This window comes from Equus quagga, chromosome 5, assembly GCF_021613505.1.
Source record: "Equus quagga isolate Etosha38 chromosome 5, UCLA_HA_Equagga_1.0, whole genome shotgun sequence".
NCBI lineage: Eukaryota > Metazoa > Chordata > Mammalia > Perissodactyla > Equidae > Equus > Equus quagga.
In genome coordinates, this window is record NC_060271.1 from 20,065,912 (window position 1) to 20,129,213 (window position 63,302).

Genomic DNA, 63,302 nt, shown 5'->3' on the forward strand with positions numbered 1-63,302 from the left:
GTGGGGGCCCCCCTCTCAGTGCCCACATCACAGGGTCCTCTGAAGTGGCTGCTGGTCAGAGAAGACCTTGAGGGGACCCTGACTGTGTAAGGAAGCATCTCCAGGCCCCCCCCAGCTTCCTCCCCCCTCCTCTCCTGGGGCCCTTGGCCGTGCCCAGGGCCCCCCTGCTGTGGCAGGATGCCCTTTGTTGACTCTTCCTGCTGTTGGGGTTGCAGGGCAGAAGAGGCGGAAGGGAGGCCAGGGCCGGCGGGAGAACGCCAACAGGAACCTGAGCAGGAAGGAGAGCAAGGAGGCGGGCGCCAGCTCTCCGAGACGCAAGGGTCAGCAAGAGCAGCAGCACCAAGGGACAGTGGGGCCGGTTACCTCTGTGGGGCCCACCTAGGGACATTGTTCAGCCTCCGGGCCCATGCAGAAAGAGTCCAGCGCTGCTCTGTGTGATGAAAGCTTTACTGAACGCGCGTGCTGGGGGCAACACGGACACACACTCTCCTTACATCCATGGACAAAGACACACACACACAGACCTCGTGTCCAAACATGCAACCAACATACATGCACACACGTGCACATGCACACACACAATCGAGGCTGCTGGAAGACACTTCTATCCCTCGGACATCTCTGTGTGAACAGGGTGGGGAGCTGGAGGGCTCATCTCTGCCTGGCAGAGGGCCCAGCAGCACACGCTTGGTTTGCGAAGCTCCCTGTGGACGTGTCAGAGAACCTCTCCCAGCGTCCAAGCCCAAACTCTGCAGAGCGGAGCCTCCTCAGGAGCTGCTAGGGTTGGCCCCGTGTGGCAGACAGGAGCCAAAGCTTGGGGACTGTTCAGCATTTCCAGTTGTGTGACTTTATCATTAGAGAGTATTGTTACACACCCATGATCCATATCAAGGCTGCCCTGACTCTGAAAACTGCTTAAAGGTTTATTTCAAATTAAAAACAAAAACCAAATGACCACAGTAGCCACAGACACCGCATTCCTTTTCAGGGTACAGGGGTTGGCGGGGTGCGCACGGGAGCTGGAAGGGACGGGGCTGAATTTTGAGAGACCCCTAATGGCCTCCTAGGTGGAAGGTCCAGAGCAGGAAGAAAACTTTGGGGTTACTCAGGGTGATAAGCAGCTTTTCTACATCCTTGCTACTCAGAGTGTGGCCCAGCATCAACGTTATCCTCGGGCAGCTTGTTAGAAATGAGAATCTCAGGCCCCATCCCAGACCTGATGGCCTGCATTTTAACAAGGTTCCGGGGGACTGGCACACACATTCAAGTTTGAGAAACACTGCTCTGATCCCCTCTAAGGACTGAGTGAAGGGTCTTGGCCAGCTTGCAGCAGGAGGACTTCTAGTCAGCTATAAAGGAAGACTTTCCATCCGGGAGGGGTAGAATCTACATGCTGAAGGGCGCACTAGGGCAGGGAGTGCTGAGGCTCTCTGAGACGGTTGGGGATGGTCAGATCCAGAGGCAGAACAGTGGATGGAATGGCCTCGGGTGGCATTCTGAAGTGCCCACTGGTAGCCGTCCGTGCACCAGGCTCTGGATGAAGTGTTTGGTTTCCAGAGGGGAGCCAGACATGGACCTTGCTCTCATGGAGCTTAGAAGTGGGTGGAGGTGACAGGTGTGAATCAAGCAGTCATCCAGATAAGTGTATAATTACAAATAGGTGGCGTTCAGGGCAGGCAACTCCTGGCAAACAGCTATGAAAGTGAATGAAACGGAATAAAAATAAAAGACTCTATCTCAGGGAAGCAAAGAAGGCGATGTTTGAGCCCAGCTCTGAAGGACGAGTGGAAGGAGTTCAGACAGAGCAGGAGGAGCATTCTAGACCAGCGCTGTCCAACAGAAACATGATATGAGCCACTTGTATAATTTAAAATATTCTAGTAGCCGCACTTAAAGAATAAAAAGAAACAGGTGAAGTTAATTTGATCTTTTATTTAACCAAATATATGCAACATGTTATCTTTTCAACACGTTATCAATATAAGAAAGTATTTATGAGATCTTTTACCTTCTTTTTCTTTTACTGAGTCTTCAAAATTCTGCATGTATTTTTACACTTAGAGCAGATCTTAATTCAGACACTAAATTTTCACCAGAAATATTTGATCTGTATTTAGATTTCGTAGAAATTCAAGTTGCAAAGTAGATTCATATACCCAAGATGTTTAAAGAATAGTTAACAGTTTTCCAGTAACTGAATTAACAATTCAGTTCTTCAGTTGCACTGGCTGTGTTTCATGTGTTCACTAGCCCTATGTGGCTAGTAGCTATTGTACTGGACAGCATAGTCCTATACAGAGGGCATAGCACATACAAATGTCCTGTGGCAGAAAGGAACTTTGTGTTCAAGGCGCTGAAAGAAGGCCAATAGAGCTGGAAGGTCTGGAGGGCAAGTCAGGTGAGAGGATTCCAGAAAGGTCACATGGAGTTGGATGTAGTCTCAGAACCCAGGGAGGCTGTTGAAGGGTTTTAAACAGCAGGCCAGCATGATCAGGTTTGCATTTTGCAAAGATCATGTTGGCTGTAGTGTAAAAGACAGATGTCAGGCTCCGGGGGGAAGGATAACTCTAGAGAAGGATGGAGAGGTGGGACAGGTGTGGGAAGGCTGGAAGGTTTGGGAGGTGGCATCTCAGGTCTGTGCACCTGACCTCTGTGGGGCTCATCCCCCCATACCTGTGAGCCCCTTCACTGCTGGTCAGGAGCCTAGGCGGTCACGAGCTGCGGCGGCCGGCTCCGGCCTCTCCCCCAGCTGCTCACTTTGCCTCCTCTCCCTGACCCTGGCTCTGTCTTTGCCAGTCTCTCTGGCCCTATCAGTCTTCCATCTCTGATTTCTGCCTCTCTGCCTTTGCCCTCCTTGTTTCTCTGACTCTATCCTTTCTCTCTCGAACGAATACCGTGTCTATCTTTTTGTCACGCTGTCTTTCTCTGTTCCCACCTCCTCAGCCTCTGACTAGATTTGCGTGCGCCATTTTCCTCTCTGTTTTCCTCTTTCTTCTGGGCATTGATCCTCAGTCCCTGCATGTCTTGGCTGTCTCCGGTTCTGACTTGTCCCAGTCTCCCAGATCCTTAGGTCCTCACTACTCAGAGCGTGGCCCCGGAGCAGCAACCTCGGCCTCATCTGGGAGCTAGGGCAGAATCGCAGACCCCTCCCAGACCTAAAGAATCTCAATCTGCCTTGTAACAGATCCACCAGGTAATTCACGCGCATGTTAAACGTTTCAGAAGCATGGTCTTAAGCTTTCCTCTAAAACAACGTCAAAATGAAAATCCAGAACCTTAGCAACATGGAGTGATCTGGATCCTCCTGTAACTCCTACGTCATCCTGGTGAAGCTGAGACATTCTGCTTTGCTGCATCGCCTCCTAAAGCTGCTCCTGAGGCTCTAGGCAGTGAAGGAAGGGACCAGAACATGGGCTGTAGGGGGGCCTGAGCTCCCACATGTGTGGAATTACTGGTGAGAGGGAATTCTCCTAATACCAATACACCGGGGCTTCCGGGTGCCGTCCCAGCGCATCCTTGCAAACAGCGCCGCCCGGCCTACCCTGTCTGTCTCACTCCGCCCTTTCAAGAGTAAGCATGTTTTTTTGAGCTGGAGGTGGGATGTGGGTTTCAAGATGGGGGCAGTTACCTGGTCACAGCCCTAGGAGCAGCCCACATTGGATTGATCCCAAGCCACATGTTGTGATTTTCAGAGCGAGCAAGTGCTGGAGCGAGGGAGTCATGTCAAGATTCCTAATCCTACTCCACGGCCTAGGCGACAACAGCACGTGATTTGTATGTGGCTCTTACCTGCCCACATTGTCATTTGGAAAATGTTAGCTCTTTCCTCTCCAGGATCACAGACTTGTCCAGCCTAACACATTTCTGACCACCATATCCAGTGCCAGCTCTGGTATGTTTCAAACCAAGCCTCCAGAGAATGGATTTGTTTTCCATTTCAACATTTTGGGCGATGGGGTTGTGTTTTCTGGGCTTGTTTTTTGAAGTGTTTTTTTCTCCCTTCTGCTTTGTTTGGTTTGGTTTGGAAAGACTGAGAGGGAGTTTAGGAAAAGGGTCAGCTCCCCGGGCCCTGATTCAAGTCCCTGACACAGGGCCACTAATCCAGGGGCTGGCTTTTCCGCCCCTGACTCCTCCAGCTGTGGTCTGGACCAGATTTATGCGAACAACAGGTGGAAACTCTGGTGAAAAGTGGTAAGGGTAGAAAAACCACGGAGGAAACAGGTTCTGTTCGGAAGGATTCAGTGGATTCATTGCAAAGGGGCTGGAGGACTATCTGGCTGGTAAAAGCGAGGAGGAACAAAAGCCTTGTTATAGGAAAGTAGAGAAGATCTGAAGATTAGATGCCTCAGGGGTGGTGGGGGGGGGAGTGTTTGCTGAGCCCGGGCATACCAGAGCTGGGTGCACCTGCTTTGGTGTGGCATACCTCCTGGCTCTCCGGGAGGGAAGGAGCCGACACAGGGTGAAGAATAAACAGGTTTTAGCTAGAGGCTTGGTTGAGGCTCCTTGAAGCATCACATAGACCCTGGATGAGCAGCCACTGGTGGGGATGGTGGGAGAGCTGCTGAAGGTAGGCCGTTGCCTTTCTCTGGCACCTCTAGCTAACCAGGTTGGTGGTGAGAAGGATAAGAGACCCAGGCCAGTGGCTGGAGAAGGTGGCTTGGGTCTGACCCCAGAGCCTTCCAGAACTTAAGCAGGAAGTTGCGAAACAGGGCTACATTTTGAAAGAGAAAGTATGTGAAATATGGTTCCTCCCTCGCCCATTCGCTCTCCCGGAGCTTGTGCAGGGAGGTGGGTAAGATGGAATCCTGGCTGGACTCAGTCTGCTGTGGGAAAGAGGGCAGAGCAGAGCCCTCAGGGAGCCCTCAGGCCAGGCCACAGCAGCTGCCAGCCTTTGGTTATTGATCATTGTTATTGGGATGCATTTTTCCATCTGTTGAGCATCAGCCTGGCCCACAGAGAAGGCCGGCTCCTTCCTCTGGCTGAGTTTCGTCTCCCCAAAGGGCTGGCTTCTGAGGGATCCTTCTGCAACCCAAAATGTACCATGGGCTGCTGATTAAATACTTGGAATGTCTTCAGGTCGAGCCAGGCCTGTCCATAAAATGGGAGGCATTTTGGCAGTTGCAAGGGCCCTGGCACCCAGTCTTGGCACTGGTGCGGCTGTCTTCTTCAAGGAGCTGGGGTGGGCCTCCCGCCAGCATGCTTCCCTGGGAAACATCGAAGTGAGTTAAAGTCAACAATGAGTTCATCTCCAAAAGGAATAAGCCGGCAGCCTTCAGGGCAGGGGAGCAGGAGGAGGGAGGGGCAGGGATTTAGGGGCGGTAGAGGGGGCTAAGTGATGCTGGAACGGCCACACCAGATCCAAGCCTGTCAAACGAGCTGGCAGCTCAAGGAACAAAGAAAAGTTCTTTCCCAGGCCAGCCCTGGAAAGCTCACTTGGCAAAGGTGGTGACAATGAGGGTGTCACAATCCTGGGGACCATGGGAAGTGTTCTCTCAAGGACTGGAAGCTGGAGCCAGACACTGACTGGGAAAGAGGCTAGGGCAGTCGGCTCGGTGGATCTGGGAACTCTGGTTCTGCTGGCCCCAGGCCTGCCTGGGGAGCACATGAAGATGGCCATCCGGGCCACTGAACTCCACTTTCTCATCTCGAGGACTCAAAGGAGGAGGACTCAGGTGTCGAGGCCAAGTGAAGAGCAGGCTCCTGATTGCAAACCCAGCCTTTTTGGCTCAACGTCTCTATCTCTAGCTTGATCTCTGAGGACTTTCCATTTGGACAATGGTTCCTGATTTGAGCCAGTGCCTCACTTCTGTGCTCTTCACCGCCTGGAGCATGAGGAGACCACATCCTAAAGGACATCGGACTGCTCTCCACTCACCTGAGCTGATACACCGTGGGACACAGGAGCCAATGGCAGAGCGAAACCCAAAATGAGCCACGCTCTGGGACCCGCCCAAGGGGAGCCACCTCGCTTTAGGTACCGAGTGGAATCCTGGGCTGCCCAGCCTCTGTTCAAGGACTGGGCTCTGAGTGGAGGGAGAGGAGCAGTGCCTCCCTGCTTTGGACAGAAAAGCCCAATGATGGCCTGGCAGCTGCTTGTGCCAATGGAGATGCACGTAACCCATCTGGTTCAGACTTCAGCTCTGCCCCAGGGGCTGGGAGACTGGCAACAACTGCCTTGAATATATACTTGGCCTTTCTCCCAAGGGCAGGACCAATGCGATAGGCTATGTTTGATTTCTCTCATGCCCTCCCATTCATTCTCACAAGGTATTTTATTGTATGAGGTATTTGCCTACGATGCATATTTACAATTCTTTTCCCACCACCAAACCAACAAAATGTCCACAGACATTGCATCTCAATTTCTCACAAACACATTCTCATTGCATTCCCATGGTTTACCCTTCTCCTATTTCCCTCTTTTTAAAAACAACAACAAAAAAACCTGCTTAAACCCTTCTGTTCTTTCTGATTCCCCTCTGTGTTGACTGACTTCGGCTTCTCCGCTCTCCCAGGGAGCTTTTGCGGCCCCCTCCCACCACCACCCTTTGTCTTCCTCTGCTTTTGCTGTGTCTCCACAGGTTCTTCAGAGCCACGGTTTGCCCAGTCCATATTTCCCCTGTATACTGGGCCAGTTGCATTTGTCATTTTTTATTAAGGCTACATGGTTGTTGAATGAATGAAAAAAAGTGAACAAATGAAAAGGTCCCGCTTGAATGGATTTAGTCTCCTATTGTTCCTGGAGACCATAGTTATTAATAGCGCTTACTCCTTTTTCCTTCTGGAGAGAAAAATAAGGCCAGCATCAAAGTTCGTGAGGGCCTGGGACCAAAAGCAACCTGACTTTGATCTTTTGGTCATTTGGCCACAACTGGCTGTGACAACCCAGCTTTCCAGAGTCATCTCCCGCCACTCCCATCCCCCACCTCATCTACTCTTCTACTCAGAACACTTCAGTGGCGCCCAATACAAATAAACTTCTAAGTTTCAATGCCTTTGTCCGTGCTGTTCCCTCCACCTAAAATGTACTTCCCCATGCTCCCATCTGTAGATCTACTCATATTGCATACCCAGATCAAATTATTATGTGAAGGAGCTCCCCTCATCGGTAGTTGCCCCTCCTTCTGTGTCTCTATGGACCATCTGTACACCTTTATCACATCTAGGTCGATGCTCCCAGTCGAATGTCAGCTCCTGAGAGCAGGGACTGTGGGATTCATTATTGCATTCCCTGACCTTTCCCAAGTCTGATGAAGCTGTGAGTGCAGTTGGAGACATACTTATAATAATGGCGAACATTTATATAGCACTCACACTCTTCTAAGCCCTTTACTTGCCTCACTGAATCCTCAACAGGAGGTGGATACCATTATTCTGCCCATTTTACAGATGAGAAAACTGAGACCCAAAGAAGTGAAGGGATGTGACCAAGGGCACGCAGACAATGAATGGTGGAGCCAGAATTTGAACTCAGGTCGTTTGGCTGCGTTACTGCCTCACATTTTGCATGTCCTTTCCCCACCTGCAAAACATGATACCCAGACTTTTCAGAGCCTCACTCTTTTATTAGCAAGAGGAGAGGGATCCAGGGGGTGGATCACATGTGCTCACAAATAATGCTATAAGGTCCTCACCAGCATCCACCGGGCCCTGCCTCTCCACTCCAGCCTGTCATCAGCATCCTTTGTTCCTGAAGCTGCTTAAGACCGCCTTACCACCACGTGGCTGCCAGTGTGTGTGCCAGCGTGGGGCCATGGTGGCTGCCTCCAGACGCTCCTGAAGCCACCCATCCGGCATGCAGCCCCTGAAGACTGCAATGTGCCAGGACCACCTTGGGCAAAACAGAGAGTCTCTCTTTTCTACCTGTGTAGATCACCAAAGTGGGTCTCACAAAGACCGTGGACAAAGGGCTCACTGGATTTCTGCGTGAAGTCCTCTTCTCCTTTGGGCTCAGAACAAGTCCCGAGGCTCAGCCAGGGGGCTGGCAGACCACTGCTGCTCCTCCCAGACTCCCTTTTCTCCTCTGCATGGGCTCCCTCTGCCCACTTGCCCTGAAATTTAAACCTCTGCAGAGAGCCCCCTGCTGGTCCACTGAAGCATCAGCTACTCTCAGATGGGTAGTGGACCCCCTTCTCTGAAGTTCCAAGACAGAAAAAACTAAATGTACCACCATATTGAAACAGGCAACGTTCCCTCTCGGAGGTCAGTGGCAAATGGACAGTCCACTAGTACTCAGTTACATGCCTAGTCAATGCGCAGAACACATGCCGGAGCCCTCGGACGGGGCGGTGGGCAAGCTTCTGTAAAGGGCCAGGTAGTAAACACTGAAAGGCCTCTGTTGCAGCCACTCAGCTCTGCCATCATAGTGCAAAAGCAGCCAGAACCCTATGTAAACAAATGGTGTGACAGTGCTCCTATAAAACTTTATTTATGAACCCTGAAATTTGCATTTCACTCATAGTCTTCAGGTATCACAAAATATTATTCCTATTTTGACTTTTTTCAACCGTTGGAAAGTATAAGGACCATTCCTAGCTCGCGGGCCATATGAAAACAGGCAGCTGGTTGGATTCGCCGGGCAGGCTGTGGTTGGCTTACCCCTGCCCTCGGAGATGAGCTCGCTTTAGTCCTGGTACTCAGTGAGGTGGGGGATGGGGGAACACAGCAGGAACCTGAGTCCTCAGGTGCTGGGTGCAGAGGTCAGGCACCCTGGGGATTTGCCCAGCTCTGGCTGGAAGCAAAACTGACAATTCTCAAGTCTCTCAAATAGATGTTTAAAGCATCTAGAAGATTCCTCCAAACTGGTTACACAGTGAGTTGGAAAGATTGCTTTTCCTGAGATGATGGGAGGGGTAGACTTACCCTTTTCTAATCAAGGCTCTAAAAAGCGACATAAGTCAAGGTCTTGCTGGGTTCTTCCTCTGCTGCTTGAAAAGGTATTCGTCCTACCTTTCTTCCACACCTCAGCCTGAGTCTCTACTTCGGAAGTAAGATTTTGTTCCCAGTCTAGACTAGACTGCAAGGGAGCAGGAGGCCAAGGAAAGCCTCAGTGTCTCGCTGGGCAGAAGCTGCCCCGAGGGCAAGTCTGACCTTCTGACAGGCAGAGGTCCCCCTGCCACATTGATTTCAGGAGTTGACTCTTCAGATTTTTTATTGTGCCATTGTTCTTCTGGAAGCAATCCAATGGAACCGGTTAACATTTTTAAAAAGTGTTTTCCTAAGGAAAAAGGGGAGGTGGGTAGAAGATGAGGGGGTAAAGAATTACACAAAGATTTAGTCTAACGGCGTAAAAATCAAAAAGCTCATTGGACAGATAGATATCGAGTGTAATAGGAAACACGCCGATCCTGGCGACATGACTTAATATGGGCCCTCCAGCCGCCCTGGAGCTTAAACAATTATCTACGATTTGGAATTACTCTTCAAATTCCCACATCAGTGTGTGTTCTGGATCCACTTCTCAGGATGCAGCCAGCAATCTTGAGTTATCTAAACCAGGCTGAAAATTAGAGGCCATTAATAGCATCTCATAAAATTGCTTCTCAGATTTTCTTAAGCAGAATTTGATGAGGACCACAGGGATTCAGTAAGAGGAAGGAGCAAAATGCTGCTAGTTATTTTTCCAAAGCTTAATCTAGGGATCTTTTTGAAGAGCTCCCTACCCAGCAATGAGATGAATGCCAAGACCAATACAGACTGTTTTTCCCACTTAGAAGTGGTGACCAGACACATCATCCATGAAGAAGTTTCTTGGGGTTCCCAGAGGTGAGTCTCTTAGCCACTTTTCATAGCCACCCAGCCCGCCATCTTGTTATATTCTTGTCCAAAAACTTCCCAGGCATCCTAGACTGAAAGCTGAGGGCAATTTGGCCAATGAAGCTCCAATTTAATACATTTATTTTTCTCATATTCTCTTGTAAACTGTTGGAGTTGTATGACCAAGGACTCTCTCTTTTTGTTTTCTACAAACCAAATTAAAAAACCAAAACCCTGAAAACATATTCCGAATGTTTCTCTGTTCTTCTAGGATCCCAGAGTGTCTGCTTGGGGGCTATAACTGTTTCACATTGAGCAACAGCCACTCCAGGGGCCCAGCAGGCAGGGGTCAATTCATCATGGACTTGCCAGAGGAGACTGGCTAGAGAAGCCTCTGCTCTCAGTTCAACTGAGAAGGATGAACCAACAAGCTGGCACTAATTAAGGGCTAATGGCTTTACAATGGAGCATTGCCAAAGGATAACGACCCTCTGGCTGCAGCATAAATATCAAGGCACTTGGGGTAGAGCCAAGACATATATTTCCAGAGTGCATTAGACACTGCCGCAGCCTTCCTCACCATGGCTCTGCTGAGAAAAAGGGAGGATTTAAGATGGGTGGAAAAAGAGCTAGGTCTTACTAGGGCTGCCTTCTGGTCAGCTGGTCAGAAAGCCTCACAGTGCCTTGTGGGAAAGACTTTGCTTTTCAGGAGATCTCAAACTTTTGTGCATACAAGAATCACCAGAGGAGCAGGTTAAAATGCATGTTCTTTGGGCCCCACCTCCGGAAGGTCTGATTTAGGGAGCTCTGGGGTGAAGCCCAAGATCCTGCATTTTCAACCAGTTCCCCCACGTGGTTCTGATGCTCGTGGTCCTCAGACCACACTTTGAAAAGAAGCTGCTGCTGCTTGCCCATTAGATCCCAGTGAAAACGTCTTTACAGAATGAAGAAGAAAGTGAGGTCAAGATTCTCTTCTCCCTGTGAAAATACCAGTCCATTCTTTCCCTTTAGAACTTGGCACAAGGCTGTTGCAGAAAGGTGGCATTTTGAGCCAACTCCTGCTGGGGTCTTCCCATTCACCAAAAACCCTGTGGTTACAAGGAGCAAGATTCCAGGGAATGAGGAGCCAACTATGAGTCGGGAGGAAAAGAGAAAGCATCCTGTCTACATGGGGTGTACCATTTCTGCTATGCTTTCTTATACCATAATTCATATGATCACACCACAGTCTTTCAGGGTAGTTAAATTAATACATCTGTTCTAAAGTTGAGGAATTGTAGGCCTGGAGCATGTCTTGCTTCCTCTGGTCACTATGGTATCAAGAAGGAGAGAAAAAATCTGCTACAATTGTGATCAGCAGGGCAGGCAAACCAAATCAATAACTTCAGCTTTACCTATCTTGATCAGGCTTATTATCAGCTGGTAGAACTGAGGTTGGTTGTCAGGATCAGCAAATACTGTCGTAAAAGGATTGATGGATCTGATTATAAAAATAGATGGAAAGCTCAGATGATAAACGCAAGCTGAGTCTGAGAACAGGAGAGAAACAACCCACCATATCATCTGGGAAAATGAAACTCCTTGGCAAGACTTCACAACAGCCTGATTCAAAATTTCATAATGAAATTATGTCTCTGATCAAAGCCTGAATGAGCTCATGGGCTGATTTTTGCCATTCGTGTTTATTCTGGTTTGAACCAAACTGAGGCATCAGAAACACATTATCTTCGTCTTTTCTCCAGGAGTGGGCCATTGCACCCTCGCTTAGGGGACCAAAGGGACAGTGTGAGGCAGAAGGGGATATCTTTGGATCCTCACTGGGCATGAAGTTGTTTCTGACTGGCTTTCAGAGACCCCCTCCGACACCTTGTCAGAGTCAGGGCCTTTCTAGCAAAATTGTGTTAAGTCTCACGATACTTGCCCTTGGGGCAATAAAAGTGAGTCTCAAGGGGGAAAAGATATTTCCCCCTCTTGTCTAGGACATGGCCTGCTTTTGCTCTAGAAAGAATGTTTTTCAGTTTGTTTCCGACTCAGAAAAATAAAGACTCACTCCCCCCCCCCCCCCCCCCCAATTAGAGTTCCTCACTTTATACCAAGTTGTTTGTTTTTACGGAATGAGCTACACCACAAGCTGGATTCCACCTTCTTCCTGCCTAACCACCTCTTCTCTGGACCTAGGCACAGTGATGGGCAACCCCTAACAACCTGAGGTGCCAACAAAAGAGAGAGGGCTTCTTGGTTGAAACACTGGCATCTAGAGAGTTTATTTTGACTAATAGAAACAGAAATCTTTGGGTCTTACCACCCTCGTTTCCCCTCAAGGCAAGAGGTATTCCCATCTGCTATTGATTAAATGTTTGTGTTCCCCTAAAATTCATATGTTGAAGCTCTCCTCTCAATGTCATGATGTTTGGAGATGGGTCCTTTGGGAGGTAACGAGGTTTAGATGAGGTCATGAGGGTGGAGCCCCCTGGATGGGATTAGTGCCTTTATAAGAAGAGACCAGGGTCCTCCCCCGTCTCGCTAACATATGAGGACACAGTGAGAAGACGACTATCTGCAAGCCAGGAAGAGAGTTCTCACCAGGAACCCAACTGTGTGGGCACACTGACCTTGGACTTTCCAGTCTCCAGCACTGTGAGAAATAAATGTTTGTTGTTTAAGCCACCCAATCTATGGTGTTTTTTTTAGAGCAGGCCAAGCTAAGACACCTCCTATTCATCCTTCATTCAATGAATATTTATTGAGTCCTTACTGTCTATGTTTCAAGTGTTGTTCTAAGTCTTGGAGATATAGCAGGGAACAAACTTACAAGGTCCCTGCTCTCAAAAAGTTTATGTTCTAGCTTTGGAGAAGTAGCCAATAAACTTGTAAATAACAAAGTTCAGCTAGTGATAAATGCCATGAAGTAAATAAAACAGAATAATGTAACAGAATAACTGCAGAAGGATGGGAATTGGCTGATTTAGATAGATTAGACAGGAAAGACTTCCCTCAGGAGGAAGAGTCGCCGGATAAAATATAGGATTCCCAGTTAAATTTAAATTTCAGAGAAACAACGAATTTCTAAGTATAAGTAGGCCCCAAATATTGACATATTTATACTAAAAGTTATTCATTGTTTATCTGAAATTCAAATTTAACTGGGCATCCTGTATTTTTATTTGCTAGATCTTGCAACCCTACCAGTAGGTGACATCTGAGCTGAGAACTGAATGAGCAGAAGGAACTAGCCATGCAGATTTAGGGAAAGAGTGATTCAGCCAGAGGGAACATTCAGTGTAAATGTCAAAATAACCAGAGGGAGGGAAGTATGCATGAGGTCAGATAAATAGCAGGGGCCAGATCCTGCAGAATTCTGTAGGCATGGCAAGAAGTTTGAGTTTCTCCCTCGCTGTCTCTGTCTCTCTTGAACTCTAAGAGTGACAATAAATTATTGGAGTTTCAAGGAGATGGGTGACAAGATCTGATTGATGTTTGGCTGCGGTGTGGTCAGCCAGTTTTGGAAGGGCTTAGAGGATAAATTCAGAAGATAATTAAATGGACGCTTGTGCCATTGGCCTGCGAAGAGGTTTCTGCGTTTACGGGTGGGCCCATCTGGGGGCTCTGGGCCGCGCGTCCAGGGTGACCAGGCGGTTGCTATGGACGGGCGGCTTGGCGGTTGCTAGGGAGAGAGAGGGGCGTGGGCCCGACGCAGGGCGACTGCTAGGCTGCCGGGGCGGGGGCGGGGCCAGGAGTGTGGCGGCGCGCCGCGCGCGTGCGCAGGAAGTCGCGCAGGGGAAGGCTGGGGCGCGAGCGGAAGTGACGTAGCTCTGCACACGTGGTCCGGTGTGGTTCGAGCGGGTCCCCTCGGCCGGGCCTGGGGCGTTACGAGCTCTTTCCCTTTACGTAGGCCGGACCTAGAGCTCCGGTCCCCGTCGCGTCGGCAAGATGGTGAAGCCCAACTACAAAGGACGGAGCACCATCAACCCGTCTAAGGCCAGCACAAACCCCGGTACAGGCGGCGGGGCTCGCGGAGGGTGGAGCTTCGAGAAAGCTTGGGGGGAGGGCTCCGGGGAGACCCAGGGGGAGGAGGGACACCCGGGTGGCATTGCTTGGAGTGACCTCAAGCAGAGTGGCTATTGGGGATGAGAAGGGAGAAGATGGTTGCTTCATTCGGGGCACTAAGGAGTGCTGACATGTTGCTCGCCAGTCAGGGCCGGGTGCCAGGCACCGGGTCTAAAGTCGGGGAGAGTGAACACTCAGGCCTGGCCGGCATGGGGCGTCTTCGCTTGTGAGATGCAGAGACTGGGAAGCTCTGAGCTGGAAGGGGCAGTTAAACTTGACCTCTTCTTATGTTCTTGTGTGGGTCGTGTCGAAGCCCCTCCCCCAATATATTTCAGTCTTGTGTGATTCCAGCTCTCCAGCTCAAGGATTGCTAGAAGTAAATTAAAGTCAGATTAAAAGTGGTGTAGGCCGACCCACCTGGCCTTCTACACTTGACCACACTTGCTCCCACCTTAGCTTTGACTGTTTAAGTGAGAAAGGGATTGTAAGTTTGGCTCTTGGAGTCATCCCTTCAGTTCAAGTGTATAGAAAACCCTACAGATAAATAAACACGATCATTTCAATAAAGATGTTTTTGGAGATGTTTATGAGTTTTGTCGGGGTTCCACCTACAGGAGGAACAAGATAGCCTTTGGGGGAGTCCCTTCCATTCGGGTTTAGTTAATAAAATTTTGTTTTTAAATATGGCTTAAGTTTTTTGTGACTTTAATTCACGTTGAATGTTTACCCTGGATTGCTGATAAACTATTTGATTTGTGTAGACTGGAATCTTAGAATGTTAGACCTGAAAAGCTCCTTAGAGATCATGATGTTATAGGTGAAGAGACTGAGCCAAAATAGGGGAAGTGGCTTGTCACAGGTGGCACAGTTAGTGCGAGTAGAGCCGCTGGTCCTGTGATTTCAGCCTGTTTTCTGCTGCATCACTTTAAGAGTAGACAGGTGATTTGAAGGGATCCCCAAAGGAGAACCTAGGCTAGTTTTACTGCATTTATTTGTCCTTCTCTTTCTCTCTGAGATGTAAGGCCAGAATTACTGCCTGTCTTGTTATTGACTAAACTAAAGTCAAACATTCGGAAATTAAGAAACTGGTACATCAGAAACACTTAGGTACCAAAATTGTATTTTCTGTGGTGCCCTGCATGTAGCAGGCCCTCAGAATTTGTTAAAGTGAGACCCAGAGGTAGATGTCTTTGTGGTTAAGAGCACAGGTGGTGATCGAATGCTTTTGTTAGCATTCTGGCTCTGCCATTTGTGACTTAGGGCAAGATGTCTGGCCACTGTGCCTCAGTTTCTTAGCCTGCAGAATGGGGATAATGTATCCCTCTTGATAGGATTATTGTATGGCTTACATGAGACGATAGCTATAATGTGGATAGCACATTGCCATAATTAGAGCTCAAAAATATTAGTTCTTATCATTATCAAACACAGTCCTGTTGAGAATCAAAGGTTAGATCAGCTTTGTCATACCATGTAGCTTCTAGTAGTAATAGTTTTGTTGGAGGAAGTAGAGATTTTGCACTGAGGCGGCAGCTCGCCTACTTTGAGTGAACTAGTTGATGCGTTTGAAGCTATGACCATACTTAGATTTGTTGGTTATCAAATGATGTGCGGTCTGTGTCTGTGTTTCCTAGATCGAGTACAGGGAGCAGGAGGCCAAAACATGAGGGACCGGGCCACGATCCGGCGCCTGAATATGTACAGACAGAAGGAGCGCAGGTGAGCCCTGGCACTGGCACCCTCTCTTCTTCCTCCATGCCCTTGACTTGTAGCTGAGACCTGTTAAATTTTTGATATTCCCGCTCCTGCTTTCCCCACAAAGGAGTGCTGTATTTTCAACTATCATTTTATATAGGGGTTGTTATGATAAATTGTGAATTTTTGGTTAAAGACATGAGTAGTGGGTGGTGAAATCGTGCTTGTGTCCCAGTACAACAGTTAGAGGTCTTGTTCCTCACAGCCTCAGCCTCCACCAGCGACATATTAAATCTCAAGTATCCGTCAGATAGAAATCTGGTTTTCTTTTTTTTTTTAAGATTTTATTGTTCCTTTTTCTCCCCAAAGCCCCCCAGTACATAGTTGTATATTTCTAGTTGTGGGTCCTTCTAGTTGTGGCATGTGGGATGCCACCTCAACATGGCCTGACGAGCGGTGCCATGTCCGCACCCAGGATTCGAACCGGCAAAACCCTGGGCCCCCGAAGTGGAGCGCGTGAACTTAACCACTCAGCTACAGGGCCAGCCCCGAAATCTGGTTTTCTTTAACAAAACATGTAGGACTGTAGTCCTGAAAGCAGCCGGAAAACTTGTTTTTGAATGCCGGACTTTAGATCATAACATTGGGGCACTTGGAAACTCAACCCCACTCTGAGTTCTGCTGAGGCAGCCTCTGCCACAGGGACTTGCTGAGCGTGGCATTTTGCTGGCTGCCCTTAATTTGTTTGGTGATTAGATTCTCCATCCGTTCTAAAAGATGTGTCTAAAACACGAATGTCGATGAACTTAATGTGCCTTAGTCACCTACCCTGCCGTTTGTTTTAGAGTTTTGAGTTCCAGCCTTACTCACCCTCTACTTAAAATTCATTTAGACCAGCCTTCAAATAGTTACCCAAAAAACTCAAGTATGTGATTGTTTTTTTTTTTAAAGCAAGCGAACAGTAAACACATTTTTGAACATCAGTGTTATTTGTTACTCATCCAGCAGAAATCATTACGTGTGCTGTTGCAAGAGGTTAAATGCCTTTTGGGCAATCTGTTTCAAATGTAGAAGTACTTTTTGTTTACTGAAATCTGTATTTCATGATCATTTAAGAGGAAAAAAAAAGTCCTTTTGATGGAAAGGGTATTCTGTAAACCAGACTTTGCAGTTGTTGCCTTTCTTCTGTCATCAACCCAGATCCGTTATTTCCTCCATTTAGGAACAGTCGTGGTAAAGTGATTAAGCCTCTGCAGTATCAGTCAACAGTGGCTTCTGGCACAGTGGCGAGAGTGGAGCCAAACATTAAATGGTTTGGTGAGTATTGTCCTCTACTCCTTTTCCTCTACAGAATGTGTGCTGTGTGGAAAAGGCTAGAACGTTCGGGTGTCTAAAGGGCAGGGGTTTTTGAGTGAGTGGAACTGTCAAGGATTCTATGAGGAAGGGATGAGATAAGTACCCGTGGTTGAAAAAGGGCTGAGAAAAGTAGTGGATTTCGTAAATAAGCTCTTTTTAAAAGAGCTCATCATCATTAACTGTAAGAGAACCCTCTTAAACCGATAGGCATCCTTAATGACTAGCATTCGCAGACCTTCCAACTGTCCTCTCTTAATTTCTGGTTGCCTGGAGAGACCACTGTTTGAGAGGTGCCCTGCAGGTGTGTTTGTGCCCTTAGCTTGTGCCTTAGCATTTCCCTGAAGTTCCTCTGAAACACTTTTTCTGAATGGAGTTGTATTTGAATTGAGTGACAGTGAAGGTTTTCTCATTGGTCCTTCCCAGGAGTGATGGACTGTCTCCAGAGTCACAGGGGGTCAGGGCTCTTCCTTTGGAAACTCCCCCTTCATTTCAGTCTGGACTTCCAGCCTTTCCCTTGGCCACCGCTAGTTGTGCGGGCTCATCAGATGGGCAGACCCCAGTGCGTGCCTGGTGTTTGATCTCTGTGCTTGGGGGCAGATGGCAACTGCCTTTGAATCTCTCTTACATCTTTTGATGGGATACCCCCTAGGAAGCTGCAACACAGAAAAGTGTCAAAGAAAACGCCTTAGAGAGGCATTTAGCATGGTGGCTAGGTACTGTGACTAGATTCAGACCTCCTGGGTTTGAATCTTTGTTCTGCCATTTCTGTGACCACAAGCAAGTTAAGTCTGTTCATCCGTTTCCTCACCTCTAAAATGAAGATAAAAATAGTACCTATCTTGGGCCCAGCCCTGTGGCCTAGTGGTTAAGTTCCGCATGCTCTGCTTCTGCGGCCTGGGTTTGCGAGTTCATATCACAGGCATGGACCTACACCACTCATCAGCCATGCTGTGGCTGAGACCCACATACAAAATAGAGGAAGACTGGCACGGATGTTAGCTCAGGGCGAATCTTCCTCAAACACACACACACACACAAATAGTGCCTATCTGATAGGCCTGTTGTGGTAATTAAATGAATATCTCCATGTAAAGTGCTTAAATAATGCCTAGCTAATGGTGAGTACCATATAAGCATTAACTGCTATCACCATCACCATGGCCGTAGTCATTGTCATCCTGAGTTTTGCATTTGTGCTCAAGTTGCTGTTTAGTTGACTGTGTTCTTCAGGATCTCTCACTTACAAGGTGTTCTCCAGGTAGTGTTACATAGCTTTAATTTGTTCCCTTGCATGCGTTTATCGGTTAATTTAATATTCCCTTCAACCCCTCATAGCCCTAAAAACAGTAACTGTGACCCTGGGGTTCTGTGCTTCAGGATTCTCTGTTTTGCTAACCGATCAGCTGTGATTGGCTCCCAGTTTTCTTTGCCAGATCTGTCAGGAGGTAGGACATTTGTCAGATCTCAGTTCTCTTCGGTGATGTTTATTTTTCAGTTTCATCCAGTCAGGAAATTGGGCTTGGACAGCTATCGAAACCCTTTGTGTGTCTGGGCTGATGGATTAGCTCAGAGCGGATGAGTGCAGGAGAGGCAGTTTTTTTGTTTTTGTTTTTTTTTCCTCTTTTAAGTTTGGAGATGGCTACATGGGATGGATGTATCAGGTGTTTGGTAATTTAAAGTCTTGCCTTTTGCTGTTTCATTGGGAAAATGGATACAGAAGCAAAAAAGAGTTGGTTATTAAATGGGAACATTCTTTTGTAAAACAGGAAACACACGCGTGATTAAGCAGTCATCATTACAAAAATTTCAAGAGGAAATGGATGCAGTTTTGAAGGATCCATACAAAGTTGTCATGAAGCAGAGCAAGTTACCCATGTCTCTTCTGCATGATCGGATCCGGCCTCATGTAAGGTGGAGGACACCCCTGGCCCTGGGATTTCTTTGGCAAACTCCGTCAGATCCCTCTCTGAGATATTTGTCTTTTGGTTTTCGGTAGGGAACGGTGGCTGTAATGACATCCCGATGAGCTTTCTGAGACTTCTCTCTCCCCGTTGTTTGGGTCCCACCTTTAGTCTGGACTGGGTTCTGTTGGGGACGCGGGGGAGCCTGGTGGATCAGAGCCCAGGCTTTGGAGGGAGACCTGACTCTTAGTCTTTGCTCTGCCTCTTCCTGTGGCCTTAGTTAGGTTTCTCCCTGACCTTTTCACTTCTGTGACTGTGAAGTCAAGACAACCCCCTCCTTGGGTGATTGGGTGGAGATGAGACGTCTGTGTGGCACCTGGCGTGCAGTGAATGCATAGCACGCCACCTATGAGAGCTCCAGAGAGCGTAGCTGCTACTAACATTGTTTTTTGGTAGGCAAACTTGTTTAAGTGGTGATTCCATCAAATTTTGGGGAAATGTAGAATTAGGATTGGGTGGTAGGAGGGAGACCTTTGGTGCTGTGTGCTTTCAGCCTCTATGAGATCCTTGGGGATTGTTTTCAGCTGAAGGAAAGGCAGCTGGTCAGATTCGCTGTTAATGGCTCAGGTTGGAAGTCCAGTAAGGACTGAGTCAGCCTCGAGTGGAATATTTCACACAGAACCCAAGAAATGGCCTGATTTTGCCTGCACGTTTTTACTTGCGTTGAATAATAATTCCCAGAAATGTAGCTGGGACATAACCTCCGGTTCCAGTATAAGGAGGGGAAGAAAACATCGACATGCATCCATGGGTTAAACAGTTCAAAGAGAAGTGTTTACTTGCAGAACAAAATAAAAACCAAGGCCTGTTATTGCCTCAGGTTTTGTCAATTATGCTTTGTTCTATGAAGGACGAGAAGAATGGCGCCTATTAGTGGAATGACTGTTTTCTTTCAGGGAAACACATGAGTATAATTCATGAACCACAGACAAGTCGCTCATTTCCCTTGTGCTCTTTGTCTGTTCTCCCTAAAGCCATCTTTTAACAAATGATTGAATCCTGTTTATGAGAAGAACAGAGAGGTTCTATTATGGATTTAATGCCCGTTCCAGTTGTTCAGTGCTTCTAAAATTCAGTGCCTCACCGTCTGATGGGCGGGGAGAAGGGTCTGCAGCGCCAGCCTCGGCTTGTATTTCAGGGCAGATGGGGACTCGGAGTAGCTGAGGAGTTTCTGCTTAGGACTTGAGAAACCTCACCTGTTTGAATTTACTGCCGTCTCTACGCCTTGTTGTAAAATCTCGTTCTGAGATTGCTGCACAGTGGAGTCAACTCAGATAGGCTTTTAATTGATTACATTCCGCTCTATGTGTTGTGTAATTAGTATGTAATATACTACAGTATAATTCTCTACTACTGTAGCAATACAGTAAAGATACTGTAACTTATTCTCTCTGTGCACTTTATTATATACTGCGTATTACCACATTTTATTTACTAATGTATTGGTTTACATACACAAATCCATGTATACTGTACTTCATAGGTTATTTAACAGATTTTTAAGGATCTTTCTCTTTTTTTTGGTGAGGAAGATTTGCCCTGAGCTAACATCTGTGCCAGTTTTCCTCTACTTTGTGTGTGGGACGCCTCCACGGTGTGGCTGACAAGCAGAATAGGTCTGCACCTGGGATTCGAACTCGCGAACCCTGGGCTGCCGAGGCGAAGTGTGTGAAACTTTAACCACCCGGCCACGAGGCCAGCCCCTTTAAGGATCAGTTTGATCATAATTTTCCCAGTGACACTGGAGAACTTAGTTCCCATGTAAAGTGTGACCCCTGTTGGAGGGTAGTGAGTAAAACTAAACTAAGGTGGGTTAGAGAATCTGAGAAAATGATACTGCCTTAAGGATCTTTGGGAGTTGGACGGGGGATCTGTTAACGTTCTGAAGCCATGGGGATTGCTGCGTCCGTGTTTAGTAGCTGGTGCTCACAGAGGAGCTGTACTGAGGGCCAGAGGCTGCTCCTCTTTGAGGCGCTTCTCTGCCGCTCTTAACATTCTGTTACGTGATAGATCCTCGCTCAGACTTGAGCTTTGATCCAGCTTCAAAAATTCCTGTGCCCATAACTCCTTTACAGGCACGTCAAGTTCTCGTTAGTATCAGGTTCCTTTTATCACATCTAAGCTATTATTTTGGACTTTTGCTCGATGTTTTTCATCTGAAGACTTTCCATGTGCATTTAATAAAAACGTTACCTAAATTAGGGAGAATGTTATCTGAAACTAAAATGCATCTTACAAAACAAGCAATTCCTTTTAGCCATGAAAGAAATTAACTTCCAAGAAAAAGTTGGCATTTACAGTTGGTTTAAAAAAAAACACAAATTTGAGCATGAGGCCTTGACAAAAATCTGTGAATCTGGCGAATTTTATGCACTTGTTTGAAAGCTCAAAAAAAATGGTCAGAAAAGATAAGTCAGTTTTCATCAGTGGAGGCTGAATTACATTTGACTAAAGTTTATGATAAATGAAATAAAGCAGAGTTTTTGGCAAGTCTTAACACAACTGTTCATATTTACTTTGACTCTTTGGATTGCTTTCGCATTTCTCCAAGGAAGCTTACAGAACGTCCGAGTCAGAGAACAAGTGCTTTTGCTATGTACGTCAGCGTCTCTGATTTGAAACCCGGCTGCATCCGTGTTGTAGACTTTGGTACGGTCTGAGCTCTGGAGAAATGAAAGCAGAAAGCCTTCCTCGGGTAGTTATGAAGCTTTGCTCGCTCTCAGTGCCGTCCTTAGTCTTCCCTGTAATTCCTCTCTTTTCTCTGCAGAACTCAAAAGTTCACATTCTTGATACGGAAAGCTTTGAAGCTACATTTGGCCCCAAGTCACAGAGGAAGCGACCAAATTTATTTGCGAGCGATATGCAGTCTCTGCTAGAAAATGCGGAAATGTCCACTGAGAGCTATGACCAAGGCAAGGACCGTGACTTGGTGACCGAAGACACCGGTGTGAGGTACGGTCTTGAAGTTCGTGCAGGTTCCGTCATTTGCGCCTCTGCCAGAAAACCTTTTCTTTGTGCTTATTTTACCTCAGAAGCTCGGGATCTAACTCATAGATGGAGAGTTACCCTCTTCCCTTAGAGTAGCAAGATTAGTGAAACTGGGACCAGACTGAAAATAATTTAAGGTGGTTTGTTTACTATAGGTCTCTTTCTTTGTCCCCAAAATAGAAAGAAAGAACATTTTCTTCTTCGTAATAGTGGTGTATTCTATCGTACACAAATTAGAAAATATAATTGGAAAAGTTAAATTGGAAATGCAAGAAAAAGAAAACAAGACCTCTTCATCCCACTACCTATGTTAAGCATTGTGAATATCTTGATGACTATCAGGGCTTCCTTAACCGGAAGTCTCTGGACCGCTGGGGAGTTCATGGCTGGCTGTGAGGTCTCTGTGAGCCTCTGAAGATAATATGTGGAAAATTTACGTACCTGCATAAAGGTGATGAGGTTTTTATTTTGTTTTGTTTTGCGGAGAAGAAAAAGGATCCATAACTTTCATCATATTCTCATAAGGGTCCATACCCAAAAGAAGGTTGAGAATCAGTCCCTGATAGATATATTCTTCTAGATCGTTCTTATACTCGATTTTTATTTCCAAATATAATGTGTTAAGACTGTATTTTAACTTGCCTTTTAATATATTTTCCTAAATTATCAAGAGTAGATTTCCACGTCAGTAGTTAACAACGATGTGATGTTTAATGTCAGAGTAGTATTTTGTAGTGGCCAGTCCCACTGTTGGCTATTCAGCCTCTTTATAGTTTTTCCCTATGATACACAGCGCTGGAGTAAAACATCATTGTGGCTGAATGTTTCTCATCCTTAATCTCCAAAGACTAATTCCTGTGGGGGAAGTCAAGTGTCAGAGGGTATGCGTGCTTTTTGATAGGCAGCTGCCCCATTACCCTCCAGAAGGGTTTACCAGTTTAGTTTACCCCAGGCAGTACTGGAGGGCCCCCCGTCTCCCCCTAGTGTCCCTTAAATGCTTCCTTGGCAAAGAGGCGTTGTCTGTTGGCCGCTGCAGTGCCACCGCGGTGCTGTCGTCAGCCTGTCTCAGGCCCTGGGCGTCCCAGACAGAACGTCAGGCCATTTGAGGCCGAGCAGAAAGGCAGCAAGTTCATTTATTTGTGGAATTATTTGGACTTTCTAGCTGGCTTTGTATTCTACTGATTTAAATTTTTTCCTCTTCCAAAAGGCGAAACTATTTTTGTTTCAAAGACATTGGGTAAATGTCATTGAGGCTTGTAAATAAACAAATTCTCAAGCTTATCAGAAAAATTTCTCTTTACACAGGAACTATGGAATGTAGCTTATGGTTCAGGTCCTGCCGGTTCCTTTTTGTAATTCTCTGTGACATATCGCCTGATTACAGTTGCTTTTTTTTTAATAATTTTTTTATTGTGGTAAAATAGACGTAACATAAAATTTACCATCTTAATCATTTTTAATCACACAATTAAGCGGCATCAAGTACCTTCACCTGGTTATGCAACCATCACCACTACCCACCTCTAGAATATTTTCACATCATTCCAAACTGAAACTCTGTACCCGTTAAACACCAACTCCTCGCCCGCCCCAGCCAACCCCTGGCAAGCACGTTCTACTCTCTGCCCCTCGTGAGTTTGACTCCTCTTAGGAGCAGTACTTCCTGTAAGTGCTGTCATACAGTATTTGTCCTTCTGTGTCTGGCTTGTTCTGTTACATAATGTCTTCAAGGTTGTCCCTGTTGTGGGGTATATCAGTACTTTAGTCCTTTTCGTTGCTGAATAATACTCTATTATGTGTACACCACACTTTGTTCCCTTCATCTGTCAATGGACATTTGGATACAGTCACTTTTTAAATTGTTTGTTTTTTGGTCCATCCGCAACTAGTTTTGATAGTATTTTCCTTTAGTATGGGGTTGATTTTTCCCTAAAACATCCTTTTAATCTTCCTAGTGCTTCACTTGCTCACTTTGGGTGCTTTCTTTTTAGAAATGAAGCCCAGGAAGAGATCTATAAAAAGGGACAATCCAGAAGAATATGGGGTGAGCTCTACAAGGTAAGCCTTTGAATGCTCTCTCGTTGAGTGGTTCCTTTGATTTTCGCCATCTTATAGTGAGAACGTGGATTCTGATGTGTTGAAGCTCTGTCAGACAAAGTCACACTCTGCTGCCCGTTCCATCTCTTTCCCCCACAAAGAAGTGGGGTCGATGTAGTCACGCACGTCCTACCATTGTCGCGGATAACTACATTTTGTAATTGCTCATATAATAGTCACAGCTCCCATGTGTACGTTCATTTATTCTCTGTCAGTGTTTGTTTGGATTACCTTCTAAAATGGCATTCCTGTTTAGATTGATCATACATGGTTAGAGCTCCGTGGGAAGTTTGAGTCCAGGCCTTTCATTTTATAGAGGAGAACACATGTCTGGAAAGGTTGTGCTTACCCAGCACACGCAGCGGGCTAGGGGAGGAGTCCTTGTGCTTCCTGAGTCCTGGTCCAGTGCTCTTCAGCTGGGTCAGGTTCAGCTTCACACACTAGTAGTATTCTCAGTGGCAAAGACCTTCAAGCCTAGTCACATAAACAGTGACATAGTAGGAAAGTAAACTTTGTAAAATATGCAAAACCTATAAGAGTAGAAACTTTTAGAAGTCTGAGAAGTACATGATTCTGCTAAATAACGTGGAGTAGTTATGAAATAAGATGGATTTCGTCTAAGCTAGTTTCCTATTTGAAATTTGACAAGTTTCAGATACCCACAGGATGGAAAAACTTTGAGTTCTGCTCCCTGGGCGTTGGGATTGGCTACAGCCTGCCCTCCTCATAAGACTGCTTTGAAGCTGTCTCCATTGTTACTGTATTTCCTAGCCTCCCTTAAGTGCCACCCCTTTCATCTTGCAGTTGTAGCAAACCTTCCTGCCTCTTTGAATTTGCAGGTGATAGACTCATCAGACGTCGTGGTACAGGTTCTTGATGCTAGAGATCCAATGGGGACCCGTTCCCCTCACATCGAGACTTACTTGAAAAAGGAAAAACCCTGGAAACACCTCATTTTTGTCCTTAACAAATGTGACCTTGTTCCAACCTGGGCAACAGTAAGTATAGCTGCTTATCCAAAGCAGACCACAAGGCCACACAGCTCGTGTGGGCTTTGAGTTCTCCATAAATCGTGGCTTCGAGGATTTGGGGCGTCATTAGAGTGTTGCACTCTTGAGATTGTAGTCATAGACGTGTTCTCATGGAAAACAAAAGTGTGCTTCACTGACTGTGGCCAGAGGTACCGTTTATCCTTTGATGGTTGGTGAGGGGACCCCTGCAGGACCCACAAGATGAGTGATGTGTGCCGTTCGGAGAGAGACAGGCCACAGCCACTGGCCTGTTTCATATTATGTTGCATTAATTGCGTTTAGTAGCAATGAAGTCTTTTGGGGGTTATTGTTTTGTGAGACAAAGCATTAACTATCATACTTGAAAGAAACACTTCAGAGAATTACGCTTAACCTTTTCCTTAGACAGCTGTGTATTTGAAGCACAATCCTGTGATTCACACTCTGATTGTTCCCCGTATTGGAAGTAAACAAGGTGCAGTTGACCGGCATCTTTTCTTTTCTCCCTGCAGAAACGCTGGGTTGCCGTCCTCTCCCAGGAGTATCCAACCCTGGCTTTCCACGCGAGTCTCACTAACCCCTTTGGCAAAGGAGCATTTATTCAGCTTCTCCGGCAGTTTGGAAAGGTGCTAAGTCCTGATCTCTGTCTCCCGGGGTTGCGTAGCTGTGGGTTTGTGTAAGAATTTCTCTTGCCAGGGTGTCAGAAAGTTACTAGCCTCGCTTCCCACATCTTGGTAATGAGAAATGTGTGTGCTAGAGATGTAGAAACTCACGAAGCCTCAGGATCTCGAGCGATTCTGAAATATTTTTAGGTCAACCATTGCCCCCATCCCTAACCGATGTTGCTTCCCTTTCTGCCATATCCCGGGCATGTGATGGTCCAACCTCTGCTTGAGGATGGACCCCTTCCCCCGTGTTCCCCACCCTGGGCTTTCCAGGCCTGCCAGGCTTCCTCCACCCTCGGGGCCTGTGCGGTTTCTGTCCCCTCTGCCTGGAAGGCGCCCTGCCAGACTCCAGCTTCAGATCCCAGGTAAGATGTCAGTTCTTCGGGGAAGACCTGCAACCAGATCGCCCTGGCAGATGTTCTCAAAGCTTCCTGTTCTGTACCTGCAACTTTGTATTTGTGTATTTTGATTAATTCTCCCTGGCTTCTAACAAAAGATACATGTCCTCTGCCCGCCCTTTCCACTTCCCAGAAGTGAACACTTCCAACTGGTAACTTACTTCTGTTACTTCCTCCATATTTTTAATATATGCACGTGATTCTGTTTGTTGATTTTTCCCCATCAGTTTTAGATATTTATCAAGGTCCTACCATGGAAAATGAGGATGAGGTTTCCTACAGCCATCCTCCCTCCACGAACGCTACCCTCCCTCTGTTCTTGCCATGGTGTTATACTGCGTTTGGCTAAATTGTTACTCATTCACTGTTTACGTTATTATGACTAAAATACCAGCCACAGCTAATCCACACAATGCTATGAGTATGATTCCTTTCTAGTAGAATCTTCTGTTCTCTCTGATGTTGATTAGCTCTATTTTATTTGTCACTAACGTATCACCAAATCTTCTGGTAGAGTGGGAACTTTCACACCATCCGGGGACCTCCCTTCCAGCCGGGCCTGGCTGCTCCCCTGCTGGCTGCAGACTCTTCTTCCTGGGGTTTCCGTTCATCGTCATCTCAAGAATTTCCTCAGCTGTTTCCTGTGTTGGATCCCTTTGTTCATTGGGTCCCTTTTTTTCTTTACTCCTTCCTTGTGATGGAACATATTTTCCAAAAGCTGAGAAGGAGTGCTTAGAAGGAACGTCTTTTGAGACTTGCATCCTGCATCTTGCATCCTGGGAATATCTTTGTTCTACCTTCATACCGTCCTCCTCAGAATGTCAAAGTCCTCGCTGCGTCGTCTTCTGTCTTGTAATATTGCTGCTGAGAAATCTGAGGCCATTCTGACTCCTAATCCTTTGTGGCTGGGATCCCTTAAAGAATTCCTCTTCTAAGATTTCACTGCGATGTGCTTTAAGATGGGTCTTTTATTGTTCAGTGAGCGAGGCATTGTGTGGGACTTTCAGTCTGATTCTGTCCTGTTTTTTGGAAATTCTCCCTCCCATCATCTCTGTTCTCGTTCAGGAATTTGGTTTTATCTCCTTTTTTAATTCTTGAATTTTCCTATCTTTTCTTTATTTCAGTGTGTTTCAGACATTTTGGTCTATTTTCTGGACAGTTTCCTTGACTTCATCATCTAGCTGCTCTGCTGCAAAATTTATTTTGCCTCTCACTTTTAATTTTTAAATCCCGAGAGCTCTTGTGTAACTCTGAGTTGTCCTGCCCCCTTTCACAGCCTCTCTTGTTTCACAGATGGAACGTCTTCTGGTTCTCTGAGAATGTGATGATGATAATGGTATTCTGAAATTTCCTCTCTCCCTACATTGACTCTGTTTCCTCTCAGTTTCTTTGTGTTTTCCTGTCTTTTCGGCTAGAGGCACACTTCAAATGTCTGGTTATTCTTGGCTCTCCGTTCATATTTAAGAGGGGGTCCTTTAAAAAAAAGCCAATAGAAGTTTTATGTGGAGGGTGGGCTTGTTGACTGGCAGAGTTCTCTGTAGGGTGAGTGGACAGAAGCCCAGCGTTTTTTTGGAGGCCACCCTAGATGGCAGTGTGTGTAGGTCTTTACTCTTGGGCCTGTGAATTTCCCCAGGAAAGAGTCTTCCAGTCTCCAGCTCAGGGCTGCCAGGGTTCTGGGACTGCAGTGGGCATAAGGGCCTGGGGGGGAGGGGCGTTCTCACCATTCAATATTTAGATTTTCAATTAATCGCTCTGGGAACACTTGCCTTTAACTCCCGTTATCTCTAGATCTAGGGTCCATTTCAGGTCTGCAAATTGAAGATATTTTCAGACATTTAGGGTTTCAAAAAAATCACTGCCTCCTAAGGCTCTGGGGTGGAGGAGTTGGTGCCCGTGCTGAGTGGAGGAGGGGACAGAGTGTGTGACTTCGTAGACACCTTCCACCAGTCTCCTGGATTTCAGTCCCGCCCCTAGAGGCATCTGTCCTGCCCACTCTGGAGGCCTTTTGTGATTCATTGGCAGTGTTTTTGCTGGACTTTTAGGTTTTCTACCTTTGCAGCCACTTAGGTTTCATAATTTGTGGTGGGCCAAGGTCGATACTACCTTTTAGCTGCTAGTATTTTGTTAACATCACATGTTGGTTTTTATTGTCTCGTCTCTAGCTTCTCCTTTGGTTTTATGTATTTGGTTCTATGGGTTGACATTTGTTAATTCTAGTGAGGTTCCCGGAGCGAGTGGGTGGGCATGGATGTTCAGCCCACCATCTCTAATCAGATGTCCCCATCCATTCTAGACTCTTCCAGAGCTCTGCCTCCTTGAGACTTGCACCCAGTGGTCTGACTTTTGAGGTTGCTTTTTTTCTTTTGTTGTTTATTTTTGGCAGTGAAAATGCAGACTGTCTTGTGCAGAGAAGCAGAGGAGTGGGGCATGGGATTGCCAGTTGTTGCATCGGCCAGGGTTGTCTTCCGTGAAGACATTTATCAGTGGATGATGTTCTCCTAAACTGATGACTAACAAGCTGTTTCTTCCTTTGTTTCTCGACCTACATACTTTTAACCTGAAAACATTCGAGAATAATTTCACGTGGATGACTGAGGAAATGACTCAGCCCTGGTTTATTAAGTATATGTATCCACCCCATGCAGACTGTGTGGGTGGTGTGTGTGGGCTTTAAATCAAGTCGTAGCAGCAGCTTTGCATTGGGTTCTTTATCTTCTCAAAGTCACACAGCCTGTTTGTCCGGAGAGATATTCACGAGTGCGTGTGTGTTGTGTATCCTTCTGTGTGAACAGTTGCACACTGACAAGAAGCAGATCAGCGTCGGCTTCATTGGCTACCCAAACGTCGGCAAGAGCTCTGTGATAAACACGTTGCGCTCCAAGAAAGTTTGCAATGTGGCCCCCATTGCAGGTGAAACGAAGGTACGTCTGGCTCGAGGGATCTTATTGACTTCTACGTATTTCCATGGAAGGTGATTGTTTCAGATGTGGAGATTTCTGTCTGCTTCTCTTGAATGCAGACCACCATTGGGAGTGTAGTCTCCATATAATAGTTTGGAATAAACCAGCGTTGTTTCTTTCTCTTTTGATAAGACTACGAGTACTTTGTATGCCACTGTGTGGCGTTGGCATGATTTGATAAGTGCCATTCATACTTAAGTCTGTCTTAAATTGTGACTCCAACCTTTTCCTTTGATAAACAAAACTAACCCAGGAATATTTGATGCCTGGGTTAAGAAAGCAAGCTCAATGTTAGGGTAGATTCTGACAGTTGGGGGTCATACCCTGGAACACAGGATGTTTGGGGAGGCCAGCATGATTCTGCAGAAAAGCAGGGAGGCCAAACAGTATCAATCTTCCAAGAATACTTTTAAAAATCAGGGAAAGATTTGCTGGGTCTTATTGCACAATACTGGATGGAGATCTTGCCTCTGCATTATTTTTAGACTCTTCGCTGCTGGAAACTATAGTTTATACTTAGTGCACATGCCTCATGCATGGCGCAGGGGGAGCAGGGGCTTCCTAAGTTCCTTAGGTAGCAGGTTGCTTCTCTTCGATTCCCCCGCTTTCTGGCTCACGAGCATCAGGGGTTTGGGAAATTAGACTCTTGATGTTTGACCTGGAAGAGTTTCAGGCTTTTTCTGTCTTCAGGTCTGGCAGTATATTACCTTGATGCGTCGGATATTCCTCATCGACTGCCCCGGCGTGGTTTACCCTTCTGAGGACTCGGAGACGGACATTGTGCTAAAGGGCGTTGTGAGTGTTCTCATCCTGCTGGGCTCTTTGTTTGCCTTTTAGGGGAAGCGTTCTGTGGGAAACACTGGATACCTTTGCGTTTTACTCATCTGGAAGGCAGTTTGGGGTCAGCCTGTCTCACCAAGCTTCAGGAACATGATGCTGTGCAGGGCGGCCTCTCCATTCCACTTAAGCCTGTTTGAGGAGTTAGTGGAACCATGGGCGTATCTGCTCAGTGTCATCCCACAAAAGAGTTTGTAGTTTCAGGATCCAGAGGGAAGCAGGGCTTGTGTATGTTTAGTGACAATTCATCTTCGTGGGTTTCTGGGTTGAGTCGTTTTGGAACACAGTCATTTCCTCACTTGTTTCTGAATACGACCGAAGACTTTCAATGGTTCCACTGAACCTTGGCCAGTGCTGCTGGCTGTGCATCCCGTGTGTGCTCCTCCTCTCCTTTCTTAACTAGCCCACGTTCTCCTTGTGTCCTGGGGTTGGCAGGCTTTTAACCATTTCTGCAAGCGAGTAGCATGAAACATTCCAACTCCGGCTGCTTACAGAAGCCACACAGTCAGTTTGTGGTGAGCTGGGATTAGAGCTGAGTTCTGGGCCCCACGGCTGTGCTTGGCCTTCACTGGTGCTCCTTTCAGCTGACCATGTCTAGTCGCCTTGGAGACGGGCTCCTGCCAGGCTCCACTTGGTTTGTGGCTTGGAAATCTATTTTCAAATATTGTTAACGAAGAACACTGGGAACTTCACTGCTTCCGTAATGAAATTTGTAAGCAGGAGATTTCCTATTAACACCTAGGTTCAAGTTGAAAAAATTAAGAGTCCTGAAGACCACATTGGTGCTGTCCTTGAAAGAGCGAAGCCAGAATACATCAGCAAGACATACAAGATTGATGCTTGGGAGAATGCTGAGGACTTTCTGGAGAAACTGGCCTTCCGGACGGGGAAGTTACTAAAGGTGAGCCGGGGTTCTTGAGCATCTAGCCTGGGGCATGCCGCAGGTGTGTGCGCACAGAGTGTGGACCTTGTTATGTATGCGTTGTGTGGGCACTATAAACTTGGCGAGTAGATGGTGGTGAACAACAGGGACGGCTGAAATACCTCCAAACTGGGAGGTGGTCTGGTTCTCTGAATTTAACTGGGAGTCTTTCTGTGACATTGCAGGGTGGAGAGCCCGACTTGCAGACTGTGGGTAAGATGGTTCTCAACGACTGGCAGAGGGGCCGGATTCCTTTCTTTGTCAAGCCGCCCAATGCAGAGCCGCCTGTAGCCCCCCAGGTAAGAACAGGTGGACCCACCAGTAAGCATGGTTACTGACCTTTCTAATTGTCTCCCTTTATGGAGCGTCTTTTTTCTTTGGGGTAACTGTCTCGGCTGCAGTGTCCCCAGTTCCAGAGTGCCATTGCTGTGACCTTATTGGGAGGTAGCATTTGGAGACCAGGAAGTAGATGTATGATAGAAAGCCAAGTTGAAATACCAGTCGTTAGGGCCTTGCAAAAAGGGGCTCACTAAATGTAAGAGTTCTTCTGGTACTTGAGTCTTCCTCCTGCTTGAGGAGCAGAGGCATTGGCAAAATGCTTTTGCTTAGCAAACGCTTATTAGACCCAGCTGTGTGCCAGGCACAGGGAATATGAGAATAAATATCCTAGCCCTTGCCCCCCAGAAGCACGTGATCAGGTGGGAAGGAGAGTGGTACCTGATGCTCAGGGGAAGAAGTCCTCGACTGGGGCCCCAGGCTGGACTGAGATGCTGTCCTCCTGTTCCGATCCCCTCCCCCTGCACCTGCCTGGGGCTCCAATTGGAGCACTTTGTTTTTCTATTTCTGGGGTCTTTTTCAGAGCCCAGCCAAGTTTCTTAAAGAGATGGCTTTAAGGATCACTTCCATGATCATCTTTTGGGTCCGTATAGCTCTGGTTTGCTCTCACCTGAGCTCTATTCCCAGAGTTTCAGTTGTCAGCTAGAAATTTCCAGTTGAAGATTTTCTCCAGTATTTCAAAAGCAACATACCTGAAACTGATGCTAATCAACTTTCTCCCCCCTAAAACCACCAAAAAGCAAACAAAGCAATTCCACTCCCACCTTTGTATGTTAAATTGTTCATTCATTGATTAATTCATTCAGCAAAAATGTATTGAGTCTCTCCCATGTGCCAGGCGCTCTTCTGGGTACTGGAGGTCCTGCCCTCTTGCATTTTTATATATATGTGTATATATGTGCCAATGGAGGAGTGTGTGGGTTTTCTCATATCAGATATGTTTTGGTTTTCAATACCAATTTTGCAATTCTCTGACACCAACTGTGTGTCCAGTAATTCAATTCCATCCTGACACAAACTCCCAGAGTTAGCGCAGACCCCACAGGTCAAGGGCTCAGCCCCACCAGACCACTCCCACTTCAGATGCCAGCTTCAGGTGGCGTTCCCAGGCTGCTCACACTTCTGCCCCACTGACTGCAAGTTCAGGGGTTCCCAGGTTTGATAATCTGCTAGAACTCAGCGAAGTGCTTTGCTTACGATCACCGTTTATTATGAAGGATATGACTCAGGAACAGCCAAGTGGAAGAGAGGCATGGGGCGGGAGTTTCCCTGCCCTCTCTGGGCACACCACCCTCCCAGCACGTCAGTGTGGTCACCAACCCAGAAGCTCCCCAGACCCCATCCTCTAGGGGTCTCTGGAGGTTTCATATTACACGGGCGTGATGGATGACATCATTGGCCGTTGGTGATTACACTCAGTCTCTGGTCCTCTAAGCAAGTGCTTGGGCTTTCTGGTGACCAGCCCCCCTTTGAAGGCCCCACCAGGAGTTGTCTCATTAGCATAAACTGGTGTGGTGGGAAGAGGCTTATTATGAATAACAAAAGAGACCCTTCTCTTTCCTTAGGAAATTCCAGGGGTGTTAGGAGCTCTTGTGCCAGAAACTGGGGTCAGAGACCAAATACATACTTTTACTATACTGTAGGGAGACAGACAGTAAACGTGAACATAGAATGTCAGGAAGAATTGATCGAGGTGAGGACGCTAAAGCAGGGGAGGGGCTTGGTGGGAGACAGGAGCGTTTCTGTGTGTGGGCTGGTCAGGGGCAGCCTCTGAGGAAGTGGCATCTCAGAAGAGACTTGAATGACGTGAAGCAGGAGCCGAGCGAATGTCTGGAGAGGAGACCGCTCCCAGAAAAGGGAACAGTGCACCCCCCCCCCCCCCCCCCCCCGCCAAGCACCTGGGGCGGGAGCACAGGCGGTGTGTCCATAGTACGAAACAGGTCATGGGGCTACACCCTGCCGGGCAAGGGGAGGGTGACGTGGTGGGAAGCTGCTGGACGATTTGAGTTAGCAAGCAGCTGGATCTGAGGACGTCCATCCCAGCTCTCTTGGTACCCTGTGTGGAAATGGTGGCGTGATCCTTAACTCCTCCTCCTCATCTGGTCGTTATGTTTAGATAATTACCTCCCCCAGCTCTGTGGTTCTTCTCTTTTCCTTTTCTCTTTCTGGTGGTGGCAGAACCCCCCTTGAGAATCCAGAAGCTGAACTATTTCCCTTACTAGAAAAGTGTCTAAAAACGTACATACAAATTTTGTGTACAATTGCCTGAATTTTCTGGATTCCTGATTTTTTAGCACCTTGCTTAGCCACTCTTGCCTTTGGAAAATCACTTAAGTTCTGTGAGTCTCAGTTGCAAGGATAAAATGATACTACGTATGTGAAGCACCAGTATAAAGCCAGGCACACACTCTCTGCAGCGTCACCTAAAACAGGCCAGTCATTTTGGTGCTCCCGAACTCAGTGCTGCTTCTGAACTCTGCTCACGAGGTTCCCCTCCTCTTACGTTATGCTCTTCCTTCGGGATGCCTGCTCCTTCGGGATGCCTGCTCCATGCCTCTCCTTAGTACTCGGACACTTTCTACACTGGTCCCTCGTTCCACTTGGCTTCGTTCTCGTGTGGCTGTGTGCTGATTTTGGGTTTTTTTGTTTGCTTGTTTTATGAGGAAGCTTGACCCTGAGCTAACATCAGTTACCAATCTTCCTCTTTTTGCTTGAGGAGGCTTGTTGCTGAGCCAACATCTGTGCCAGTCTTCCTCTATTTTGTATGTGGGGCGCTGCCACACCATGGTTTGATGAGCAGTGTGTAGGTCTGTGCCAGGGATCCAAACCCACGGACCCCGGGCCACTGAAGCTGTGTGCGTGAACTTAACTGCTATGCCGCCGTGCTGCCCCTGGATGTGTGCTGATTCTGTATGTGCTTATCCCAACAGCCCCCTTCCTACAGTCCTCGGAGAAGGTGGAGGGAATCCCATGTCTCTACAGTAAATAGTTGATTGCTTTTAATGATTAAATCCTCTCGTGGTTGGTGCATCCTTTGGAACTGCAAATAAATTTCTTTGCTCCTTGAATACTGGGTTCTGGATTTAAGGCACCTTGGTTTACGTAGATTAATGACGTAATGCGAATTTGGGTGTTTTCAGCACTTGCCCTTAGTGCTGAGGAGAGGACTGCCTCATGTGAGAGCAAGGTGTAAGTTCAGAAATTCAGTTTTCATTTTCTAATTCCATTTCTCTCCCCCACCCCACCCCTTTTTGGCTTGAACAGCTTCCATCCTCCTCATCTGTGCAAGTTGCCACAGAAACAACCCAGAACAACCCAGAAGAGGAAATCACAGACACTGGAGGTGAAGAGTCACAGTCTGTCACCGAGAAGGAAAAGGAAGAGAAGGGTCCCTGTGACGCCAACTCAGAAATGCAGCAGATCCTAGCACGGGTCCGGCAGAACTTTGGCAAAATCAATGTTGTGCCTCAGTTTTCTGGGGATGACCTGGTTCCTTTGGAGATGTCAGACATCGAGGAGGAGCTCGAGAGCGTTTCCACAGCGGAGGAGGAGGAGCAGAAGGAGGAGGAGCTCCAAGGAGACGAGGAGGAGGAGTCTTACTCAGAGTCCCAGGAGGAGCATGCTGGAAACGACACCAAGGCGGTCATTAAAGCCCTGGATGAAAAGATCGCTAAATATCAGAAGTTTTTAAACAAGGCAAAGGCTAAGAAGTTTTCAGCAGTTCGGTAAGTGCGCTCATCTTCTCACGAATTGCGGTTTGCTCATTGCTTTCCCAGGAACTTGCCACGAGTGTGGGAGCAGCACTTTTATTCAGGGAGTTATTGCCATTTTCAAAAAGTGGTCTGTAAATTTTTAACATGGAGCTACAGCCTTTCCCGAAGGCCCAGGAGCTGCAAAGACTGCTGGACGGGGCCCTCCCAGTGGCGAAGGCTGCGTGAGGAGGATGGGGTTTCTGCAACCTGTGAGGCGCCTCGGTGTCCACGCGGCACGGCACGTGGGCAGGCAGGGACTGTGGGCCAGCTTCGTTACGTGACTTTTCTGTTTCAGAATATCTAAGGGACTCACTGAAAAGGTGTTTGCAAAAGCTGAAGAACAAAGGAGAACAGCTGAAGAAGATGTAGAAGATAGAGGTAAAGTTAAATTATTTCAGTCATTTAGATGTGATTGTATCTTCAGAACTTTGGGACATCTGACGTTAATTTCCAGCTTCTCTCTTGTACTATCATCCACATGGGTATTTATCATACTTCGCCGGTTACCCTGGTTCCACATACTATTTATCATACAAACTGGATTATCCACTTTTCATTCTGTACACTTCTTGGGTTTAAATGGGTAATTCAGGAAACTTCCTCTGAAAAGAGTACATTATTAACCTCATAATCCAAGGGTGGATCCACAGACCAATTTTTTGTCGTGGGGAGGGGGGTGGTGGCGAGGTGGTTCTTGTGCTTATCCTTTACCCTGTTGGACTGACAGGTTCTATATCGAGCGTGTTTTCCTGACCTAAATGCACACCCCGCTGTGGCCCACGACGCCCTGCCTGGTCCGGCGCCCTCCCAGCCCCCTGCTTTACTCGGCGCTTCCCTCGCCGCGCTCCGCCCACGCTCGCCCTCTTCCCCAGCACATAGGCTCATTCCCACCGTAGGGTTCATAGACACATTTTAAATAGAAAACTTCTCTTTCTCTTCTGTGTGTTCATGTATCGTTTCCAGCACCTACCAAAAAGGGAAAGAAGAGGAAGGCACAGACGGAAGAGGAACGTTCAAATAAAACTCGCAGGACGCTTACATCGAAGGAAGTATGTGTTTTTGGTCTTAAATGTCACCCGGGTGGAGAACGTAAAGAGGAGAAACGCAGTTCTTAAGACGCGCTCTTTCTGAAACTAATGGTCTGGAGCGGATTCCAGTGACCCCAGTTCTAAGTGACCTGGTTGAGGCCAGTGCAGTAGGATCAGGAGCTGGCCCACTGGAGGAAGTCATGTTGGAGGAGTTCCTGACTGCTGTCCTCGAGGTGGCCCCAGGGAAATGACACATGGTGAGCTGAGCTGTTTAGGCGGACAGGTCGCTGCCCTCTGCGAAGCTCAGCTTTCTAACTGTGTCCTTCAGAGCTGGAGTGGCCCTCTCGGGAGGTGAGGAGTCTGTCGGCAGTGTTCAGCCTTAGAATGGAGGACCACTTGTCAGGAATGCTGCAGAAAGGATTCAGGCCATGGATGAGGGTTGGACCAAGTGACGATCTGTAGCTTGGAGTGGTCGCAGGTCACAGTGGAAGAGCACTTGGGCCTGTGGCTGGCACTGTCTCCAGTAGTTGTGGAAGCAGCCTGAGGGATGCAGCACAGAGAAACGGGGGCCTGGCTTATGACTCTGTGTTTGATTGGTTTTTTGTCTTCTTTTTTCTCCCCCATCTTTCGCAGCGGAGGCGAGCAGCCCGGCAGCAACAGTCTAGAAAAGTTGGTGTACGCTACTATGAGACACACAACGTGAAGAACAGGAACAGGAACAAAAAGAAGACCAATGACTCAGAGGGGCAGAAACACAAACACAAAAAATCCAAACAGAAGCAGTAATGTTTAAAAAGTTTATTAAATTATACAAAAATATGCAGTTAGAAATTGTGTTGTTTCTTCATGCCCAGTTGGCATTTCTAAGGCCATAATGCATTTGTTCTGAGGTTTGACAGTCAAAACTCTTCCCCTGTGCTAGCGAAAATAAAGATAAAGCCCGCTCACCCCCAAGGAGTTCAGTGATGGAGTCCGTTGGCACGTCCAACACTTAAATTAGCTCTTAGTTCCAGTGTTACTGTCCTGTAAATGTCTGACAGAAACAGGGATGAGGTCTATAAAAGGGGAAATCTGGTATTTCTTTTGTACTTGTAGTTAGCAATTTGGAACAGAAGCCATTGGGAACAGAACTGTAAAAAGAAAACTTCAAGGATGTAGTGTACGTGGCCTGGGCTTTAAAATAAGAAGCAGCTCCAGCAGCTTCTGCTATCCTCCCTTGAGTCTGTTAAGTGGAACCATTTAGGATGTAAGTGCTTTACTGTCAAGGAGTCGTGGAACGAGCGCATCTCAGGGAACAGAGTTCTTCTCCGTGAAATGACAGCACAGACAGGTCATGTTAGTGGAGTCTCAGAATTTCTCAGGACACCTGGGTGGGGGTGAAAGCGCTGACTTCAAGCTGAGGTTTGAGTGTCTGGGGCATGTCTGACTTGGTGGAGCACAGCTCTCGTCAGACTGCAGTTCTTCAGGGAGCCTCAAAGCCCTAACAGGGCAGATGTCAGGTAAGGTCCCCTCAGAGGGGAACGGAGTCCTTCTTCGTGCCTCCTGCGGGTACTGAGCCCTTGAGGCGTTCCACCTGGTGGGGCTGTTAGAGCCTTCTTCCTAGGTATGTTCTTGTGAGATGTGGCTGAATGATGGAAGTCACCCAGCTTGTCGCCCTAGCCCACCCTGGTCTGCCCTGGATTAAAGGTTTATGTTGCTAATTCATATTCTGGGTCTACAAAACCAGAAGAGTCCCGAGCCTCTACACTTTGAGTCTAACCTAAGAGGAACAGTAAAGTGCAGTTGTCCACAGGCCGTAGCCCAGCTGCAACCATTGGAACTGCATTTGAGTTTTGGGTGCCTCTCCAGTTGATTAAACATAGCTAGTCGAGGGGTAGTGGTCGGGGTTTGACTTTCTGCAGAATAAGGCGACCACATGAGTGGTGGAGGAGGAGCTGAGGTGCAGGCAGCTCACACTGGACACTGGGACTCCTTTGCAGCAAACACTGACTTTCTCAAAAGCCACGGGTTTGACTCTGCCATTGCTTCCTCACCCAGGCAGTCTGAAACTGAGGAGGGGGTCCGGTTGACTTGGCAGGTGGGGACAAGATGATACAGTATAAAACCAAAGCTCCAAAATGAGTTACTAGAACTGCATTGGAGTGGGGGCGATGAAAAGACAGCAGATAAGGGAAAGACGGGCCTGAGAAGCCCAAGTTAAGGTGCAAGATGAATTGTAGACCAAAAATGCTGGGGAGAGGAGCAGCTTCATTTGGCCAGAAACCAGGGACGGTGTGGAGTGATGCTGAGAGAGCAGCTGCTTCACCTGAGGGATGAAGCAGAAAGGGGTGAATTCTAAGTCTTCCTATCTGAGTTGGCAAATCCCAGGGTGGGCGAGGAAGCCACATACTGAGACTACCTGGGCTACACCACCTTCCACTGCCAAACGAGGAGCCTGCCAGCCAGAGCTGAGGTGTTTCAAGGCACTGGGGCAATGGCGTGACTTCTGACAGACAGGTAGGTGGTGATCAGGGGAGGGGGGCAGCTTGTTCACTCAGGAAACTAGCTTTTTATTACAGAGGGCTTATGATGGGGCGGTGGTGCTTGCTGAGACCCATGTGGAAATTATCACTTCTTTGGTGCAATAATGCCTTCCAGTTGGGCCTGAAAAACAAAACAAACTCTGTTAATATTTGAAACTTGCAGCCTAATGCAAATAGCTGAGAGGTGATAAAAGCCTCTGGGAAGGATAATCTAAATGCTGCCACTCCAAGTGTTCTTTCCTTTCATTCCCAACTCCATATTTTCTAGATTAGCTGGTTCTGGCTTGGCATACAGTCTTGCTACATTATGAGAAAGCAGAGCTGTCCTGGTTTCCGTACAATAATGGCTCAGTGTATAACATAAAGCACTGAAAAGGAAATTGAATAAAACTTGTTGAAATAGTGGTTTTTCATGGCTCAGATTTCAGGCCTGAACACGTCCGCTGAGTTAAACATTTGGCTCTCTGGTTTGGGATCCCGGGAGCTCTGTGCTGGGACAAGAGGTTTGGGAAACAGCAAATTTGCAGCGACTGAGACAACTTGACACCCAATTAGAGAAAATTGCTACCGGTGAGTAGGGAGCTGTCCATCTTGTATGTAAAGCTTAAGACGCTTGGGAGTTATTTACTCTGCTCCTCTGACAGCCAGTGAAATAATTTACCATCATGGTGTGTGGACAGATCTTTAAGTAGGTCTATCCTGGGGGTTGCAAACACTGCTTTATTTGCAGTACAGCTTTGAGCCAATAAAAATCACTCACTTCTAAACAGTCGTTCACCCTGGGGATTACAGGGTTCCTTATAAATGTTTGAAAGATGCCAAGTTGTTCTGCTTTGCTCTTGCTGCCAGTACTATAGGAAGAACTGAGGAACTTGGGCTTGTGATAAAGGAACATGGAAGATAAGGGAGGCAGCTTCAGGGGCTGCTAAGTAAACAGATTCACATCTGGCTGTGAATGTTTCTAGCTTTTCTTTGTTTTTGTTAAACTTCTCAGCAACAAGAAAATCTATGTCATCCTTCACCAGCCGTTAATCCAAGCCCTTCTTTATCTCAAATGCCCGGCCCTCTTGGCTTATAGCGCCAACAAGCCTGCCAATTGCAAGAATGTAAGCGTTCTATGAGACTAGGGAGGAGAGGGAGATAAGACAGGGGGGGGGGGGGCGCCCCTTCTGGGAGAAAGCCACTAAGTGTCAACAGGCCACATATCTAGAGCAGTGGTTCTCAAACTTCAGCAAGCATCAGAATCACCGAGACCTGGTTAGAAACAGACTGTTGGACCCCAGCCCAAACTTTCTGATTTAGTAGATTGGGGTGGGCCCGAGAATTTGTATTTCTAGAAGTTGCCACGTGATGAGGATGATGCTGGTCTAGGGCCCAGCCTTTGAGAAGCTTTGGACCAGAGAGCCTGGAGTCTGAGAGGCCCGGCCCTCTGCCCAGTCCTTTTGACGAGTCCCCTCCCTCCCTTCAGATCAACTGGATAAAATACCACCAGCAAAAGGGACAAACACCTATAGCAACTTCCTTTCACCGCACACCTGGGGAAGGTTCCTGATCTGAAATAGTTCTTCCCTCTCAAACAGCCTTCCCTGGGCGCCCCAAAAGCTGTGCCTCGGAGGGACTGCCCGGGGAAAGCACTCCTATGAGGCCCCGCTGAAGAGATCCAGCCCTCTAGGAACGCTCCAGAACATCAGCCATGACGGGAGAGAAGTTCCGCTTTTTGCCATATCCACCTCTCCTAAAGGATGGGCAACTTTCCTCCAAGAGAAAAAAAAACTCCACTGGAGAGCCGGGCCGCCATGTCACGGGGATTCAGAGCTGAGAATAGAGACCCTCTCCAGAGCCAGATGGACGGAGAATCTGGGTAATGAACTCCCACCTCCCCCCCGCCCCGTAAAAGAGTCAGCTTCCTCTACTCCAGTGCATGTGGACACGGTATCTAGAAGTCCTCTGTAGGGAAAGGACCCAAGTGCCGGGCCTGCCTGGCTGGGGGCGGGCGTGTGGAAGCACCTCCACCTGGGCCTGCGCATCGACTACCTTTAGCTGCTGATTCGTCCGCTTTAGGAACTGAATCTCCTCGTTGTGCTTCTTCTCCTCCACCTGCCTCCTCTCAGTCTCCCGCTTCTCGATGGCCTCACATTTTGCCTTCTGCTCGTTCACTTGCCTCTCCAAATCTCTCTTCTCCGTTTCCAATTCTGTAATCTGAGGACAGAACCCCAAGTCATCCTGGGATGTCACCAAGTGGCAGAGTGATGCGAGTGCCTGGGTGGAGGGTTCTTGGGACACAGCTGTCCAACCCAAGACATTGCCAGGGTCTGTACTGCCACCCAGTGGGAGATCAGTGACTGGCATGGCATGTCCAAGAGGAGAGAACTCGGCCATGACCAGGGTTGGCTGTTACACTCTGAGCCCTGGGGTCCTCACTGAGGTCGTGGGAGAGCACCCCAGGAGGCCAGACTTGAGTGCTGGAATGACAACCATGTGGCCCCGAGATTGACAGAAGAGTCACAGAGGCCCAAAGTCTCGTGATAAACCCCACTCACTTTCCTCTCCATGTCTGACTTCCCCTGTTCGGCCTGCAGCGCCTTCCTCATGCCAAACGCCACGCTGCTCTCATACAAGGTCTGGTAGGCAGCGATGGTCATGCGGATCTCGTCCCGGACCCGCAGCAGCAGCAGCCCTCTCTCCGCGCAGTTGATGGTGACCTCCCGGATCAGCTCATCTTCCAGTGAACATACATACACAGTGAGGTCAGAGAAGACAGACAGGAGGGAAATCCACCATGTCTACTGCAAACCACCCTTCCCACTGGGAAGGGCCTAGGGGGTGTCCTCCTCACTTGGAGACAGGCCTCAAGGAGGAGCCTTGAATGGCCCCAGGAGCCTTGCCATACAGCCACTGCTCTGAACTTGACACTTGGGAGAACAGGCAGTCGGCAAGCCCGGCATGGCCAGAGCAGAGGCAGGCAAGAGTCCCAGGTCTGTTTGCAGCCGGGGACCCTTCTCTTCCGTCCTCAGCCAGCAACTGGGTACCATTCAAAGAAATCTGACTTTTTCAACTCGAAGATGGTGGCTGGGAAATCCTATGGGCCCCCTTGGCTGGACTGGTTTGGGGCTGGAAACAGTAGCATCTAGAGCTTGCCCACCCATCTCCTCCATAAATGCTGACCTGGAGGGCCAACCATAATCATACGCAGACTGAAGGGAGCTGTTAGACCCAGCAGCTGCCTCAGGGTTTGGAGGTGATTTGCATGTCGGCGTCCACACCGGCCAGTGAGATTGGGCCGAGGGACAGCCATCTGACACCAGCACTTGTGGAGTGAAACCTTAAATCCCTTGTGTCTGTCGCTTAACAACAAATTACCCTGAAATCTTTTTCTTGACCAAGGGCCGAATGTTGATAGATGGATATAAATATAGAACATTTTTCTAATAAAAAAATTAACACATGCTTATTATAGAAGTCTCTGAAAAAACAAAGATTTACAATGGCAGTTCTCATCTTACTCCAAACAACTGCTAAGGGGTGAGGGACCAGGTTGTCAGAGATACTGGGACTGGTAAGAGAGGGACTGGTAGGAGAGGCGCGGCTGGAGGGGGAAGGGGGTGCAGGGAGCACTTCCTGGGGGGGCAGAGAGGGAGGAACCAGATGATTCCAGGATGGGGTGGGCTGTGGCTCGGGGATACTCAGGGCTTGGGTCTGTGCCGAAGAGGAAGGGAAGGAGGCGGAACTGTACCGTACCCCACCCCCGGGCCACTCACCGAAACACTGTGAGTAGAGCTCCCGGCGGACAGGGCAGATGCCAGTCTCCCGGGCCTGCCGCTGCTGCAGCTTCAGGTCCAGCTGTTCCTGGAGATGCACCACATCCATCCGGGTGCTGGGGGTGCTGGACACCTGCTGGATCCATAGCTGCGTATCTTCCACCCACTCCCTGCGGCACAGACACAGCCAGGCTGAGAGAAACTCATTGACCAGAGAGGGTCCTCGAGACATGAGCAGAGATGGCCCTTTGAGCCCTCTGCCTGAGAGGAGTGAGGGGCAGCTCTGTCCTCAACCCACCAGAATCCTCCATCCTTTTCTCTTCCTTGGGGAGCGTGTGGTTCCAAGGCCACACCCACTATGCTGCCTCCACAGGGCCCCTACCTTGGGGCTGGGCCATCTCCACTCTCCCACAGCCCTCCATGAAATCATCACCCATGTTCCAGATCTTACCCTCCTAACATGGTGAGGACAGATATATGGTCGTTGCTGCTTGATCTGAACAGAAGGGACAGTGGGAATTCCCCCACCGACTTCTTGGGGGGGACACACAAGGCACCACAAATCTTGTGCCAGCCAGAAAGAGGCGAATGCATATACTGGGGAGTACGGAGGTTCTTGAAGGCGTGTGCCTCTATGGGCCTCCCCATAGTGAACCTTGTGTCAGAGGCATGGCCAGGTTCCAGAATCACGAGGAGGGAGTCTGAGGGCAGAACCGCTACGTGGGGAGAGAATTTCCATGCATTGGTGGGAGGGCATCAATTGAAAAATGCCCCCTCCTTCGACCTCCATCTCAGAGGAAATCGCAGTCCCTCTTTTACTGTTTCTCCTTTCCATCATAGCTTTAAAAACTGTGCTATCAGCTTACTACATAAAAACAGAAAAGGCATGCCACATAGTGATGAATGTCGCTGCAGAAGAAAGAAGCAGGGGAAGGGGATGGTGAAGAAAGGAGAAGGCGCTCTTTCATATGGCTTCTCAAGGAAGGCCTCCTTGAGGAAATGACATTTGAGCAAGACCTGAGTGAAGAAATGAAGAGAACCAGGTGGCTATCCGGGGAAGAGTATCCTCAGCAGTGAGAACAGCCAGTACCAAGGCCCTGAGATGGAAGAGTGGTGGAAGTGTTTCAGAAACAGCCAGCAGAGGTCCCTGTGGCACTAGCACAGTGAGCAAGGAGGAAAACAACATAAGGTCCCGGGTCTATCAGGGGCCAGATCGTGCCAGGTCTCCTAGGCACTGTAAGGACTTTGGATTTTAGTCTGAGTGAGCTGGGAGGCCGTTAAAGAGTTTCTGGCAGAAGACTGGCATGATCGGACTTATGATTTCAGAGCTGTGTGGAGAATGGATTGAAGGAGCAAAGAGTGGAAGCAGGGTTTTCAGATGGGAGGCCATTGCAGTAATGCCAGTGACAAAGAATGACTAGGAACAAGATGGTGGAGACAGAGGTGGTGAAAAGTGGTTGAATTTGGAATATAATTTGAAGGTGGAGCCAAAAGAATTTGATGAAGGATAGGACATGTGCCATGAGAGACCAAAAGGAATGAAAGGTGGCCTGAGCCAGCCCCAGTAGCCTAGCAGTTAAGTTCAGTGTGCTCCACTTTGGCGGCCCAGGTTCGCTTCCTGGGTGCGGACCTACACTGCTCATCTGGTCAGCAGCCATGCTGTGGTGGTGGCTCACATACAAAAAGAGAAAGATTGGCAGTGAATATTAGCTCAGGGCAAATCTTCTTTAGAAAAAAAAAAGAAAAGAAAGAAAGGTGCCCGAACCCCTCGTAAAAAGGAGAAGATTGGGGATGAGCAGGTTGGAGGAGGAAGAAATTGTGATTTATCGCGGACATGTTGAGTTTGAGATGTCTGTTAGACATCTTCATGAAGGTAATGAGGAAGCAATAGAACATACGGGTCTGGAGTTTAGGGGAGAGGATGGGGCTGGAAATGCACATTTGGGAGCCATCAACATACAGATGGGCTTTAAAGCCATAAGCCTGGGCGTGAGCACTCAGGAAATGAGGAGGGATAGAGAAGAGGGCTCGACCCACCCTCCCAGCATCCAGCCATCTGCACGCTCTAGGAGCTCGGGGATGCTGGCAGGAAACTCCAGCCAGGAACAGAGACAGACTGCCTCTCCCCACATTCCCAAGCTGTGGGATGCAAAGGCCTTCTCCCAGCCAGTGTTCCTGCTTTGTTACCTTGGGGGCAGGATGGCATTCAAGATTTCTTCTGCCTGCTTTGTAGGATCCGGGACACAGGAAGCTGCGAGCTTGGTCTTTGGTGGCTGTGGGACTGGACCTGAGGGTCCAGGCTGCTGGGGGCTGACTTTCAGTGGCCGAGCCTGAGAAGAAGGGACAAGTCAGGGCAGGAGGTGATTCAGACACTCAGTTCCACACATTCTGGCCTTCTAGATTGCTCCAAGTCTCCTACACACCCTCACCTATTCCCAGTTCCCTTTCCCCATCCATCTTCTCAGCACAAGTTATGCCTCAGAGCTGAAGGAGGCCATAAAGAGTCTCGGATCCCACAGCAACCCAATGCTTGTATCTCCTTGAACGGATATTTCTGGTACAGGTGCTCAAGCCTCTGCTTTCACACCTCTAGTGATGGAGCAATCACTACCAGAAATATTTGGGACCCATCCACCATGAAAAAGAGCCCCATTCATCTCCCTGTGACCTCCTTCCCCAATCTAACTCTGCCCTCGGGGGTCACCCAACATCTGGGCTTCTTCTAACGCTCTCACACTCTCCTTCCCCCGGCCCAATTCCCTTTACTCCCAGTCTCTGTCCCTCGAGACTCCCGATCCTCAGACTCCCGATCCTCAACGAGGGGATCTCTTTCCCCATCGGAGTTTCGCGGCTCCCCCGCCCCTTGAGACCCGTCCTTACTTTGGGACTCCGTTTCTCCGTGTTCCGGCTCACCAACACCGGCGTGTCATACTTGAGCAGTGAGTCCGCGGGGGGGATCATGGCGGCGGCGAGAGGAGTAGCCCAGCTGCTGCCCCTCCGGTCCCGGCCTTGTTTGCCGTCACCATGGAAACCTCCTCTCCCAGCCTCATGGCCTGGGCGGGGCTTCGCGGTGGGGCGGGGCCAGCGGCGCGCGAGTTTCTGCACAGCTTTTCCGGTGCTTAACTTGTCAGGCCTCCTGCTCCCCGGGTCGCCTCCGTAGTCTTGGAAACTGGGAGAACACGGGTTCGAGTCCCTGCGCTGCGTCTAGCTCACAGGTTGAATGAGGCGGCAGATCACCTTCTCTGACCTCTGATTTTGTCACCTGCAAAATGGGAGTCATCTGACTCCTCAGTGAAAGGTTGGGGAAAAGTCCCGGAGGAAGGCATCTGGGATTCCCAGGTTTTAAAAAGTATTTGTTTTGAATTAGATGGAGAAATGACAACATAACAGAAAGTTCAGGAATAGAAGGGAAATACCTATGATCTGCCCACAGGCTACCATCTAGGATTGCATTTGCTTCTCTTCTTTCCTAAACGTATTTCTAAACGTGAATGAAACCAGTTTGCGCACAATTTTGTATCCTGCTTCTTCCGTTTAACAAGTCAGGGTTTTTTCCGTTTGTCATACAGAGTTCGTAAATAGCATTGCGAATGGCGACATAACATCCATCGGTTCGGTAAACAGTTTCCTACTACTGGGCATTTCGGTTGTCTCAGTGTTTAGTAATTACTAACAATGCGGCAAGAAGCAGCCTAGAGAGTAGCTTTTTCCCAGAAGTTTGCTTTTGAAACCTAAAACTCCCGCCACGGAGACGGCTCCCTACGGCCCCGCCCACTACTGCGTCATGGTCACGTGTTCAGCCCCTCCGCCGCGAGGGTTTCTGGGAGAGCGCGCACCACGGAAGCGGAAGTCCAGGGGTTAAACGCGTCACTTCCTTCAGCCAGAGGAGCGCAACGGATCTCTCTTCGCTTCGTTCAGCCTATATCTCAGCATGAAGGAGGTGAAGAGCGAGCGGGAACGGGGGAGCCGACGACGGCACCGGGACGGGGACGTGGTGGCGGCGGCGGCGGCAGTGGTGGTGAAGCAGGAGCGCCTGAGCCCGGAAGCCGCGCCTCCCGCCCACCGCCGTCCGGACTCCGCCGGTGGGAGCCCGTCCCCGCCGGCCGGCGAGCCGGGCCGCCCTGGTCACCGCGGGAACCGAGCCCGGGGAGGTAGCCGGTAAGTGGGAAGCAGCCCGGGGTGGACCTTGGGTCGGGCTCGTTGAGAAGGGAGGACAGGGCTAGCGTCAGAAACACGCCTGGATGCTGGGCGCGGCAGCTTGGACTTCATCGGAGGGCGGTGGGAGTGACCCGCTCGTGCTTGGGTGAAAGGTTTCCTCCGGCACCTGTCACTGGTGTTATAGCGGGGCCTTAAGCGCCTAATGGGCAGGATCCGCCCCTTCCTCTCTGTGTGCCCAGCACTTCGCTGAGTATGGCCCAGCGGGTCGCACTGATCATTTTAAGTTGAAATGAAAGATTTTCCCCATCTGCCTGTCTTTTCAATCATCTGCTCCAAAAGATTTTCACATCGAGGGCCTAGGCAATCTACCTGGTAGAAATTCTTGAAAAAAAAATTGTCTCTTGCTAGACTCGTTCATTTATTCATTCATTCAGCATAGTTTTACTGAGTACTATAATGTGCTGAAGACTAGGGGCCGCAAGGGTGAACAAGGTAGATGGCCTTTACCCTAGCGAAGGTGACGTCTAGCCCTGAGACAAAATAGCAAGCAAAGAAAATCGTTTGCGTTAGTGATAGATATTAGGGATAGGTTAAAACATTCATGTGATAGTGAGAGACTGGAGGGAAGTGGGAGAAGGCCTCTTTGAATAGAAGCCATTTGAGCTGAGACCTGAATGATAAGAATAATCCAGCCTTGTAAAGATCTAGGCATAGGAAACAACACGTGCAAAGAACCTGAAGTGGAATTAATTGTGATCGTTCCAGAAATAGGAAAAAAAAAAGTAGTGGTCAAGCAGAGTGGTGGGAATGAGGTGGGAGAGGGAGGAGATGGAGCCAGAGAACTTGCTGATGGATTGTATGTGGTTATGGGGGAAAGAGTAGCGGGTGGTTGTTGGTGGTGAGGAAAAAAAGAGTCAAGGGCGACTTACAGGTTTGGCTTGAGGACCAGGGTGGATGGTGATGCCTGTTACCAAGATGGCAGAGACTGAGAGAGGAAAGGTTTTTGAGGGGTGGAAATCAAGCTATGTTCTCTAAGCAAGAAGGTTCAGTAAGCAGTTCTATGTGTGGGTCTGGAACTCAAGGGAGCTGGTAGGACTAGGCAAGGGGAGCTCCTGCCCCCTTGGTGTGTCAGCAGAGACCTTCACAAATGTGGTGTTGGTGTTAGCAGGTGAGCCTGATACTTGCAGCTAATTTATAAGGGGGAAGGGAAATTGAGATAAAATCCTGTGTGTCCCATGCTCTGAAAAGGTCCCCAGCCAAAAAGAAAAACAAGTCCTCAGGGAGAAGAAGCAAGTCTCCTCGGAGTAAGAGAAGCCGAAGCCCTCACCACTCAATGGTCAAAGTGAAGCAGGTAAGTGGATTGAGATGTTTTGATACTGGGTCCGAATCTGGAGCCTCTTCCCCTCCTAGCTGGAGTGTCGTGTACCTGTACCTGCAGTGGGCTTTTCTGAAAACTGGTTTTGGGTATTTTTTTTTTCTGCTTGCTTTTTGTTTTGAGGTAGTTGTCAATTCACACGCAGTTGTAAGAAATCATACAGAAGTGTACTCTTCACCCTGTTTCTACAATGGTAACATCTTACCGAAGTATAGTACAATATCAAACCAGAATATTGACATCAACACAGAACACTTCCATCGCCACAAGGATCTCTCCTGTTGTCCTTTATAGTCACATCCACTTCCCTCCCACCCGTACCCCTCCACTCTTGGCAGCTTCTAATCTGTTCTCCATTTCCATAATTTTGTCACTTCAAGAATGTTATGTAAATGGAATCATACAGTAGGTAACCCTTAGGGTTTGGCTTTTTTTACTCAGCGCAATTCTTTGGAGAGTCTTTCAGGTTGTTGCATCTATCAGTGTTCATTCTTTTTTATTGCTGAGTGGTATTCAATGGTATGGATTTAACAGTTTGTGGATTAACAAACATCTGAGTTGTTGCCCGGTCTTCACTGTTATGCGGAAGGCTGCTACATAAACATTTGTGTACAGGTTTTTGTGTGAACATAAGTTTTCATTTCTCTGGAATAAATGTCCAGAAGTGCAATTGCTGGATCATCTGGGAGTTGCATATTTAATTTTTTTAAGAACTTGCCAACCTGTTTTCCAGAGAGGCTGTATTAGTTTGCAAGGATTTCCATAACAAATACCGCAGATTGGACGCCTTAAACAACAGAAACTTATTTCTCACAGTTTCAGAGACTGGCAGTCGAAGACCATGGTGTCAGCACATTTGGGTCCCCCTGAGGCCTCTCTCCTTCTCCTCTCTCCTCCTGTGTGTCCTCACACAGCCTTCCGTCTGTGTGCTCATGTCCCTGGGGTCTCTTCCTCCTCTTCTAAGGACACCAGTCACACTGGACTAGGCCCTCACTCTCATTTTAACTTCATCAGTCCTTTAAAGACCTTATCTCCAAACAATGGTTATATTCTGAGGTTTGGGGGTTGGGATTCAACATAGGAATTTTGTGGAACATAGAGAATTTGATCCATAACAGTGGCTATACCTTTTACATTCCCACCTGGAATGCATGAATGATCCCATTTCTCTGCATCCTCACTAGCAGTAGTATTGGCACTGTTTTTTATTAGCCGTTCTGATAGGTGTGTAGTGCTATCTCATTGTGACTTTAATTTGCATTTCCCTGGTGGTTATTGTGGTTGAACATCTTGTCCTGTGCTTATTTGCCATGTGTGTATCCTCTCAGAGGAAATGTGTCTTCGTGTCTTTTGCCTGTTTTCTAGTTGGATTAAGAGTTCTTTGTAGAGTCCAGGTACTAGGCCTTTTTGGGTGTGTGGTTTGTAAATATTTTATTCCAGTCTGTACCTTGTCTTTTTATTCTCTTAACAGGGTTTTTCTCAGAGCAAAAGTTTTTTAATTTTGATGAAGTCCAGCTTATCCCTTTTTCCTTTTCTGGACTGTGCTTTTTGGTGTCATGTCTAAGAACTTTTTGCCTCGCTGCCCTAGATCCCGAAGATATGTTTTTTCCTTAAAGTTTTACTTTTAAGTCCATGATCTATTTGAGTTCGTTGGGCTAAACCTCATGAGCCTTAGGTCGAAGTTTATTTTTTGGCTTCTGAATATCCACTTGCTCCAGCACCATTTTTCCTTGCTTGAATTGCTTTTGCTTCTTTGTCAGGAATCGTTTGGGCGTGTGTGTGGGTTTATTTCTGGGTTCTCTGTTCTGTTCCATTGATCTGTCTGTCATTCTGCCGATAGCACACAGTCTTGATTACTCTGGCTATATAAGTTGTCTTAAATCAGATAGACTGATTTTTCTCACTTTCTTCTTTTTTAAAATTGTTTTAGAGCAATCTTGTCTGTATCTATTTAAAAAAAAAAACCTTGCTAGAATTTTGGTAGGAATTGTGTTAAACCTGAATTTTGGAGAGAATTGGCTTTCTGATTATGTTGAGTCTTCCACTCCGTGAACACTGTGTGTCTCCGTTTATTTAGATCTTTGATTTCTTTCATCAGCATTTGTAGTTTTCCTGGACGTGTTTTCTAAGACTTACACTCGTTTGGTTGGGTTTTTTTGGAATGATTATAATTGATATTTTAAATTTCGCTATCCACATGTTCATTGCTAGTATATAGAAATAGAATTGATTTTCATGTGTTTATCTTATATTCTTTGACCTTACGAACTCATTTATTCTAGGAGATTTTTTGTAGATTACTCAGGATTTTCTGCATAGAGTCATATCTGCAACTAGGGACAGTTTTATTTCTTCTTTACAATCCGTATGCATTTTATTTCCTTCCTTGTTGCACTGGCTGGGACTTCCAGCACTGTGTTCAATAAGAGTGGTGAGAGCAGACACCCTTGCCTTGTCCTCAGTCTTGAGAGACAAGCATTCAGACTTCTTTTTAAAGAAACTCTTATGTTACAAATACCAGCAGGGTCACCCATGGTGCACAGGTTCAGTGGAGCTTCCAGACTAAGACAGGAAGAAGGACCTGGCCACCCACTTCTGAAAAAAACTGGCTATGGAAACCTACGAATAGCAGTGGAGCATTGTCTGATACAGTGCCGGAAAGTGAGAGGATGGCACAAAAAGACCAAGCAGGGTTACGCTCTGCTGTCCACGGGGTTGCTAGGAGTTGGAATTGACTCTCTGGCACTAACAGCTGTGTTTCAAAATGCCAACAGAGACACTGGCTTTAAGAAAAGGGATTTTCCTATGAATTTGAGAGACTGTAGGCCAACTTTCTACTACCTTGAAGATGTAAAGCCAGACAGTCTTGAGGGTCTGTCACATGAGTTGGTCAGGCACTGCTTTGGCTATCTCAGAATTCACCCCCTGGAACCACAGCACCCAGATTGAGCATCTCAGACCACTTGGAGTTGTTTGTTTGTTTATGTACAACTTGCAGCTGTTTTCCTCTGGTTTCTAAATCAGCATTTTACAATGACTCCTGGGGCCTTTAGCATGGAACTTTTCTGTGATTATTATTATTTTAAAGTGTTTTGGTTTGCTAACTTCCCTCCTGACCCCAAATTATGTCTTTAAACGCTGATTTCTGTGTATTAATTAGCTAGAAACTTGGAAATGGCTCTCAAGCAAAAGGGCTTGACAGGCAGTTGAAATGAAGTGACTTTCACGTGGATCGTAGGAGTGCACGCAGCCTCTGACTGAAGCATGACTTGTGCTGGCAGGTGTTCTCTTCTCCACCCCTGCATCGCCGCTTAAAAAGATTGATTGATTGCATGCTCATTGTGATAACACGGAAGTATGTAAAATAAAAAGTGAGAGTATGGTGTGTGTAGTATATGGTTACTCCTCTCATTATCCCCCACATCGCACCCCTACCCCCAAACAAAGAATCACCTCACTCCCCAGAGGTAACCATTTTAATAGTTTGATATTTCTACTTCAAGGCTCTATTATACTTATGTTCTCTTCTTTTCCTTTATGTTTTGGGGGGGGTGTGTGTGTGTGTGTGTGTGTTTATATGTATTCCATACAAAGATTTTAGTTTAAAAAAAGCCATGTTATATGTAGTATCCCACTTGACTTAGCAATGATTGAGAGAGTATATTGGAATCTTGGTTATTTTGTGTTATCTGATTATTTAGTTTGTCATTTTCTCTCCATAGTTTTTACTCATTTTGCTTGGCATACGCTTATTTAAAATGAAGACTGAGAATTGGCTGTTGGGTTTAGTGATGTAGAAGTCATTGGTGACCTTGACCGGCAATTTTAGTGGAGTAATAAGAGTGAAACTTAACTGGCGGGTTCAAAAGAAGATGGGAGAAGAATTGGAGGCTGGTTTAAAAAAACCTAACTCTTTTGAGGAGTTTTACTGCAAAGAGGAGTGAAGGTATAGAGTAGAGGCTGCCTTGGGAAATGGAGTCTAGAGAAGAGCAGATTCCTGTGCTGATGGGAATGATCCAGTAGAGAAGGGAGACTCTCGATGAGAGGGGATGGGATTGAGCTGCCAGTGTAGGAATTAGCTTTAGATAGAAGCACAGTTAGTTCACTCAAGGTGACGGGAAAGGAAGGCAGAGTATATGGGTGTAGGTACTGGTAGGTGGGGAGGTGTCACTCACTTCTGACTGAGTGAATAAGGAATGGGGAGACCATGTAGGAGATTTGAGGAGAGAGAAGGGGTGAAACTGGGAGAATGAATGGATCGGGGAATGTAGGGTGGTTGCTGGGTGTCATGGGACCAGTCAGAATGGTGTTTTTTTGCTCCAGGCATTTTTATTTGCTTCATTCTCGTTGTGGTTTTGCCAGGAACGTGCAACAAAATGGCATAGGGGCAAGGGATTTGAATGTGTCTGCAAGGGAGCAGTCATGCCGCTTGACCGTGAAACTTAAATTAGACAGGAAGGGAGAGAGGCCTGCAAGAGGGTGAGGGACTGTGCAAAGGTAGTCAGATCAAAGGCTTGGATGTTTTATTGGGATAAGGATTGTGAGAGTTGGGGAAATGTGGGCTGGAAAGGGGGCCAGAAAGAGGATTGCTTGAGACTGAAATTAGAGAGGGGTTGCAGTTACTAGAAACAAAAAGGTCTGAGCATAAGTGTGGGAGTGAGTGGTTGAGGTGAAGGGAGGAGACAAATAACATCGCTGGAAGAGAGGAATTCAAAGGACAGAGAGGCCAGCACAGTAAGGGCCACCTGTGTGTTACTGAAATCACCAAGAGTAATGTTGGAGAGAGTGACTTGAGCTAGAAGTACAATTGGCAAGAAGTGAGGGGACATGATTGAGGGAAATGAAAGTAATGGGTCATAATGGTCTTAGGGGTGATTGAGAGCTGGGGTTTTCTAGGGAGAGAGGAGAGCTTGGGGAGTATTCTAGAATTGGCAGTGAGAAGGAAGGAGGATGCCTGCCTTATGTCCAGACCCAGAGATGATGGGGGCTGGGGGAGTCTGGGGAAAAAACTGCTCCCGCTGAGAGAGCTGCAGGGCAGCAGTGTGCTAGGGCAGAGAGCGTTCTGTCAGAGCACAGGGGAAGGGAACGCACAGAGACAACGTTAAGGATGTAGATTTCACTGAGCTTTCCATTCCAGGGGGCCTCATAAAATGGTTTCAGGAGTTGAGGTAGGGTGGGATTTGGGGACAATAGTGGATGTACAATGCCGTATGGAGATTAGAATACAAAGGAGGTGGGGGTGATGGCTGGAGTCTGTGGCTTCTTATAGTGACTCCTCTAATCAGGGATAAAGGGTATAATGAGATTAGTGCTGGTGAACTCAAGGCAGATGGTGGTGGCAAGCTTGTGAATATCTGACAGTAGGAGGGATGGGGGTCTGAGGCTCCCTCTGGATGCTTGTCTTTGCAGACTAGGAAATCTAGGAAAACTGAGTCCTGCTCCGAGCAAGCAGGCCCCCACTTGACCCCTGGCATGTCAAGGAGAAGGCTTGGTGGGGGAGGGTGTCTCAGTCCCAGTGCTCAGTGTTCCCTCTGTACCCCTTTCCAGAAAGGGCGGCCTTGCGCATAGTGTCCTGGGCTCCCTCTTGAACTCTGATGCTTTGGTTATTAAGGATAAATTTATTTCGTGTGTTCATTAGATATTTATTCCTTCTGAAAATTGCTTTTGAAGATCCTTTGCTCATTTTTCTGTTGGATTGTTTTTCTTATTGATTTATTTTCTTATTGATATATTAATATATGTTATGTGTTGCAAACATTTTCTACCAGGCTAATTTTCAGTGCTGTCTTTTTCAGTATTGAAACCATGGTCTATTTTTCCATTTTGTCAGATCTTTAAAAAGTAACTATTAGTACATTTTCACAGGTTTCTTCTTATATGTCCTGCATATTTCTTAAGTGTATTCGTAGGTAGTGAATAGTTTTTGTTACTGTCGAGATGAGCTCTTTTAAAACTCCTGTTACACTTTCACTTTGGGCATAAGAGACAGCTAGCTTTTTTCTTTGCATATTGATCTCATACATGACTGCTTAACTCTCTTTGTTACTTCTGTTTTCTGTCTGTGCTTCCAAGTTTGCCTGTAGGCGCTTGTTTCTAGGGCTCAGCACACGGGCTTGCACAGTCAGAGCTCTGGTTGGGCAGCAGCATGGGGTATCTAGACTGCGTGGCCTTGCAAGGGAACATAACCACCACTGATGACCTTGTTTCTGTGGGACGTTTTGCTCTGAATGCCAAAGTCCACATTACAAACGACTTTTTGAACGCAGCTTGTTCATAGATCGTGGACTGCCTTTAGTTGACTGAGTCTCTTTGAATTTCAGGAACGTGAGGATCATCCCCGGAGAGGCCGGGAGGACCGGCCGCACCGGGAACCTTCAGGACAGGAACACAGGCGAGCTAGGAACAGCGACCGAGACAGACACAGGGGCCACTCCCACCAGAGGAGAACCTCGAACGAGAGGCCTGGGAGTGGGCCGGCTCAGGGACGGGATCGAGACCCTCAGAACCTTCAGGCTCAGGAAGCAGAGCGGGAGTTTCATAACGCCCGGCGGCGGGAGCATCGCCAGAAGAATGAAGTCAGTGCTGGTGGTCTTGAGTCTCAGGAGTTGGTTCCTCGACCTAGTGGCAACAACAAAGACAAAGAGGTGCCTGTTAAAGAAAAGCCAAGCTTTGAACTTTCGGGGGCGCTTCTCGAGGACACCAACACTTTCCGGGGCGTAGTCATTAAATATAGCGAGCCCCCAGAAGCACGTATCCCAAAAAAACGGTGGCGTCTCTACCCCTTTAAAAATGATGAGGTGCTTCCAGTCATGTACATCCATCGACAGAGCGCTTACCTCCTAGGCCGACACCGCCGCATCGCAGACATTCCAATCGATCATCCTTCTTGTTCAAAGCAGCACGCAGTCTTTCAGTATCGGTGAGTTACATTTGCAGAAAGAAACTGAAGTGCAAACAGGAAGCTGAATGTCTCAGTTAGGATGACTGAGGTTTGTGTGCATGTGCGTGCAGAAGAGTCCCCTACCCCTCGTGTCTACTATTAGTCTTAAGTATTCTTATTAACCCAACTGCCCCTTGAATACTCACTTACATCTGCATAAGAGCAGTGAACTTGGTGTCAGAAATCCAGATTCTGAATCCCGCCACTGCCACTTACCAGGTGTTTGACCTGGGGCACGAGCCACTCTGGGCCTCAGTTTCTACCCACCTCATGGGGCTCTTATGAGGGTCAAATGGAAATATAACTGAGAATGCCTGGCACGTGTGTTAGCTGAATCTGTATCTTGACAGTTTGCCTAGTACGTCTGTTATTGTTTGATCCGTGAGGAGGATAGGACAAGTGTTAACATCCCCATTTGACAGATGAGAAGACTGAAGCTCAGCAAATCAATGATCACCATAGTAGAATTCTGGCTTGAATCCAGCTCCCGTGACTCTGAAGTCCAGATCTACTCCTTTATTCCCACTGGGACAGGAGCTAAATTATATTGAAATATAGGTGAAAGAAGCATTATATTGATGATAAACAACACAAAAAATGTATTTTCTTAACCATAGCAAGAGGCCTTTGGATCCTGCGTTTTAAGCTTTTGATCTGCCGTGAACTCCCCGCTCCCCCACCAGCGACCAGTTCTCACCGTTTCTACTAAGTATATTTAACTTGCTCCCAATTTCCAGGTCATGCCTTACCCTTGATTTCCTAGAGTTTGAACTTGACCTGTGCTCAAGCCAGGTCTGCCTCATGCAGGCTGTGTTGGCAGAGAGGTGGATGCTCTGAGGCAGTTTGCTCAGCTCTCTCTCCCCTTTGTCTCTGCCAGGCTTGTGGAGTACACCCGTGCCGATGGGACGGTCGGCCGCAGAGTGAAGCCCTACATCATCGACCTTGGCTCGGGCAATGGGACGTTTTTGAACAACAAGCGCATTGAGCCGCAGAGATACTACGAACTGAAGGAAAAGGATGTCCTTAAATTTGGGTTCAGCAGCAGAGAGTATGTTCTGCTTCATGAGTCCTCTGACACCTCTGAAGTAGACAGGAAAGAAGATGAAGATGACGAGGAGGAGGCAGAAGTGTCTGACAGCTAGCAAACTAGGAAACAACCCAGACTCTTAGCGACCTTTTCTTTGTGCGAAGGCTTTGGGATTGACTCACGGAGCACCGTGGTGCTCTCCGTAACGCCTCTTATTGCCTTAAGTCTTTCCTCTGTTGCTGCCAGCTTATGTTGCAGTGTAAGAACACTGACTTCTGTTCGACTGACCTTTCTCTCTGGCACATCAGCCACATGCCTCTGGGCATTTGTTTTGAGAATAGTCTCACCAACACACCGTATTTTAGTAGAAGCGTTGTGGCTTTAGTTGGTGCTTTCAGAACTGCTGCCTAGGAAACTATAAGCCCTTGGTTAAAGGGAAACTGTGGTTTGTTCTCTTTGTACAGTTCCTTTATTTATATAGCTGTTAAGCTTTGTGGACCGGGTTTGTTTGTGTTTTTGTTTTTGGGGCAGACCCCTGAACAGAGAATCTTCCTAAGCTTTGGTTATCGCCAAAACAGCCTCCAGTATATACCAAAGCTTTGACTGGTTGAGCTCTTGAGTCACAGAAGTTGACTTTGCACTTCGTTTTTGGGGGGTGGGAATCTACCACATGACCTCATTGTCGACTGTTGGACTTAAACAGATTCTTTATGGAGCCTGCTTAAGCAAACAACTGTCCGGGAGCATCATGGCTACTGCCAGAGGGCGCTGATGTAATGTCATGAGAGGCTGAAGTGGGTCGTGGATCTGTTTCCTGTGGAAGAATTCTGATTTCTCCATGGAGCATGTACATAACAATTTTGTTCATCTTATCTGTTCTTCAACTTTGCATTTTTATTCAAATGTGATCTCCTTTCTGCTTTGTTTAAGAAACACACTGTCCTTTATGTGGCAGGGTCCTTGCTTTATTCTAACAACGTGTGTATGTGTCTAAAGCAGACTGTGTAGTTTACATGTTTCATCCTTTTAAAGAACATTAAGAGAGGTTGTATTTACCTTCTCAAGGCTAGAAAGCATGGAAATTGCCCAGTTTCCTAATTTTCCACCAGAGGAATGTGTGTAAGTAGAAAAGTCGTAACTACTTACATATATCGTGTGTGTGGGTGTGTATATATATGTATATAAAGTGGTGTGTGAAAGAGCTGCATACTGATTTTCATATGAGAATGTTTTGTGATGTCAATGTAATACTACATTATAGGCAAAGGCCTCCCTGCATTTGAAGAGCAGGTTTTCATTTATATGTATTTTTGGGATAAAAAATAATAAAATTTGTAAATATAGCCTCACTTCAAAGAGTAATACTTTCCTAGCATAAAGGACCTTGTGTTGATAAGGCTATTTGCTGCTAACGGAATCTTTGTATCAATATTTTTGAGGTAACAATAGGTAGTTGTGGAGGGTGCCATGGGAGCAAGACGGGAAATAGTGAAGATAGGACCCACACTTGCATTGGAATCCAGATCTTCAAATCCCAGCGAGTGAGTGTTGGTCCTGTTGAAGCTGCAGTGTTTTCTAAATTGGCAGGGATGGGGTTTTCCTTCTCAGGATAGTCAGAGTTGGGGCAGGTTATACGCAGCGGGCCTCATCCCAGGTTACCCCTGTGGCTGTTGTGGTGGGGGCTGGGAGGAGAAGGGAGAGAGGACGCAACGCAGTCAGCGCTGCTGCCAGCTGCTCCTCTTGGGTTGAAACGTATGATGCTGTCATGCTGTCTTCTTTACTGGTGTTTTTCCTTTAAGGTTTCACATACCCACGTGTACTCAGGGCTGAGTGTTGACTAGTGTGGGGAGGGTTCAAAAGAAATGGAAACATCCCCTTTGAAGAGTGAACATGAACAAGGTCAGTTAGATGAAAAGTAAGATGAAGGGAAGCTACAAGGATGTAAGAGCAGTTAGCACTCCCTCCCCCAATGTGTTCTCCACTGGCCGTGGTAACTGCTGTTTTCCTAATTTTGATGTGAGCCTGGATCACATGCTACATATATGCACATCTGAAAGGTAGGTTTTGTTTTAATGAATTTTTCTCTTAATCCAAATGGATGGTTTTCTCTTTCTGGGATCAGGCGCTAATCTGGCATCTCTCTCCACGGCCTCCTGCTGCAGTCCGAGCTCCGTCTCCTGCCTGCCAGCCTTGGCTTGACTTCACACCCCATCGTGGGGGGCACTGAGCTACATGAGCACTTTTCCCGCGTGTTTCAGTAAGAGGGCCCAATGTGTCGTGCACTTTTGCCACCTGCATTAAGAGATTCTTCATGCCGAATACCTGGGAAAGTGTTCTCCCCCCCCCCCCCCCCCCCCCGCCTTTTCTTTTTTGAGAAAGAGTGTCAAAGACATTAACCCATCTCCAAAGCCGGATGTCACCAGCAGACTTCTCATTTGAAGTTGACATAATCCTAAAGCTTTCTTCTTGAGTTAATTAATTGCTTAGAACTCAAGTTTATTTTAGCTATTTGCAACTTTTTTTTCCTCCCCCCTGTGCAAATCATTGCTGTCAAAATCAAGCCACCTGCGAAACCGCCCTTTGCTGCCGAGCCCCTCCCCCAGACCCTCTGGTGGTCTGCAGTTCTGCTGAGGTATGGGACAGAATCTTCCGATTTTCCCAGCAAGCCTCTTCCCAGTCATCTTCTAGTTCCCTCTTCCTGACATTGACAAAGGACAGCTCATTCAGTGCAACGGGTGATGTAACTTTCAAATGCTTTTATTGTATTCTGGTGACAAGTGAAAGCAGAGTCAATTTTTTAAATTTTGTATTATTGTATTGAATACGCCAGTATACAATATAGCTTGGTTTTAAAAGGCTTAGAACTGAAAGATATATTGCAGGTTGATTATCATTTGGTGCACAGATGCTTCATATTTTTTAACATCCTTCTCTTTGTGGAAATTAGTTGTGGATGTGAGGAACGAAATGCTATCATGTTAATGAGAGCCTAGGAGTGACAGACACACAACACGCCAGCAATGCCTGCTTGTGTGATGTTCTGAGCCCACGATGTTCCTGGGTGTGTGGGTTTATAGCAAGTGAAGAGGCTTCTTGATTTAAATTAAAGCTTTGGAACTTAAAGCTTCATTTGGTCTCTTGGTAAAGTTTCCATTTATCAAATGTGAAACAGTTGAAAAAGACAGTTGATTTGTTCACATTTACTCTAAAGTTAAAGCAAATTAATCCAATGAGTCAACAGTTGCATAAGCTTATTATGCTAACAATTGGTTTACAATCTCCGGTTGGAAACAGGAACTGGTAATGTGGAGGTGGGCTGCACCTGTGCAAGAGATGGCATTTGAGGAATGCCTCAGAGAATAGGTTGATTCTTAACAGTAGTAGAGGAGGGCATTGTTTCAGACGGAGCAGTCCAGGAGACAGCAGGACTGGAGTGGAGTATGTGGAAAGGATCCTGTAAAATTAAGTTGTTTGCCTGAAGTCCCACAGCAACGCAGTGGTAGAGCTGGGATGAGACATCGCCTCAGTCCTGGTTCAGGGGTCTTTCCCTGGGCTGTTCCCTCCCGCCTCCTGTGCAGAGCTTAGTGGAGAGATCGGAGGAGGGAAAAGAGCTGGTTCATTAAGCTGCCTGATTCATACTGGGTTCAAAGAAATCACAGTGGATGGGACTTCCGGAGGTAGAGAGTGGCTCAGGCAAATCCTCACCTCACCAAGGCATAGAGCTGCTTGGAAATCATGCTGACTCATAAAAATAGACATTCAATAATCGGGCGCCTAAGAAGTGCTGTGAACCGAGACCTCAATGATAAAACTGGCTGATACTTAGGAGGACTTTCTATGGACAAGGCACAGTTTTAAGCATTTTACATGAGCACTAATGCATACACTAACTTATTTCATCCTCACAACCCTATGAGGCAGGCTTGTATTATCACTCCGCTTTGCAGATGCAAAAACTGAGGCACAGAGAGGTTAAGGTCACAGAGTGGTAGGTCAGACCGGGATTCAAACTCAGTCACTCTGGTTCCAGATGCCACATTCTTAACCACCATGATATACTGCCTCTTACAGTCATGAGATGTACAAGGTCCGGCCCTCCCAGAGCAATAGAGACAGTGCTAGATAGGAGAAGCACTGGGGATTGTGGAAGCACGGAGAAATAGGATTTAACAAATCCTACTGAATTTTGTCAAATGCTTTTTCTGCATTAATTAACATGACCATGATTTAATGATTATGAGGGGTCACTGATGAGGAAAGAGGGAATGAGGGAAGAGGAAAGAGGAATGTTCCTAGGCAGAGAGACTAGCCCCTAGAAACGCCGAGGTGATCAACTAATGAGGCTTGGGAAACCCTTGAAGTTCGTAGGGGAAAGGGGGTGAGTGAGCCTTCTGGTTTCTCATAATGATGGACAACGTTATTTTTCTGACTCCTGCTGAAAACAGCCAAAACTTCTGGATAAAATATAAGCCAAAAAATTTCTTAAAGCATCCAAGAATGGACAAATTAGTAAAAAAGTTATCAGGCCAAAAGTGAAGATAAATAAGAATCCAGAGAGAAATGGAGCAATGATGTCTGGAAACCACATTTCATCTAAAGGCAAACCGTATTTGATTCTAGCAAATCAGCCCTTACTCTAGGTTGAATGGGACAGAAATCAAAACTCAAAGCCCATAAACAATGGGTAGACTAATAGAAGTGCTTCCCACAAGAAGTGGGCATGCCCAAGGGCTATACTTTTCAGAAGAAAAGAGTGGATCAGAAATCGAATCCTAGGGGCTGGCCTGGTGGCGCAACGGTTAAGTTTACACGTTCCGCTTCAGCAACCCCGGGGTTCACCGGTTCAGATCCCGGGTGCGGACGTGGCACCACTTGGCACGCCATGCTGTGGTAGGCATCCCATGCATAAAGTAGAGGAGGATGGGCACGGATGTTAGCTCAGGGCCAGTCTTCCTCAGCAAAAAGTGGAGGATTGGCAGCAGATGTTAGCTCAGGGCTGATCTTCCTAAAAAAAAAAAAAGGAAATCGAGTCCTCCCAGGGATTTGCAGCCTGGGCGCTCCGGAAAACTCAAGCCGTGAACTTGGTTTAAGATGACCCTGTACTATTAGCGTCTCCAGGTGTCTCATAGAAATAAACAAAATTTCTCTTTGGAGGAAGGTACTTTTTATCTCCCCCCCAGTTATTTCCACATTGTTTTCTGCAAAGATACAATTATTTCTTTAAAGCACACAAGAAAAGGCACTGTAGGTGAGAACCAATAGAAATAGATAACAGAAACTGATTCTCAAAGACTTCACATACTTGCATTATAAGATACTATAAAATGTTCGTGGCTCCTATTTTCAAAGAAATAAATGACAAATTTGAAAATACGCACAGGGAACAAGAAATGGCAACAAGTGAAATGGGAGTTATTTAAAAGAACAACTAAAACTTTTAGAAATGAAAAATACAATAACTGTAAACCCATCAATGGATGGCTTTAGCAGAAGCTTCAGGGAGAATTAGTGACCCAGAAGATAGATCAAAAGAAATGATCAGGGCTGGCCCCTTGGCCGAGTGGTTAAGTGCACGCCCTCTGCTTCGGCAGCCCAGGGTTTCCCTGGTTCAGATCCTGGGTGTGGACACGGCACCACTCATCAGGCCATGCTGAGGTGGCATCCCACATGCCACAACTAGAAGAACCCACAACTAAAATATGCAACTATGTACTGGGGGGATTTGGGGAGAAAAAGCAGAAAAAAAAAGAAGATTGGCAATAGTTGTTAGCTCAGGTGTCAATCTTTGAAAAAAAAAAGAAATTATCCATGCACATGAATTTAACAACTTAGCTAAAACGATAAAAACTGATTTCTCAAAAAACACAAACTAGGGGCTGGCTCAGTGGCATAGCGGTTAAGTTCACCCACTTCATTTCTGCAGCCAGGGGTTCGCTGGTTTGGATCCCGGGTGTGGACCTACCCACTGCTTATCAAGCCATCTGTGGCAGGCATCCCACATATAAAGTAGAGGAAGATGGGCACGGATGTTAGCTCAGGGCCAATCTTCCTCAAGAAAACAAGAAAACCATAAACTACCAAAATTCTCCTGATATGAAAAAGATCATCTGAATAGTCCTATAATTATTTAATGTGTCACTAGAAATCTTCCAAAAAGAAATATACAGGCCCAGATGGTGATGGTTTCACTGAAGAATTCCACCAAACATTTCAAGAATTAGCACCATTCTGTACGATCTCTTCCAGAAATCAGAAAAGCAGAGAACACCTCCTAACTCATTTTATGAGACCAGTATCACTTTGATGTCAAAACCAGAAAGGAGAGTACAAAAAAAGGGAAACTACAGACCAATATCCCATGAACTTAGCCACAAAAATTCCCAATAAAATATTAGCAATTTGAATCCAGGACTAGATAAAAAGAATTACACAACATGGCCAAGTAGGGTTTATTCTAGATATGCAAGGCTGGTTCAACACTTGGAAATGAATTAATCCACTGTATCAAGAAGGTCGAGAAGAAAAATTATGATCATGTGAATTGATGCAAAAAAAGCACTTGACAAAATTCAATGCCCACTCATGATAAAAATTGTCAGTAAACCAGGAATAGAGGGGAATTTCCTCAACTTGATAAAGAACATCTGCAAAAACCCTCCAACTAACATCATACTTAATAGTAAAAGACTGAATACTTTCCTCCTAAGAAAGGCAACAAGTCAAAGATGTCCGTTCTGACTACTCTTACTCAACATAGAACTGGAAGTCCTAGCCAGGAGAGTAAGGCAATAAAAGGAAATAAAAAGCATACAGATTAGAAAGGAAAAAATAAACCTCCCTATTTGCAGTTGAAATGATTGTCTACATTAAAAAAAACCCAAGGAATCTACAAACCCCCCCCTAGAATTAATAAGGGGGGTCAGCAAGATCCCAGGTTACAAGGTCAACACACAAAATTAATGATCCAGAATGCATGAGAGACAAAAAGATGGAAAAAAGACAATGGATAAAAAAATAAAGGATTACTATGTTTAATCTGGGTTCCAGAAGGAGAGAAAATAAGACAGAGGCACGTCTGAAGAAAAATAGCTGAGAATTTCCCAGAACTGGTGAAAGATACCAGTCCACAGATTGTAGAAAATGAAAGACATCCAAGTGAGGAAGGCAAAAAAAAGGAAAAATGAAAAAAAACTCCCATTGATGATAGTGAAATTGCAGAACCCCGAAAAATGGAGACAGCTGAGGCTGGAGCAGTAAGCGAAGGCCAAATGAAAATAAAGCTAACGATGATGGACTTAAAGATAAAAGCTAATGCTTAACAGTCCTTATTACTTCCCAAGCCTCTACATTAAGTGATTTACTTCTCATAGCAATTCTATTAGGTGGATACTATCATTACTTTCATTTTATAGATGAGGAAGTTGAGACAGGTGAAATTTAGTTACCTGCCCAAGGTGGCACAGCTTATCAATGGTAGAGGCAGGATTGTGAACAAGGCAGTTCTGGCTCCAGTTTGCGTCCTTAACCACTACACATGCTTGTCTCTCTAAAGGGCAATGGGAAGCCATTGAAAGTTTTTAACCAGGGAGTGACAGTGCCTTTTCCAAAAGCAAATCGTCTAGCACCACTGTGGATAATGGATTAAACGGAGCTAAGAGAGAAAACAGGAGGCTGTCAGAATAATGTAGCCAAAAATGGGGAGGGGCTGGATGAA

At 47.0% G+C, this 63,302-nt stretch overlaps 4 protein-coding genes across 5 annotated transcripts in view; 3 read left to right on the forward strand and 1 right to left on the reverse strand.

Moving 5' to 3' along the window:
- Positions 1 to 955, forward strand: part of RSPO1 (R-spondin 1) — a 19,740-nt gene extending 18,785 nt beyond the window's left edge. For both annotated transcript variants that reach the window (XM_046660418.1, XM_046660417.1), the window contains exon 7: positions 216 to 955. In XM_046660418.1, coding sequence (XP_046516374.1) covers positions 216 to 382 — 167 coding nt within the window. In that variant the 3' untranslated portion in view covers positions 383 to 955. The remainder of the gene's footprint in view (positions 1 to 215) is intronic.
- Positions 956 to 13,572: 12,617 nt separating this feature from the next.
- GNL2 (G protein nucleolar 2) lies at positions 13,573 to 36,627 on the forward strand. Its single transcript, XM_046661567.1, has 16 exons — positions 13,573 to 13,750; positions 15,438 to 15,522; positions 16,721 to 16,815; positions 18,621 to 18,760; positions 21,583 to 21,767; positions 23,795 to 23,861; positions 24,740 to 24,898; positions 25,423 to 25,536; positions 28,766 to 28,894; positions 29,624 to 29,728; positions 30,513 to 30,671; positions 30,878 to 30,991; positions 34,293 to 34,753; positions 35,076 to 35,158; positions 35,744 to 35,829; positions 36,442 to 36,627. Exons 1-16 carry the CDS (start codon positions 13,687 to 13,689, stop codon positions 36,592 to 36,594), a joined length of 2,199 nt encoding a protein of 732 aa, XP_046517523.1. The 5' UTR covers positions 13,573 to 13,686; the 3' UTR covers positions 36,595 to 36,627.
- Positions 36,628 to 36,651: 24 nt separating this feature from the next.
- Positions 36,652 to 45,100, reverse strand: DNALI1 (dynein axonemal light intermediate chain 1). Its single transcript, XM_046661568.1, has 6 exons — positions 44,969 to 45,100; positions 44,276 to 44,418; positions 42,089 to 42,258; positions 40,871 to 41,049; positions 40,365 to 40,529; positions 36,652 to 38,451 (listed from the first exon to the last, which is right to left on the reverse strand). Exons 1-6 carry the CDS (start codon positions 45,047 to 45,049, stop codon positions 38,416 to 38,418), a joined length of 774 nt encoding a protein of 257 aa, XP_046517524.1. The 5' UTR covers positions 45,050 to 45,100; the 3' UTR covers positions 36,652 to 38,415.
- Positions 45,101 to 45,973: 873 nt separating this feature from the next.
- Positions 45,974 to 56,937, forward strand: SNIP1 (Smad nuclear interacting protein 1). The gene is made up of 4 exons (XM_046662819.1): positions 45,974 to 46,246; positions 47,495 to 47,597; positions 53,942 to 54,540; positions 55,439 to 56,937. The coding sequence occupies exons 1-4, from the start codon at positions 46,020 to 46,022 to the stop codon at positions 55,701 to 55,703; spliced, it is 1,194 nt and encodes a 397-aa protein (XP_046518775.1). The 5' UTR covers positions 45,974 to 46,019; the 3' UTR covers positions 55,704 to 56,937.
- The last annotated feature ends 6,365 nt before the right edge of the window (positions 56,938 to 63,302 follow it).

Bases quoted from the DNA above. Each gene is read 5' to 3' on its own strand.
- GNL2 (XM_046661567.1), top strand. From the start codon at position 13,687: ATGGTGAAGCCCAACTACAAAGGACGGAGCACCATCAACCCGTCTAAG. The intron at 18,761-21,582 runs GTAAGGTGGAGG...TTTTCTCTGCAG, and splicing joins ATGATCGGATCCGGCCTCAT to AACTCAAAAGTTCACATTCT. The intron at 24,899-25,422 runs GTAAGTATAGCT...TTCTCCCTGCAG, and splicing joins TTGTTCCAACCTGGGCAACA to AAACGCTGGGTTGCCGTCCT.
- SNIP1 (XM_046662819.1), top strand. From the start codon at position 46,020: ATGAAGGAGGTGAAGAGCGAGCGGGAACGGGGGAGCCGACGACGGCAC. The intron at 46,247-47,494 runs GTAAGTGGGAAG...TGCTCTGAAAAG, and splicing joins CGAGCCCGGGGAGGTAGCCG to GTCCCCAGCCAAAAAGAAAA. The intron at 54,541-55,438 runs GTGAGTTACATT...TGTCTCTGCCAG, and splicing joins CACGCAGTCTTTCAGTATCG to GCTTGTGGAGTACACCCGTG.
- DNALI1 (XM_046661568.1), bottom strand. From the start codon at position 45,049: ATGATCCCCCCCGCGGACTCACTGCTCAAGTATGACACGCCGGTGTTG. The intron at 41,050-42,088 runs GTGAGTGGCCCG...GTTCACTGGAAG, and splicing joins GCTCTACTCACAGTGTTTCG to ATGAGCTGATCCGGGAGGTC. The intron at 38,452-40,364 runs GTAGTCGATGCG...TTTGTTTTTCAG, and splicing joins GGACGAATCAGCAGCTAAAG to GCCCAACTGGAAGGCATTAT.